Consider the following 72089-nt stretch of genomic DNA (forward strand, 5'->3'; position numbering starts at 1 on the left):
TGTAATCCTCCACCACTCCCTTGTTGGCAGTGACTCCATTACTCTTTCTGTGGCACCATCTTTACTAACTTCATCTTTGATGTCATTCTCCTTAACCTCTTTACTGAAAGACCTCATATTCATGACAGATCAGGCGGTGTAGATATAAGGTCATAGTGCCTAGGATTTTGAAAGAAATAGTGGGTAGGGAAACTAGACATTGTGGAGTAAGTGGATTGGTAATGGTGGCTAATGACGGTAGAAGGATGAGTGGCGGTGGTAGTACAATTTTTATGCGGAGGAGGTGGTGGTGGTTGGTTGTTGATGAATGAAGAAGATAAGAATTAGGGAGCTAGGGTTAGAGCTTGAATGATGAAGAAGATGAAGGTATTTTTGATAAGATAGGATGTGTACTAAGCAAACCATAAGATTTCAAATTTATTAAATGTGTATCTAGAGAAAAAACATGCACTAACAGAATTTAATGCGTAAAAATAGAATTACCCAACTTTTGAGCTAAAATAGTAATCCAATAAATAATTACACTTCACAAAATTGATTTGGCCTGGTCATGCAATCAGTTGTTAGAATCAATAGGACTTCAAATCGTTCATTTGAAAAAATGGAAAGTGAACAATGGACAACCCTTTTTTTGGATTAGTCTAGTCATCTCATGTATGTGGATCACAAATAATTATTAGATTGGTTTATACATACATTTGTGTTAGGATAGTATTGAGAGAGCAATGAAAGAAAAAATAGAGATGGAAGGTGTAAGTAAAAAGATTTTGTGGGGCACCAGCATGAGCAATGATTCAATTACTCTTGAACATGGGGTTTGAGCAGTGGTGTGAGTTTTGAGTATTTTAACCATCTCCCATATTTTTTTAATTTTTATTTTATATGGTGAATTTTTTTTACCATAATTGTAAGTAATTGCTGTCGAACCATGTAAATATATATAATTATTATCACTAGAACATATAAGGGTTTTAGAGACTAAATGTTTTGGTATCTAAAAGTGAAAATTTTGTTACAAAAGACATTTAGGGACCAATTTCTATTATCGTCAGGATAGTCGCTAAAATGTTATCTTGAAAAGTCAAAAATAAGGTTTTTAGTGACAAAATTTTGAAAATATCACTAATAAATAGACTTTTAGGGACAATAATTTGGTCTAAAAATGGTTTATTTTTTAAGACAAGAAATTTGATCCCAAAAGAATAATAATTCATCAGTAATGCCCAATTTTCATTGCTAAAAATATAATAGCAACACTTGGTTTGGGTTTTCCAAAAACACTTTTTAAAAAATTTTACTTTCTTGTTTTCCGTATTTTTTTATTTTTATTGAATTTTATTAGTATTTTAAGTAATTTTTTTAATTTTTAGACACACCTAACATAAATACACTTAAAAATTATAATTTTTGTGAAAAAAATCTTTAAAAAATTCATTAAATACCAAAAAAAAAAAAAACAAAAAGTTCAGTATATTTTTCTTATTTTTGTATATTTATTAATTTTTTAAAATATTTTTTCACTGATATTTTATTTTTTAGATACATCTCAGTAAGATACATCTACAAAAAAAAATGCTTATAATTTTAAAAATATTTAATAAAAACAAAAAAAAAAACGAAAAATAAAAAACTTAATTTTCAAAAAATTTAATTCAGAAAACTTAAACCAAACATATTGATTTGGTTCCCAAATTATAATTTTGTTTCTAAACTTTGATTTTTAAAACCTTATTATTTTTTTTTGTAGGGTATTATTATTTGTTTAATGTGTGTATTGTTGTGCTTACGTTTGCTTTAATAAGATATATATAGATCCGACAAAAATCTCTGAAAGAATTTTTAAAGGATTCAATTAGAAAATGATCCAACATCATCTCTGAAAGAATTTTTAAAGGATTCAATTAGAATAACATATATATATATATATATATAACTGATGGAACCTGCAGTGTCCTAGTGATAGAAAATGTCCAAATGTAAGCCGGCAGAATCATATTAATATACTCATTGCAGCCAGCTCAAAATTTCTAAACGTGCAACAGTATTCTGACTTTCAGTCCCTGTAAAGATTTTGGATAAATAAATTTATATATGTATTGTCTGTATTTTAGTTCTTCTGTCAATTCAGTTTTTATAGTTATAATTATACTCCCTCCGTCCCAAAATATTGGTCCTTTTTGGGGAATCCAACTTTTTTTGGTAGTACACTTATTGCATTTGAAAAAAGTTGGTTTTCCAAAATTACCCTTTTGATAGTACATTTTTTGGAAATATCAATGTCATAATTGTACTTTTTAAATTGTTTATTAATTTAAAAGAATGGCAAAATAGGAAATTTACATTATTTTTGTACTTGATTTATAAAGAGGGACTAATATTTTGGGACAATGAAAAATGGAATAAGGGACTAATATTTTGGGACGGAGGGAGTATCAATTTTGTATATTAGTTCCGACCTTATGTCAATTTAGTCAATTGAAAACATTCGTTAGAAAATTAGATAAAAATTAAAATAAAATACTCTATTACAAAAGGGGTTGGATGCAAACCCTCTCAAATAATGCTATTTCCAAACCATTCATTCATAGGCCTCGTTTGAGAATGGGCTAATTTAGTAATTTTTTTGACTATTTGGTTAAAATATGAACTAAAAAAATTAGTATGTTTAAGATAACTTTTTGATTTTTTACGAAAAGATGTACAAAAAGTAAAGAGAAAAGAGAATTTTTGATTTTTGATATGAATTGTTGACTTTTTGATTTTTTTAGTGACTTTTTAACTAAACGGGTCGCTTTCCAAACGAGATCTTAATGTATATTATTTTTTAATATACATACTTCCAAATTTGTTTATCTTTTACTTATTCAATCCAAAATGTTCCAAACTTATCCCTAAGACATAACGAGTACATACATCAATACAAAGACCTAACACATTATGTACACACTACACAAAATATAAACTCACACACACTATATCCCTAAATGTAAATCTAAATTATGCCCTACACATACCACATTTTCCGACACTCTCCGGCGATCGATTGAAGCACAGCAAAAGAAGCATTTAAAGCACAACATTTTCCAACATTCTCTAAAATATATGATTTTCGAGAATCAATAAGTTATAATTATTACTTACTATTATTATGCAAAAATGAGGTTTTTATTTTACTATTTTTGTTATTCATTACTTATTGGCTACCAAAGATAATGAAAATAATTAGTATTGGTTATCTAAATAAATTTTCAGCCAAATAAAAATAATAGTTTTTGGAGGAAAATAAGGGAACAGAGACGCAACAAGGGGAAAGAGAAAGACGCAACAAGGGGAAAGAGAAAGACGCAGGGAAGATAGTGAATCGAGCCCATAGTGAAGTGCCTGTTCAGTCACATGGTGCTAAACAATTTACATTTCTCCGGTGTTATGTTGTCAGAAAAAATAGATTTATCTAGCGTTTTGTTATTATATATTTACAGAGCTACTTTCTTCCAAAGAATGATTTTTAAATTTGTGTCAGGCCTGTTTGGTAATACAATGCTGATGAATTTAAATTAACCTAGTCCCATGTTACTAGACAAACATTTTTTTCCCAACAATATATTGTCGTTCGATTGGATGATAACAAGAAATTAATTCGGGACTACTTGTGAAGTGCATGTTCGGTGATCCAATGATATACAAATTAGATTACTCTAATTTCATGTTGCCAAACTATAATAGATTTGTCTAGCCACCTGTCGTTATATGTTAAAAGATTTATTTTTTCCTCCAAAGATCTATATATCAAGCACGCATCCATAAAATCATACATAAAAGTATCCATAAAAATATTTATAAAAACATCAAATGTACGAATATCCATAAAATCTGTCATTGTTTTCATCCATCAATGAAACATATTATCACAATTCATCTATATCAATAGTTTTGGTAGTTACTACATCAGAACTGACAAGCGTACGAAATTGATGAATATGTGTATTTTATGCTTTCTTCTATCTACTAGCACACAAGTGATGAAAATGAATCCAATTATTTGCTGTTGGAGGTACTGGATGACCAGGTTGTAGATAAACCTATAACAAAGACATCAATAATTAGAATTACAAAATAAGATATGGTAATGATCTAAGTAGGCTCGGTAATTTATACCTGCACGAAATGGTTTTCATTCCTAAATCCTATGCAGATATCTCTTTGATCAGGTGTTGCAATCGGTACTAGTCTAAGTGGTAGAACGTCAAGCAATGTTGCATAGATAAATGATACAAAATAACTCGGTAGTATGATACTATCAAATGGTCTATGTCGGGCATAGTAGTCTAATGATTAAATCCAGGGCCATATTCGAAGTAGGATAAGAGAGATGTAAGGTCATCAACCATTTTCTGTGAACCAAATAGTTGCATGTAGTGCACTCTACATTTGAATGTAACTCAAGTGTAAGTCTTAGTTTTTTGTCACTACCTCTCATATCTGATGTCTTTATAATAATGGCAAATCCAGCCTTCTTTCCAATATTAGAAGCCCATTTAATTAATGCTTGACGACTGCTAAAAATCTAAATATAATAATTACATTCACACATTAAATTATTAATAAAACTCAATACAAATTAAAAATAAGAAAAAATATTATTCATAAAAAAAAGAAAAACCTTAACATACCTCATCTGTAATGAATTTATAATTGAAGTCCACTAATAATACAGTACTTGCATTGTTGCAATGAGTAGAAACATAATCCTTCCAAGTACAAAAATAAAAAATATAAAACAATGAAACTAGAAATACACGGTAATAAGTAGCCGAACAAATTAAAAAAATTCGGCCTTGGGTTACCGGAAATGTATCTTTTATTCGACAGTTGGTTACCAGATATATATTTTTTGTTTGACAATGTGATGCCGAATTATTTTATTTTGTTCGATTTCGAAACACCTAACAAAAGTCGAATAACAGTCCAGAAAAGCGAAACAAAAACATACCAAACAAATATATTTCACTACCGTTTCTTCATCCATTACTTTCTTCTATAATCAAAATATTATGATTCTCACTTTTTGAAAAAAGATGTGTAAGAGAGAAGAAAAATTGAGAAAGGAATAGGAAGAGTAGGGATTGAAGACTAAGAGGTGTAAAGAGATAATAAAATATATTTAATTTTAGTATTTTGTCCTTAAAGGTAATTTCACACATAGGTAAAACTGGAAAAAAAAAAAAAATCTCATTTGAAGGATGTAAAGGGATAAAGTAGTGGTGTAAATAGAATCACTCAATAAAATAACTCTCAATCGCTTTGAGGAGAATGAATAGACTATTTTGCCCATTGATTTCAATTTAATTTCTTGAAAGGGTGTTATCTTTTTGTTTTTGTTTTTAATCAATCAATAAAAGAGTAATTATAAGTATGTGAAATATTAAATTATCAAGCAGACTACTAACTTAAAATGATTAAAAAGTTAACAAAATCTACCTAGCAACCAATTAAACTAAATTGATATGACGTGAAAATTTTAAGAATAACATTGACATAAACGAAACTTCAATAGTCGAATTGACTCGAAAGAGTAAACTACATACATGACTGTTGCTATAATTTTTTCCAAAGATTTTATTATTATTTTAAGCCTGAGTTGAGACAAGAGCAGTTTGATATATAGCAGGATAAATTCATCACATTATTTGAATACTAAAAAAAAAAAGAGAGAGGATAAATTCACATTAAGTTTGATACATAAGAAAACATAAGGAAGTGGATCCCCTCCGGCCCTTAATCCAAATCCTTCAATTCTTAATCCAAAATGGAGGGTACTGTTTGGGTCTGTGGGAGTTTATTATGGATCCTATTTTGATGATCTGAATTATTAATTTTATCAGCACTTTGTCCATTTCATTCATATAAAAAATTAGGTCAATCCAATAATCGTAAACTATTCAATTCTTTGCGTTTATTACTAAAAAAAGGAATTAATGGTATATTTTTAAAACCACAATTGTCATCTATTTATTTATTTTTTTTATGACAAACACGATGAATTAAATATGTTATGATTATCAGATCGACTTAATTTTTTTTTTATAAATAAAATAAACAAAGTATCTAACAAAATAAACGATTCAAATTATCAGAATAAAACCCATGATAAGTCCCCAAGAGCCCCAACAATGCCTTCCAGCCTAGATGAAGGACTGGAAGGGCTCCCGATCTAAAAGAGAGAGACTTCTATTCAAGTTTGACAAACTGGATAAAACAGTTTGATGAATATATTTGTGCCACATCAGTATTTGTTTTGTAAATTTAGGCCTTGTTTAGGAGTATGTTATTTTAATAATTTTTTAATATTTTGGCTAAAATATTAGGTATGTCATAATGGTTGAGAGAAAAAGGGAGAAACAGAAAACTATTTAAGTATTATGTGTCTATAACAATGTACAAGGGCTCCTATATATAGGAGAGTGATACAGCCAAATATGGAAGGAGAAATCAAAGCGTAATCTAATTCCTAAATTGAATCCCTAAATATACAATATACCCTAAACATATATTGTATCCATATATACATTAATAGCTCCCCTCAAACTCAATGTAAGTAAGCATCAACCAACTTGAGCTTGGAAACTAGGTCACTGAAATGTCTAAGAGGATGAGCTTTGGCGAAAATATCAACAAGTTGATCAATAGAAGCAATAGGGAGAAGATGAACAGTGTCACGTATAGCAACACTACTACAAAAACAGATAAAGATCACACTTTTTTTGTGTGATGTTTGTTATTTAATCACACCTTTTAAGTTTTATTGAAGTGTGATCTTTGGGAGTGTAATTAAAAGGGGTCATTTTTAATCACACATTTTAAGTGTGATTAAAAATATTTAGATCATACATTTTAAGTGTGATTAATAACATTTAGATCACACATTTTAAGTGTGATAAAAAACTAATAAAATATGTGATAATAAACTTTAGATCACACCTTTTAAGTGTGATTAATAATATTTAGATCACATCTTTTAAGTGTGATTAAAAACTAATAAAACCTGTGATAATAAACTTTAGATCACATCTTTTAAGTGTGATTAAAAATATTTAGATCACATCTTTTAAGTGTGATTAAAAACTAATAAAACCTGTGATAATAAACTTTAGATCACATCTTTTAAGTGTGATTAATAACATTTAGATCACATATTTTAAGTGTGATTAATTACTAAAAAGATTCGACATATTTGAAAAATAATCAATATTATTTTTGTACACGCATTTCAAAAATGTAATGCACACTATATACTATACTTTGAATCATAACCACATATTCAATAGAATAACGTCATATATTTCATAAATAAAAGTTAAATATGTTCAAAAGTATATATAAAGGAATTAAATAAAAAATTTTAAACTGTGCTTACATAAATTAAAAAATAATAAAAAAAAAAACTTCAAAAACTAAGTCCTTGAATTCTTTGACCATATTTTGCATCTCTCCAAGAAATTTCTAACCTGAAAAATAAAAACACAAATTAATTCAGACACCACTAGAAGTATATGAATAAACTAACTATTTGTAGAGATTGTTCTAGTCTTACAAAAGATAAAGTCCAACTAATCACACCCCTTCAAATGTCTTAACATTAAATACCTCTACCATGACATGAAACATGTAAAAACAAAATGTCACTTTACCCATAGAAATTGCAAGTTCAACAGAAATTTTACTATAACCAACAACTTAATTTAAGAGACTCTATCCATCTCAAATATTTAATGTTCTACAAAAGAAATGTAATTGAATGTTGATTGTGCAAATACTTTGAGTGCATTTCAAATATCTGTGGTGTGTTGAATGTCCGTGTCCCATACAAAAACACTTAACAATTAAGCAACCCTAGCCTGCAGCCCTTCATAAATATGCCAAAATTTTGAAAATGCATTCCTTCACTAAAATTTATCATTCAATGAGCATGAGTTACCTGCACTGGTAAGGAGAATAAAAAGCAGTACAAGGTTCAGGTTTTCTTCCTGGAACAGAACTAAATTCCCCTGTTACAAGCAAATATCACCATTAGCCAATCATATTGACGAATCGAAAACTGAGAACACAGACCAAATAAGGGTATAGTTTCAAAACTATTATATTTTAAGGATGTTTTTTGGCTGACAAATGAGAAAATCTGACCTTCTCAGATAAGAATGTCCCTAATAAAGAACCTCCCAAAATAGCCAGCTGCATGAAACAATTTTTAATGGATTAGATTTATCATTGTAAACATCAGCTCGATGAAACCCAAAAAAAAGAATGATAATTAAGCAATCACATTACCATGTCTGACAAAACTTAAAATTTTGAACTATATATGTTCAATTATATTTAGACTGTCATTATTAAACCTTGCCAACATAGCCTTATCACAGGTCACTAAAGTCACCAAAATTTTAAAATTAAGAGAAAAACATGTATTTTATTTCTTTAGCTGAAAAACTTTTAATTTGCACACGTTGCCAAATCACTCTTTTATCTTCCTGATCCAAAAGCATGTTTCAAAACTAAAATATTTCTGCTTCTTACACCAGAGATCTTACACTTCTTGGATAATCAATGAGCTATGCTACATGCCATGATAATAAATCCAAATTCAGGAAACAACACACACAAAGAAAGCACACATATAAATGTGTTTAAGCTATTATCATGATCAGTCAAAATTTAAGCATGTAAACCAATATATTATCATGATCAGTCAAAATTTAAGCATGTAAACCAATATATTATCATGATCAGTCAAAATATTCATATTGCATAAAATTCATGTAGAATGATTTTGTTCAAATGCTTACAAAAATAGCCATCTTAAATGATTTTTTTTTTTAAATAGTAAAATAGGGGTTCTCCTTGGAGGCATCATCTTAAATGGATGTTCATAAGCATCATTCATGTCTTGTCTATTTAATATTAAAAGGGAAAAAAAGAAAAAAAAAAGCAATAGTTGAGAAATCAAAATTCATAGACTTTGACAAGCTAAGTTTAAGAAAGTGAATCATTCTAAACCCCTAGAAACAGAAATATATGCATAGAAACAATTTCAGTCAGTGTTGGTATTATTTGCGCCAATACATAAATCTCAATGATCATCAAGATGAACATCAACCAGCAACTAAACACAACTAGAGCTATCTTGGCTACTTAATCAGTAGACAATTAGGGATCCTAGTTATCTAAAAAAAAAAAAAAACCTAATCAATTGGCTCAAGGACAGAATATCAACATGCATCTACAGCAGCAGTACAACAGCAAACTTCGTTATAGTGTGGCAATCAAATAAACCATATAATTATATAGCTGCCAAACCCCTTATAAAACCACAATATGATATATTTTGATAAGATCTATTTCTAACACAAACAACAGTAGGCTTTAGTTTATATTCCAAATCATCATCTTTATTATCTTTACCAAGTCATTACTGAACCTTTTAGCAACAAAGAAAACTACAGACAAAGCATAAAGATTATTAGCCAGTGGATATTCCAAGGAAACTATAATTTTGCCCCCTCCCCCCCCAAAAAAAAATATTAGGTGAATGGGGAGAGAGAGAGAGAGAAATGGGCACAGCTAAAACGAAACCGAATAGTTTGTATACTGTAGACGTCCCCGAACGTCCCGGGAGGGAATCCCGTTTTGTTCATTTGGGCTCACTACAGTTCGGACTCAATTGTCACGGTCCTGTATCTAATCTCGTAGAGTGCAATGCAAGACCGATGAATCATCAAAGAGTCCAAATCCGGCAAATCGTTTTGAAAAATCGATTTTTAGAAATAAGTGCCAAACATGGACTACTTTTCCAGATACAGAGTCGCCACCTAAATATTTTATTTTGGGGAATTTAGGAAACCCTGACTCATTTGCCTAAGGCCACGTGTCCGTCATCACCAAAACTGCCTCGGCTCGGGAACTTGGGTACGATTGGGGAAGGTCACTTCGTGAGCACTCCCGCTCGCCCAATCAAAGATCGGCCTCTACTAACCATGATATCGAGTTTTGAAAACATTATGTGCTCTTATTCCGGTTATTAGCCTAGATTTACTATGTGATGCACACAGCATACAAGTATAGATTGGATCTCCTGAATTGGAACAAAACACCTCATGTTTGCTTTTGAAACGGTTTGCTACTCGTAAGTAGGTTAAAATGCGAATTTTCCACCCTCAGGTGGGCTTAGAAAACAAGATGATTTGCCACTCTCAAGTGGGCTTAAAACTCACAGTCAATGCATTTTCCAATTCAGATAATCCAACCTTCACCCACAGGCATTCAGGCAGGTATATCACATAAGTAGTTAGCCTCGTGGTAAACATGCTATCATGGCAGTCACTCACACGCATGCAAGGATGCTAAAGCATAAACACTTACCGAGTACTCTGAGCCAAAATAGAAACTAGTTAGTAATCAATGCATGATCCTAGTTCATGTTAAGATGGCTAATGCAACACATGCAAAATGCAACTAGAAATAGGCTCGGTTATCCTAAGAATGACATATGAGATGCAACAATCGATACATGTATTCAACTTGGAATTGAAATACAATGCAGTTAGCATGATGTGTCGAGCCCGGTGCATGCAATACAAATGAATGAATGCAAACATGCGAACATATAGATGCTAATTGAAACATGCCCTAAAACTAACCATCCTAAGCTGGTAAATAAAAGGGAGAAAGACGTGGGGTTGGAAGACATACATCACACACACGCACACTTATTATAACATTGCCCTCTCTCGGAGGGTCCGAATAAATAATACACAACTGAATGAATAACGAATTACAATTAATTATTACACAACCCTAATTAATTAACAAATTTAACTAAACAAGCAATAAAACTATCATGCAAGCTACATGAAATGGACTGTCTCAGCTCTGCCTTGGATGGCAATGAATGCATGCATGCTTGAATCGCTTTGTTGGCAAGTCCATCGCGATGCTCCGACTTGCCTTTGTTTGCAATTGACCTCAGAACACTGCATAAGGCTCTAGAATGCTGAAACTCTACCTTGGAAAGCTGTGGGAAGGCCGCCGACCAGCCTTTGGCCTTGGAGACCACCTGCCGACCACCTTTTGCGGTGAAGACCAAAAGAGGTGGTCGGCCTGCCAAAAAAGCTGGTCGGCCGACCAGTTTCTGCCTCCTGTTCTTGGTTTTCTGCAACACAAAGCAAGAGGGAGGCATAACAAGGTATTTTCACATATGTATGCACGACCACTCTCCCTGTCATTGCACAAGCTCTAGGGAGTGTAGACGTCGATCCTCGTGCCACCAATCACGCATTTCGATGCATGATGGCCGAGGAGTCGAATTGCACGACTCAATATGAAATGAATGCACATATAAACACAACAAGGCCTAAACTCCATCATGGGCAATCCGGAGTGTCGGCGACCGGGAATTGAGACACGTTTCATCACTTTGAGTACGAAATATCCCTCGTTTCCTGTGTTTGGACTAACCCTACTCCAAACACAATGCAATGAGATGGCATACACAATGCGGCTAACATGCAACCCTAAATGCAATGCAACCTAATCATGATGGCATGAGAGGGATGATATGCACGCATGCAATTATCATACGCAATGCTATGAACCTAGAATGGCATACTCAATGCACATGAGCTATATGGCATACACAAAGACATAACCAAAGCATACACAATGCGACGGTCAAACGTGCAACAACATGAGCTAAATGGCATACACAATGCAAGATGGACTTAAACCAATATGAGTGGACCTCAGCCACACTCAAATTAGTGGCCATATGATGAAAATGAGACAACCGAAATACATGCAAACATGCACGAATGCAAAGAACTGATCCTAACGCACAACATGCAACTCTAACAAAGCATGGCAAAGGATGAAATATGGCATAGAATGGCACATGATCCAGCTCTGAAATATGATGCACAATGGTCTCGAATCATGCAAACACTTCACCCAATGCATGCTAGATGCCGAATACCGAAACTAGTGAAGTGCGTTACACTAGAGGTACACAAAGCAATGCACAAATGGAAAAACCAACCCCAAACAGACCCTAGGCATGTCCAAGATATTGGGAAATTGGTCTAAAACGAAGGCTCGGAATGCATTCAAATGAAGCCCATGCAATGCTTGGTAAATGAGGCATACAAGCCTGACTCTCTAATGCACTTAAAGAGTGAAAATCATGAGAATATGGCATGCATATAGGCTTTGAAATATGATGTGCAATGGCCCCAAAACATGAAAACACCTCAGTATATGCATGCGATGGACCTCAAAACTCAAAGTTAAGCATGGATATTGAACTACAGGTATGCAAAACAAGCATCATTCGACCATGAGACCCAAAAAAAAAAGCTAAGGCAGTCCAAAACATGCATAAAATCAGTTTAAGGTAAGGCCAAAATATGCTAGGAAAGGCGGCCAAAACATCATGCAAAACAAGCTAGTGAACCATGATTTGCACTACAACTATATGAAGCACATGAGAGGTCACCAAACCAACCAAAAACAGAAGTATGCCATGCCAAAATATGACCAAAAACCTACTGAAACTCAGTCAATGCATGCAAGAATGATATGTCCCTTTGAAAGGCCAATAAGAGGGTTATTCTACACATGTATAATGGACATACAAAATGGCAAAACCACCTCTGGACAGAGGTTATGAGGGCCCTAAAACTCACTAAAAAAGGCTTAAAATGAGGCTAGATAGCATGCAAATGAAGGCTCTTTTGAAAGGCCATGAAGAGGATTACTCTACGCATGCAAGATAGACACCTAACATGGAAAAAAAAACTCTGGACAGAGTTCATGCAAGTCATAAAACTTACAAATAATGGCCTGAAACATGCTCAAGAAGTGTGCAAATATGGGCTCCTTTGTAAGGCCAATAATGCTAGAAAACAAGACAAGGGGTGAGAGGGTCACCCCTCTCTGATTTTGATACTCAAAAACATATAATAATCACTGAAAATCCACTGGATTTCAGTGGTCAAAAGGGCCAACAAAGCTCAACACAAAGACCCTAATGCATGGCTCAAAACAAAGAGAAATGAAGCATGCAAGGGGGTAGATGACCCCCAACAGAAAAGAGGTCTTAAACAAACATGTTAAGAAGCTTAGAAAAAGACTTTTTTCAGTTTATGAGAAAGCCCAAATATACTTGCAAACTAGGCTAAGATATGAAGCAAAACAATGCTAAAAATGAGGAAAATGAGAGTTACCCTTGTAGTCAAAAGAGCCAGCAGCTTCTGGACCAAAATAGTAAGCCTTCAACCTCTGAAAACCAGCTCCAAGGTGCTTAGAGTGATGGTGGAGGTGTTAGGATAGGAGGTGTAGTGCAATGGTGCAAGAACAATGGAGCTTTGGAGCTTGGATGTAGAGAGATAGAGAGAGGTGTATGTATATGCCTTAGCCAAAATTTTTCAACCCTTGCAAGTGGAGAGGAGGGTCTCTCTTATAGAAGAAGAGGTCCAAGGCTTCTCTTAAAAGCTTGGAGCAAAGGGGCCAAGCTTTTTAAGGAAGCTAAACCAAAAGGGTCAAGCTTCTTGAGGAAGCTAGACCAAAGGGGTCAAGCTTCCTCAAGAAGCTAAGAAAAGGTCAAGCTTCTCTAAGAAGCTTAGAGCAAAGGATCCAACTTCTTTAAGAAACCAAAACAAGAGGGTCAATCCTCCATACACTTGTATGGAGGATGGAGCAAATGCCTCCCAGCTGGCACAGCTGGATAGCACTCAGTGAGACAAAAAAGGAGAAAGCTGGCCGTCGGCCGACCCCTTGCCCTAGTCAGCCGACCAGGTTCAAAAGGGTCAATCATCAAAAGCTGGTCAACAGCCCTGATTGGTGGTCTCCCAGGTGAAAGCAACTCAGTGGTGGTATGGGAGACCAGAAAATGTGGCCCAAAAACCTAGAAAATCAGCTTCCCGACAAGAAAATCAAAAAACCGACAAGCGGGGAGAAAAGTGGTCTCCAAGGAGAAAAGGTGGTCTCCCACGCTTGTACCACCTCCCAAACAATGAAACTAGGGTCTATGCCAAAAATGAACCAAGACGGATGCAAAACGAGGGTTCGGGGGCCAAAACGCGCAACCGGGTGCCCTGAAAACTGACTGTTAAGCATCAAAGGTGGCGTGTGACCACAAAGGTGGTCTCCTGGGCCACAGTGTCCCTCTAAAGAGAGGAAAGAAGGTGTGCTCCAAAAACCGGAGCAAACGGAGGTAATTAAGCGATCTCGAACCGAGCACACAACCGACGGCTCAGAAAATCGAAAACTGGTCTCCAAACAGGAACAGTCGTCTACGACCACAAAAAGTAGCCTACGGCCACTGAGAGATGGTCTACGAGATCTCTCCCTCCCTTCGAAAAGAGAAAATAGAATCTGGTTCGCAAACCGAGGCGAAGCACAAAAAGTCTCGAAGTCTGGAGGCAAGGCTCTCAGCTGAGACTTCGTGACCTCAGGACGAGCACAACATGCGTGATCACCGAGCGCTCAATCGATGACATCTGAGTCTTAAGGTCGGTCAAAAATGGGGTGTCTACATATACCCGTCCTAATGCCTCGGCATTTACTTTATGATTTTTTAATTCTTACTTGATGGACACTATATTATGCCAATGAGTTAAGCTTAGTGCATCAACTCTACATTTTTTTATGAGAGGAATGAAGATGAAAAGGCAGCATCTTACAATACAAGTGTGTTTTCTTGATGGATGAATATCAATGGAGTGTACAATCCCAGAAGTAGTTCCATGAGCCCTGCAACATTATTAATATGAAGAATCACATCACATCACAACAAAAACAAACTGCTTCTACCCAGATGAACGGAGTTGAACCCAACCGTCAAAATATGCAGTTAAGATAATGCAAACTGAACAAAAATAAACACTGAATTTAGAAGCATAATAGAAACTCATCTAAGAAAATGACTAATACCACTTAAGAATATATTAAGCTTCAAGAAATTCCTACATTGGTGTGTTCAAATTATCAACAAATTATGAACTGCTCCAGTTTTCAAAATAATGGATCTATTGTCATGTGCAAATGGCTTAATTGAAAGGTCTATCAAGAAGCTAAAGAAGTCATTAGAACCTAGAATAATTTGAGTAAAATGTAGATGCAATGTCAATAACATCAAAACTGAAAGTCAAAAAGTGATGAAGCAAGCTTTATATATGTAAATCTAAATATGGTCAAGCACTCCTCCAGTTTGCAAAAATATTATCCAGTTCAAAAAATTTCACAATAAAATCTTCACCATTACTATACAGATAAATAAGTAATACTAATGAAGCAAAAACCTACATATGTTAATTTGTATGCGAAATAAGCACAAGTACTTATAACCTAAATTCCATGGTTCTCTCTCTTCATCTAAGGTAGGCAAGTACATTGTGCACAATATTCTCCAAAAGATTAGTTAAGTTGAAAAATCAAAATAGATCCACCTAGTATAATTAAGTGCTTCTCACAATATGGTGACAAGAAAGTGCAGCCACCTTTTGCATACATACTTGAAATAAGATCCTTTTTGCCACCTTCAGCTGCCAAACGATACCATTGAATTGAACATCCCAAAAGTTCTATAGCACTATCAGAGCAAGGTTGAATCCTTAAATATGAACCCAAAGCTTCAGAGCCATCTAATTCATATGAGTGAGCCAAGTTGACAAAGTACACAAAACTGAGAACCAAAGATATGGCCACAATACTTATGAAAATCAGTTACTGTTTCCACAGTTAGTGATGATTTTGATGGAAATCAAAAAAGAAAAATCATACATAAACTGATAAAAACAAATGATTCAAAGTCAAAAATGGACAGGACTAATACAATAGAAAGGGCCAGTTCCAGTGCACGAGACCTCTTGCCAAAAACATATACCAAAAGCAGGGACAATTGTTAGTTACCTAATAAATATTCTTGTAAGTTGCCATTAATCATATATTCATATATGAGTGCTGTGTTTGAGCCTTCATCACCATACCCAATTAGGGCAGCCAAATTTCTATGATGGACAGTTGTTAAGAGCTCAGCCTGCAATCCAAAAATGAATACCAACTGGTATGACAATTGAAAGTAATTTTTAGAATGTGTATGAAAGAAAGAGTACTAAAATATTGAAGTGTCAAGAAGTTTGCCTCAGCCCAGAACTGCTCTGATCCCTAACTTGATGATTGAGAGAGCATTTTGACACAACTTCAGTGCCATCTTTCAAGTAGTGAAGATAAACTGTTCTGAATCCTTCTTTCTCGATTACCCTTTCTAAATTATTTGTAATACTCACAACCTCAGAGTATGAGAATCTTCAATTTTTCAACTTCAATGTCTTGCCTCCCACATTGCCTTTTAGGAGTCGTTCATGGGCAAAGATCAAATTATACAAGTAAGACTTTAGGTGATTGAGAAAATAATTTCTTGAATGTAAACCAAATACCAAAATGAAGGAATATATAGAAAAACTATTACCTTTTATGTTTTCTCCTTGAAAAATCTAGAAATTCCCTAGATGTTGATTTGTGATTATGTATCAATTTTAAGTAGTAAACAACAATCCCAATCAAACAATCAAGACAAATCGGCACAACGATTTTATGTGGAAAAACCACAATTGGACACCTCCAATTGTGATAAAAAAAACCACGGGCAACAGCCACAAAATAATCCACTAAGAACATATAAATGAATTACACAGGTATACTCTCAATTACCTAGAGAATCCACGCCTGAATTGAACCAACCTCTATGTGTCTCTTCCAATCCCGTCTTCTCCTCGGAATTGTCTTGACGATGAGCCACTCCGGAATCCACCAAAGCTTCAGGCTCGAATTCTTCAGAATCCACCGAAGAACAACTCTCTCTTCTGTGTAGAATAAACAAACAAACCTTTGATGTATGCTTCTTAAACCATGAGTTGAATACTCAATGAAAACATCAAAGAAAACTAGCAAAATATTCCCAGATATAAACCTTAGAACCCAAAAAGAAGATATTGAGGAATTAGTAAAGTTTTGGGAGAAAACCAACTACTTATAGAAATCCAAAGTAATCCTAGTTTTGGAAGAAAACCAATTCCTTATAGAAATCCAGATTTTGAAGCTCGCTCGAGCGAGAACCTTAACTCGCGTGATTTCCACTAGTGCCTTGGCTCGAGCGATGAATCCTTGGCTCGAGCGAGCAATCAACTCTTTCAGGTTTTTGTGTGGACACAGTCCTTCGCTCAAGCGAGAACTCCTTGGCTCGAGCGAGAAAGCCTTCGCTCGAGCGATCACTCCTTGGATCGAGCGAGCAAGGGCGGACATGTAATTTTAAATGCAATTTTGCATTTTGCTTCGGCCCGCGAGCTGACCAGGCAGCTCAACCCCCATCATAATCAGCGAAGTGGCAATCTTGAAAGCATTAACACCACAAACTTCTCTGCAAGGCACAATTCGGGTTGGATTCTCATCTAAAACTCATATCCTCACTGAAATACAAGAGCGAATAAAATTACAACTGAAAGAAGTTTTGTCAAACGGGATTGCCAAGAATAAAAATCTAATTCTCCTCTTTAAGCTCCACAAGATAGCTATTGCACTTAAAAATACAATGGAGGAAACCAAAGATGCAACTATGGTAGTGCTCCAATTTTTCTTCTTCTTTGTTGCCTGTTCACAGGAGTCCGATTGACAAATATTTGGATTGCCATTTGTACTACAACAAAACATTTTCTAAGAATTATAGAATATTCATTCCAACATTCTTAATGAAACAAAAATGAGAACGAGTCACATATTAATAACAAGGAGGACTTCTCCATCAAAGCCTTGGGAACAGAACCTGTGAGATTGTTGCTTGTTAAATTCCTGAAAAATGCAAAACAAACAATGTTACATATTTTCTCTGTTTCAAGATTTAAACTTAGAAAAAAAAATTTCCACAACTCACAAAATCTCCAAAGCAGGCAGTTCTGATAGAAGCTGAGGCACAGGTCCAGTTAGGCTATTGTATGGTAAATCCCTACAAACAAACAAGCTACACTGGTTCAAACTTAATTTTCACCAAAGTTTTCTCCTCTTTAATTCTGAAAATTCCTAAACATATATATAAACCCCATAAAAATTTTAAAATAAAAAAGTCTCTGAAATTTCATTATGTTTAAAAGATGAAAATCATAAAATAGTTGGACAGAAATTGATGCACAGTTCACAAACTCAACATCCAAGTAGTGGAATTAAAATAAGACAAGTCACATTTATATCTTGAAAAACTTATCATTTATGTTGAATGGGTTGCACTGAATCATTTAATAAACTTTGAGACAAAACTCACCAAGCCACAAACCATTCTCTATAGTGCGTCCAAGTCAAAGCCAATTTGAGAAAGATCACCATGAACATTAGTAACCTGTTCCACAATTCAGAACTTCTTTTTATGCTATTATTGAATCATTTTTAAATCATAATCAGATTCATTGATTTGCCTCCTTATAATTCATGAAAAACTGACCCACATTATTTCCCCCAGTCCTATTCAGTCAAAAGTTGCATTTCAAATACTCTATTCTATGATATGCAACTTACCCTAAGGAAAATAACCCATTTCTGAATGTACCTCATTCTTAATTAACTTTGATATTTCCACTTGCTCATCAGGTTTTCCATCCAAGTTCTCAATTTGTTATGTCAAGTGCCTCTTTGTTGCCCAATCCAAATAAATAAATAAAAATAAAAATTCCACTCACATCTGCCTAAACCACCCATGGAGGGGAGACGAGAGCGGATGGAGACGGAATCATCATCGGCGAAGGCTCCATGGAACACAAGAATCGGTGGTTGCTCTTCTCCAGCGTTGCCGCGATCTGTGCCAGTTGAGGTGGATCGAAGCACCCTACGCTTCTGAGGCAGACCAACACCACCGTCTCACCCTACTCTTCCCCAATTAGGCATCGCCAACGAGGTTAGGGTAGTGGGACACAATGGTGAGGGTTTGGAGAGTGGTAGAGGAGCTCAAGGTTAGGGTTTTGATGAAGGCTCAAGTTTAGACGAAAATCTGAGAGACTGATACAGAGATCTGTGAGGCTGAGACGGTTTGGAGAGAGAGAGAGAGAGAGTGTGTGTGACATAGTGTATAGAAAGAGGGCTATGCCCCATTCGAAGAGTATTTTATTGTAGCATATTTGGCGCCAGAGTAATTCATTTTGGCGCCCATTTTTATTTTGATCATACTATTTATGATAGAAATTGTGTCTCGTGAAAAGTAAAATATTTTTAACGACTAGCATATGTGTGTCGTGAAAAGTGTATTTTTTAACGGCAGATTTTTTATGCGTCATAAAAAAGTGTAATATTTTTAACGGATGATTTTTTGTGCGCCGTGAAATGTTTAATATTTTTAACAGCTAGTGTACACGTGTCGTCTATAATTGATGTATTAACGACATGCCATATGCACGTCATAGAAACTTTTATTATTTATGGCTAACATTGCAAGTCGTAAAAAAATTATCATTATTAGTATTCACAGCCTACGCAATAGACACGCCGTGGTTGGGAAATATTTTACGACATGCAAAAAAAAGCAAGTCGTAAAAGTGAGAAACCACGGCTTGCATTTACTGTATGTCGTTAATGTAGAGTCGTAAAAACTCAGTTTTGTTGTAGTGTTTAGAAATATTGAATAATTTCTTAAGCCAATTCTTTCGTTTCCAAGGTAATCTGACAACATCACCATTTCATCTCTTAATAGAAACTGCCAACCACACTGCACAAATTTACTGTCAAATTATTTCCATCAACCGTATGCCATCTAAGATCATATCTGTGTATTTCTAAGAGAAATTAGCAAAAACCCTAACAAGCTTTGAGTTCCCAAGATCGAATTTCTAATCATACAAACCCCAAGCAAGAACAAGAAATCAATAGATACATACAGATTTCAATAGACTAGCATGAAATTGATCAAGAAACATAACAAAGTGAAATCAAATCAAACTCAATCTAATGGGATCTTCTAACCTAAGAATGAATTTATTCCTGTAAAATCTAGAGAGAGAGAGAGAGAGAACAAAAAAAAAAAAGATGAAAAAAGATGGAATAACTGAGAATATTTACATTCATCTAAAGAACTGTAAAATACATACAAAACATAGTTAGGGTGTTTAATTACCTGTAGCTCTCTAGGGTTTGGTCATCCTTCAAGATCTGTCATCGTCGACACTAAGGTGGTGGTTCTGCGGCAGAAGGAGGTGCTGCGCGACGGGCAACAGCGGTGGATCGGTGATGGCAGATCCAACACTGATGGTGATTGTTGTTGTTGGGGATGAGAGTTTCGACGCTAAGGTTTCTATAGGGGAGAGAAAGATAATAAAACCCTAGCTATTGCTAAGTGAGTAGTGAGAGAATGAGAGGGGTAGACGGGGAGACGGGGAGAGAGGGGGTTTGATTTGTTCAACTGTGGATACTATATATATATACATATATAAAAATAAATACTAAATATAATCACTCTTAATTAAATATATATATATATATATATATGTATGTATAATCACACTTAATTAAAAAGTGATATAAAAAATAAATATTATCACACTCAATTAAATTAAGTGTGATTAAAATATCAATCTAATTTTTTTTTATCACACTTCTAATAAAAATGAGATATTTTCATTTATCAAAGTGTGATTTTTAACTGTTTTTGTAGTAGTGATATAATCACACTTTAATTAGAAGGTGCGATTAAAAAATATATAACTAATCACACTTTAATTAGAATGTGTGATTAAAAAATATATATATATATATAATCACACTTACTTAAAAAGTGTGATTAAAAAGTAGTAGTGTATATATAATCACACTTTAATTAAAATGTGTGATTAAAAAATATATAAATGATCACACTTTAATTAGAATGTGTGATTAAAAATATATATATATATATAATCACACTTACTTAAAAAGTGTGATTAAAAAGTAGTAGTGTATATATAATCACACTTTAATTAAAAGGTGTGATTAAAAAATATATAAATAATCACACTTTAATTAGAATGTGTGATTAAAAAATATATATATAATCACACTTGTTTAAAAAGTGTGATTAAAAAGTAGTAGTGTATATATAATCACACTTTAATTAGAATGTATGATTAATATATATATATATATATATAATCACACTTAATTGAAAAGTGACATAAAAAATAAATATTATCACACTCAATCAAATTAAGTGTGATTAAAATATCAATCTAATTTTATTTATCACACTTCCAATAAAAGTGAGATTTTTTTTTTTTTTGTCAAAGTGTGATCTTTAACTATTTTTGTAGTAGTGCATGCTGTCAAATGAAATGACAATCAATCTCAATATGTTTGGTGCGATCATGAAAGACGTCATTGTGAGCAATCTGAATGGCACTCTGATTGTCACAATAGAGAGAGGTGGCACTACGGAAAGAAACACCCACGTCAGCAAGGAGCCAGCGAAGCCACAGAAGTTCTTGAGTAATGTTAGTAAGAGCGCGGTATTCAGCTTCAGTACTAGAGCGAGTAGTGAGGGACTGTTTCTTACTATTCCAAGTAAGAAGAAAATACCCTAAGAAGAAACAGAAACTTGTGGTGGAGCGTCGATCAGTTAGATCCCTAGCCCAATCAACATAAAAAAAGGCACGAAGCTCAAGAGAAGAGTGAGCAGAGTAGTGAAGTCCATGGAATAGAGTGCCTTTGAGGTAGCGAAGTATGTGGAGTAGAGCAGTATAATGGAGGGTGCGGGGAGTCGACATATACTGACTAACAAGATGGACAGCATATGCAATGTCATGATGAGTCATAGTGAGATAGACAAGACTACCTACCAGTTGGCGATAAAGAGTAGCATAAGAGAGGAGATCCCTGTCTAGAGAAGTGAGACAAGTATGAGAATCAACTGGAGTAAAGGTAGTCTTGCAATCTGTAAGACTAGCACGTGCCAAAAGATCGGATGCATATTTGGCTTGTAACAAATAGTAACCAGGGGAATCATGAGAGATTTCAAGCCCTAAGAAATAATTGAGAGTACCAAGGTCTTTCATCTCAAATTGACGACTGAGAAATTGTTTGAGGCTAAGAATACCAACCACATCATCACCGGTGATAATCATATCATCTACCTAAAGAAGAAAAAGAGTGGTGCCATGAATAATGGTCTGAACAAATAGAACAGAATCATATGGGCTGGAGGTGAAGCCGAAGTCATGAATGGCGGAACTGAACTTAGCAAACCAAGTTTGTGGGGCTTACTTGAGACCATAGAGAGCAAGTTGTAGTTTGCAAACCTTATGAGCTAGATAAGCAGACCCAGTAGGAGGTTACATGTAGACCTCCTCAAGAAGATCACCATTAAGGAAGGAAATTTTGACATCCATCTGAAAAAGATCCTAATGGCGAGTAGTAGCAACAATAATCAAGCTACGAACAGAGGTAAGCTGAGCAACACGAGTGAATGTCTTCTCATAATCAATGTCATATTCCTAGGTGAAGCCCTTTGCAACAAGACGAGCTTTTTAGTGCTCAATAAAGCCATCAGAATGGATTTTGATTTTGTATACCCATTTGCAGCCAATCGTAGTCTTTCTAGGAAGAAGACCAACCACATCCCAAGTATGAGTTTTGGCTAAAGCCATCTTGTTTATCAGTCATAGCTTCCTGCCAAAGAGGATTAGTATAAGCTTCACGATAGGAGGTAGGTTCATAAGTAGAAAAGACAGTAGACCCGATAATATAATCATGAAGATGAATGGGTGGTTGAGTTATGAGGACGACTTGTGGGAAGATTTGTAGGGGGGAAGGTCTGGTTAGGAGACAGGAGATGAGCTAGAAGGCACAATAGGAGGTGGACCATCAGGGAGAGCAGCCTGGATGGGATACAAGGTCCGCAAAGGCGTCTCTACAAATGAGAAACCTACATCAAATTCATTAGAGAAGAGATCTATGGAAAGATTAGTAAATATGATGGAAGTAGAGGGAGAGGGTAAGTGAAACGAGGATAGAGAGGAAAACATTTTATGCTCCCAAAAAATCGCATGACGGGATACACGAAGACATTTAGAGATAGGATCCCAACAACGATAGTCTTTATGTTCAATTTTGTACCTTAGAAAGCAACAAAGATGGGAACGAGGTTCAAGTTTGGTGTGTTCATGAGATTGAAGCAGGACAAAACATGCAGTCCCAAAAACCCTAAGATTTGTGTATGGAGGGTGAGTGCCATGTAGACGTTCAAAGGGAGTTTGATTATTGATGATAGGGGTAGGAACACAATTGATAGTATACATAGAAGTAAGTGCAGCTTCCCCCCAAAAGTTCTCAGGACAGGAAGAAGAGAGAATGAGAGCTTGAGTAGTGTCGAGAATATGCCTATGGTTCCTTTCAGCACGTCCATTTTGTTGGGTCATGCCAGTACAAGAATGATGAGGCTGAGTACCATGACTCTGAAGAAAAGAAAGGAAATCCATATCCCGATACTCTATAGCATTGTCAGAGCAAAAGTGTTTAATGTTCTTTGAAAATTGGGTTTGGACCATTTTTGCAAAATTATAATAAAGTCGTTTAAGTTCAGACTGATTTTTCATGAGAAATAGCCAAGTAAACCGTGAAAAATTATCAACAAAAATAAAAAATAACGAGATCCCCCATGGTCGTAGTAGGTGATGGGCTCCAGATATCAGAATGTATGAGAGCAAAAAATGCATGGGAAACAAAAGTACTTGTATTAAATGATAAAGCAGGTTGTTTTGCAAGTTGACAAGGCAAACAATCAAAATTATCTGGAAGTACATGACCTAACTGACCACTAGAAACCAAGGACTTTAACATACTAATAGAAATATGCCCTAAGTGACAATGCCAAAGATGAAAAGGGAACAAAGAAGAATCAGATGCTGGAGTAGCTAACTGTGTGGAGTTCGAAACATGAAGATGAATGAGCTTATAGAGATGTCCATGCTTATGGCCGATCCCAAGAGTCTGTCCCGTCTGAGGGTCCTGCTCCAAACAACCATTAACAGAAAATGTGACAGCTAGACCAAGCTCACATAATTGACTAATGGAGATAAAGTTTAAGGTAAGAGTAGGGATATGATAAACATGTGGCAAAGACAAATGAGAGGTGGAAATAGAACTAACATGACTTATGAACATGAGAGACCCATCGGCAGTATGAATAAAAGAAGAGATAGAAGAAAATATAGTAGAATTAGAAGTCATATGATTACAACATAAAGAGTCAAAATACCAAGAAGATGTACCTGAAGTCACAAACAAAACAGTAGAGAGAGGTGTTCCAGAGGTGGAGAGAAACTGTTTGAACAAGGCCTTAACATCAATTTAGGAAAAGACAAGGGTAGACGGATCTAAAGACTTAGAGAAATCCTCAAAGGCAACAACAACAATGTGATAAGCAAGCAAATATCTAGATTGATTCCCGGGACGATGTGAACTAGCCCTAGAAGAGCCATTGCGAGAGGAAGGACCAGTGGAAGATGACCGCGAGGGATTGCGAAAACAATCCTATTGCAAATGACTAGGACCAATTTTGTTGCAGTACCAGTAGGGTTTGACTCGGTAATGAACCAGAAGATGAGTAGAAAGAAGGCCCCGATTCTAACAATAAATGCAGGTAGTGGATCGCTAGGTCGACATGGAAGAAATCTGTGACTAAGGAGTGGCAAGAACAGAGTCTATATGATGAGTCTGGAGAGTACCGAGACAAGTCTCCTTAGATAACATCTCTAAAATAGCCTGCTTAAGAGTGGGCAGTGGAGTGCGATGAAGGAGAAATGCATGCACGGGCTTAAAATGGGTAGTGAGAGCCATGAGAAATCGAACCAACCGCTGGTGATTATGATATGTAGTGAATAAAGCAACATTGTTAGTGTGAGGCCATGTAGGTTCTAAGAGAGCAAGCTGTTTCCAAACAGAATATATCTGAGAAAGAAAGTCATTAATAAACTGAGTAGGTTCCTGACGCATGCAGTGAAGCTGACTCTGAAGTTGATACTGATGGGCAAGACTAGTAGTCTAGTATCGTTATTTTAATATATCCCAAATGTCTTTAGCGGAAGTGGTAACAGAGTCAAGTTGAAAATGACCAAACTGAAGACTAATAGAGGGAACAGAGGTATTCCGAAGCCAAGTAATGATCTAGTAGTTCTAACTGTCCCAATCTTCTAACTGGTCTTCATACTTAGTAGCAGTTTCAGTGGCCTCTTTTATCGGTTTGGTCACATCCTTGGTGATAATATGCAAGAGTTTCTTACCTTTCAGGAAGGAAGACATGACTTGGGCCCACAGAATATAATTGGATCCATCAAGAATAACAGAAATTGGATGGGAGGCATCGTGGCAATCCATAATAATATTGTGGTAGGACTAAATAAATAGAAACAATACTGTAGGAGCAAAATTAGGTAAAACAGATCGTACTAGTGAGTCCGAAAGATAAAAAATAGTTGAGAAAGGGGCAAATTCACCAAAAACAATAAGCAAAATAAAATGAATGTGCATAGATGACATCAGCAAGAGGTTAGGTGACGTCAGCAGAAGGCGTAGTGCACGATAGTAAAACGGAGGCGCGACGTAGGATAGCAGAGAGGGGTGTGTGGCGCATAGTAGCAAGAACGGCGTATGTGGGGGCAGGAAAGGGGTGCTGTTAGGCTGACGTGAGCAATAACTAAAGGGCGCGTGATTGCACGTGGGAGAGTGGCAGTGGAAGACTGGACGTGTCGACTAGAGAAATGGCGTGCGAGAGAGCGCTGAGTTGTTTTGTACGACGGGCCTGGTGGCGTTGGAACCAGAAGGCAATTCCGAGCACATTGATAAAAAAATTTGTAAAATTTTGGTCAACAATGATGACGATATAGTGTTGCTGAACAAAGAATGGTGTAGTCTTGGACGGGAAAAAAGAAAAAGAAAAAAAGAAGATGCTATAATGCCACTGTGTATAGGCAATAAGCAAGAGAAATGAGGAGTTAGGATCTAAGACCTGTGCTTTGATACCATGTTATAATGGTTAAGAGAAAAGGATAGAAAGAGAAAAATGTGTATGTATTATGTGTCTAAAACAATGTACAAGGGCTCCTATATAGAGGAGAGTGATACAGCCAAATATGGAAGGAGAAATCAAATCCTAATCTAATTCCTAAGTTGAATCCCAAAATATACAATATACCCTAAACATATATTGTATCCATATATACATTAACAGTGTAAAAGAAATTAGTATGTTTAGGATGATTTTTTAATTTTTTATAAAAAAAAAGTGCAAAAAGTAATTAAAAAAAATGGAATATTGATTTTTTTGTATAGTTTGTTGATTTTTTTAGTCTTTTAGTAATTTTTTGACTTTTAAACTAAATGCACACGCTTTAAGATTTTTTTTTTATTTTTTTTTGACCAAGAAGAAATTTCATTACTGAAGCCAAATGACATTTACATAGGAATCCATCCAACAAAAGGCTTACACTAAGCTAAGAAAAATCAGAACAAACAAGCACACAGGTATAAAAACTATGAGAATCTCAAATGCACTACAAGTGCTCGCGCTCGTATTGCAAAGCAGAGGTCGAATAAAATCAACTGTAGAGTGTGTCTAAGATAGGTCATAGATTGTAACCACAGAGTGAGTAAGCCACCTAAAAGCTCCGATGGATTCAAAACAAACACACCCAAACAAGAAAACAAAAAAACTGAAAAATACACCTCATACCCAGAGGCAACCAGATCTGATTTGTGAACAATGGAGGCAAACAGATCCAAGGTAGATCTGGTTGAGAGAAGGGGAAGACAGCAACGGCGAGCAACGGAGCAGAAGACCAAGGCAGATCCGGCACCAGTAGGAGGAGTAGTAACCCAGCAAAGCTTCCACCAAGGGGAAGAGATGCCTCACAAAGAGGGAGAGGTTGGGAATAGAGAACTCCCAAGGTTTATTAAGCAGTAAAGAAGGAAAGAAAAAGGAGGGAGAGAGGAGAGGGGTGGCCGGAGGCCGGAGCCCCCTCCCCCTTCCAAATGGCGCCGACTGTGAAAAACCCTAAAGAAAGAAGCTAGAGAGAGATGCTCTCATTTAGAGAATGGGCCCTTTGGGTAGCTCACCACACACTTTAAGATTAACCCACCAAATATTGGGTTTTTATTTTTTATTTTTTTTCACATGATCTAATATTGAATTTGTAAGTTGGTGGACAATATATAAACTATTAATTTATAAAAAGTGCTAGGCAAACATTGTTGCTCGGACTAGACTTCCAATTTAGAGTCTTGAACTAGAGAGAAGCTCGGCCATAAGAAAAAAGGATAACGCATAATCATGTCATGATAGATTTTACTATATACATTCTAAATGAGAGTTGTACACTATATGCATCCCATTTTTTTGCTGTTGGAGTTAAAAAAACAGAAAAGAAAAGAATATGAATCATTAAATATAACCAAATTAAGTCATAATTAACACTATTTGAGAACATAATTACTAAAGACTACTTTAATCATAATTGAAGTCATCACAATCTGTGACGGAACCAGAAATTCAAGATAGAGGAGGAAAATATTACTCACTTCATTGAAAGAAAGAAAGAAAAAATATCCACAATAAACAACAATGAGATATTATTAAAGTTATACATTTTTTTTGTGTGGGTCCATTGTTGAGATTCAATTACAATTATCGTGAGGATTACATCAATATAGCTTAGAAATCTACAATCAACAATCCAACTAAATTTATGATTAACAAATTCAGCATAATCAACTCAACAAAAATCTCACAATGGAGAAAAAAAATAAACTAAACAAATCCCATGATAAGAATGAAATGTTCAATTAATTTAATTCTTACCATTAACTTTCTAGTTTAGAGTATAAAACAATGACAATATATATATATATATATATATATATAATTGAGCACTTTTAAAAATTTTAAAATGAAAAAGAATTTTATATGATTTAAGGATGGGGCACTATTATAATTTTATAAAGAACAAGTTAGGCATAAATTTCATATATATATAAGGGAAATAGTGTAAATGCGAAAATCCAAAAGGGGGCATGTGACCTCCTGATTCTACATTGGCTCTGCCTTTCATTACAATGAGCTCATAACAAACACCACTTTACAATGGGCTGTAATTAATCTTAATTTCACAATTTATCTGTCCTAGTCCGTAACCAAATAAAACACTACAATATTTCATAACTTACACCAATTGATTATGACTTGCATACGGTAAATCATGTCACTGCTGGAAAATCAACTTTTAGCGGCGTTTTAAAAATGCCGCTATAGGTACTGAAAATGTCGCTAATTACGTCACTATGACATTTAGCGATGTTTTGGAAACGCCGTTAAAGACATTTATATATTTTAAAAATCTAACCGTTGGGGTAGGGATATAGTGACGTTCAAAAAACGCCGCCATAGCCATTATTTTTATTTTTCTTATTTTTAAAGTTGTGCTAATTTTATATGGTTAAAAAAAATACCTGTCATAAACAATTATTAAGAACTAATAATTGATGTTTATTAAAATAATAAATAAACTAAGTTTGATAACAAAATTAAAAATAAAAAACAATGCAATAAGATGTGATACATGTACAATTACATAATATATCTAAACACAATATATTAGAAATCCGTGAGGATCTATTTACAAAGTCAGGCTTAAGAACTCATGCAGAAAGCAGAGAAGACATCCATACTCCTAATGACACAATACCGATAGTAGCAAAAGCTTGGCCCAGTTCATAAACAAAAATTTCTTTCTGAACAAGGCAAACTTTGCCTATCTGTCCTCCTGCAAAAAGTCACAGCCATGACCAAATTAGAAAGGTTAATATCAGTACAATAGATTGACACATTAGATTAGAATGGAAAACATTATATTAAATTAACTTAATGCATACAAGTGCATACCCCAAATCAACAATGATGATGCTGACATTATCTTGTGAAGATCGGTCCTGTAATATAGATAAATTTGCAGGTATGATCAAGCATTGTGCAAGAAAAATAAACATCCATGCATCAAATCAATGAAAGGTGATCTTTACAGAGGATCCACAGAAACTTGATATGTTTTAAGAACGTATAATTGAATCAAAAATAGTTTTCAAACAAGATGATCTTTAAGTAGTTTAATGTCCCTAATTATTGTGCCCAAAAATATTAGAGAATAAACATAATTATCCTATTAAAAATCTCTTCAAAACCAAGTGTCATAGAAGGAAGTCAAACAAAGTTGAAGAATAAAAAAAAGAATACCTCTCTGTTTCAATAGTTCTCTTTGCAAGCATAAGTGTCAAGAAGACTGGAACCATTGCAGCACACAAATGCTTAAGAGTGTGCCCACTGACAATATGATATGTCCATTTATAAATTGGTTTATCTGCAGCTTCTTCAACCTTAGCTAAAAGATAAAATCCTGCATGTTATGCAATTAAATGTTACTCAGAATGGCACAAAAAACTAACAGATTTAGTAAACAGAAGAGCCCACATGATGAAATATACAAACCTGCAGCCCAAAGCCAGTATGTGGAATGTGTGTACATTGGACGCAACAAGATAGCCATTATCGGAATTACAATGCAAGAAACAAACTGAACCAGTGCATATGGGCAGAGTCCGTGGCACACGTAAAGTTGCCAACTCCCACAATATCCCGCCAAAGCTGTACACATCGGACCTGCAAACCAGTCCGCAATTATTTTATTAGCAAGACTTGAATGAAACATTAAAAAATGAATTAAACTCTCTAGCATGGCTTTCAAGTCTAATACAAAAAATAAACCTACTTCTCATTGGATGGTTCATTTTTCAAAACCTCAGGGGCCATCCATTCCGCCTACAGTTCAATGGCACAACTTCAGTATAATTGATATAATATAACATTCTATAACATTCTATCCTAACATCAATTACCGTTCCAGCAGTAGATTTTGAAGACTGGAAAGTATTGTGCTTCATTCGTGATAAGCCAAAATCACAAACCTGTAGAGATAACAATAAATTAGAGAAGTTTCAAAAAAACATCCTTAAGCATGAAAAAGTCTAGATCTTAGTAAAAGAGACGAAGTCCATGGTGAGTCACGGCATTGTTCACTACGCATTTTCTAGATTACATTAAATACAGCAACAATTGGATAATCAAGGAAGGAATGGGAGATTTCAAATGCCAAGTTCTAATTTCAGCAAACCTTAACAACCCAGTTTTTATCAACAAGAAGGTTTGGAGTCTTAAGATCTCGATGCACAATAATAGGATGGCTTGTGTGCAAATAATTCATCCCCTTGGCCTGCAAGAAATTAGTAGACTTACTTAAACCAACCAAACTAGATAGCAGAAACGGAAGGCAACAACAATCAACATTCTCCAACTCATACCACATCAAGAGCCGTCCGCAGTCGCTTCTTTTCATCGAGTTGATTATTTGGTCGATGCAGCAGCTTGTATAAACTTCCCCTGCATACAAATAAACAGGGCTGAGAAACACCAAATTGAACAAACAAATAGTTAATTGAGGTTGAAATCAAATTCTATTTTCCTGCATGGACAATGATAAAATTAACTGAATTTTTTTTCAGGTGAAATATCTTCTTCTAAAAATCAACCCACAAAAAACTTAAATTAAAATAAATTATTTTCTTCTTTAGACATCAAAGCATGGAAATATTTATACCCAGTTGTCATTTCTTATTATTATGTAAGAATGATAGTCTGAAACTATGTTACCATTAAAAATATGAAGGCAAACATTTGATGAAAACGGAACAAAAGCATCAATTCTTGAAACAATAAGTTCTAACAAGACTTTAAAGTAAACATCAACCTTGGAAGATACTCTGTCAGCATAGAAAGATTTGGTGGATAAGTGACTGCTCCCATGAAAAGAACAACATTAGGATGTCTCAACCTCAACATGATTTCAACCTGCACAAAGCAAACAAGCAGTCGTCTAGTTCAATTCTTAAAAAGAAAACCACTTGGATCATTAATAACAGCACATGATGCAAGATGTCAGATTTGGTACTTCGCATTTGAATTGAACAAGTGCATCGCCTGATATATCTTGGTCCATGAACTTCTTCACAGCAACTTCCTGTCATGGAATCACATTTTACACCAGATAAACCGTTAGAGAGGCGTAAACTATAATTTCTGTAAGCAACTATTGACAAAAGGTTCGATCAAATTCACTAATGCATCTAAAATATAACTTGCAGTGCCATTCCAATCTGCACGATAAACTTCACCATATGAACCTGCAAGGTAGGAAATTGCAGCAATTCAATATTCAAGCAAATTTCAAACTCTCCCATTGCATAGATTCTCTTATATTCTGGAAAATAAAAAGAAACCAATACATAGATCTAAGTCTAACTACATCCAAAAGATTAGTTCCATCGTAGTTAACTTCCAACATCAATAATGATTGAAATCTATGTCCGGAGGATGCAAGTGACCAGTAGGATTAACTTGAATTCAATATGGATGCCTGAATTGAGCCAATGCAGCAATGCTAATAAAAATTAAAGACAATACCCATTTATCAATTTGGCTGCATCTTTTCTTCTAATTCCCAACCTCCTCCACGAAACCCCCCACCAAACACACACAGTAACCATAGGAGTTTGAATATTACGTGTACTTTTCTTTGGAAAATAAATGTCGGCTAATATGGAATGTGGTGTTATGAAATCCAGGAACTTTAAACAATATACATAAGAAAAACTTGAAACATGTACTGCAAGGATTCCCCAACTCAGACTACAGCACAAAAAAATATTAGGGCATACAGTGGATAAAAAGCATTTGTGTAATTCAGAAAATTTAGAGGTAACAGAGGTGTGCAAATCCATTGGGCCAAGCTACCCTTTCTAACAGTGGTGTCCAATTATACAATCAAACCAATAAGATGTTATAAAATCTTGTTCCCATGTTAAAGATTCTAAACCCTTTCACTATAAAGCAGGGAAAACACAATCCACATGTAAAACTCAAGATCCAGCACAAAGTAAACCTACAGTAAAATAAATATCAAAGTAGTATAAAAAAGGTGAGAAGCACAAGACAATAAGAGCCCTTTCTTAATCATATACTAACAAGCCAAGTGTTTAAGTTGGGAACAGATTTTAGTTCTTGGATGAGTGCACAAATTAATGTAACATCAATTCTTACCAATGCCAATGCGTTCTCCAATTTGAAGATCCTCCCATGGAATTTCCCACTCCGCAACTTCACCAAGCACTGGGTTAATCTTCTTATTCTGAATACTGCAAGCACTAGACAGGCTACTATTGGCGATTTCCATCAATCTCACAGCCTCAACATTATCAAGTAGGTTTCTTACTTTATCTTTAACAAACCATCCACCATCACAAATGAGGGCCCTTTTAGGTTGTCCTTCGTAATTGCCGGTTGCAGAAGGCACAGAAGCATCATCATCAGTACGGTTAATTGCGTGAGTTCCACAATTAACAAGCAAAACAGATCCTTCACTTGTAGCATCAAAAAGTAATGAATGTGTCGTATTAATGACTGTAGAACCCAACTCCAGTCGTTCTACCGTCAAATCCTCAACAGAGTGCTTTTGTTTGCTGTCATAATGAGCACCATTACAGGACTCCACTCCAGTTGAGGGTATAATCAGCAGTTTATTGTTTGACAAGAACATATATGGATAATCTTGAGCCCCATCACCCACTTTTTCCCTATTTAACAGACGTATTTTTTCATGCATTTCCACTTCTCTAAGATCACGAGGATTCATATCCAGAAGAAAATCGGAAGGTTGTGATGCACCACTCTCCAACAAGACTGCATGAAGTTTCTGAGCAAATTGTGGGTTTTTTGCTACACTGATGACGTACTTGGAAACATCTTTAACTTACATCTTTTGTGCTTGTGACCCCTTCCCACTAGTGCCTGACGATTCTGCACGTGATCTACATAGTGCAGGAAGAAGCTTCCCAAACTCATTCTCAAACATCTGGGTTTGATTTTCTTTATTAAGATTCCCTTCACCACGTTTTGGCTGAATGCCTAAAGTAGATGCTTCTACTGAATCTGAACTGCCACCTTTGACTAGTCCACCAAGATCAGGTGAAACTGCCACCGTCCCAGTTCCTTCTTCAAGCATCGGACAGAAATTGTTGATAGTTTCAGCATAATCTGCACTGCTCCTCGTATCTAACCCAGAATTTTGAAGATGATCACTGGGAACCTCAGCAGGAATTAGCGTGCCCGGAGCACCCATTAGATCAATAATGTATTCACTGCATCAAATCAATAATCAGCCATATCATTACTAAGTGTTATGTTGAAAACATTTAAAGCCATAACAATTCTTTCTGTAAGACACTGAAAACAAATTGAAGGAAAGATGAAAGAGCAAAAAACACACAGCATTCACCATGAAGATCAACTCCATTTCTAAATAAAAATCTAGCTACTAAAGAACAACATATATCTGACAATAAATGACTTGACTGCATACACGCTGCTCTGAAAGAATTATAACAGTCCCACAGAGGAAATTGTTGTCATTTGTAAATCTGTTTGAAAAATATCATATATATAGTGTAGCAGCTGCCAATAAGGCTATAATGACTTCAGATTCGCAATTCAAATATAATTCATGCTATGGAAGAGCTTTCACAGCTCACAGAATAAATCTTTATCATTTGCAAATCTGCGAGTGACTATCATTTGAAAATAATGAACTTGTTAGCGGCAGCTAATGCTGAATCCTACAACTTGTAGAGAAAATTTGTGCGTGTATATGATTTTCCAAATACTAGCAGTATCTGATGGTAATAGTCATTTTTGTTTCCATTTTTTCAATACAAAAACAATTTGAGAGTCATGAATATGAATTAATCACTTGATATATCTATCCAATGCAACAAGTGGTGTATGAATCCAGCCAGCAACCTTAAAAAACAATTTAGTTTTCTTTATCCATGCTATCTCTAATTTCTAGTATTAAAAAATTAAAAATTTTAAAAATAAATTAAAAAAATAGGAGGAATAAACATGATGGTACTAGGATTCTAGGGAATTTAACATTAAATAAACCAAGGCTAACTCATTTGTTGCTTAGAGTCAACATAAGAGTAAAAGAGCAGATAACTAACATAGGTGCACATACATGTTGCTAGTTTAAGAGAATGAAACAAGAAATCAGTACTTTGATTTTGTTAGATGCTCAAATCCATCCAGTTGATTGAGAAGCTCCAGCATCGTCCCCTGCACTTCACTATCACCATTACCAGATCCAGATTCCATTCAAGCAGATCCAATGCTGTCGATTTCATCCATAAAGATGATTGATGGAGCATGCTCCCTGTGCAACAAAAACAAAAATAAATCACACATAAAACATGTAAGAGGAACTATATAACACTTCTGTAGACTAAAAAGATTTATTAACCCGATATACAAGATATTATAATTTTTTTGCAATAACAATGTTATCAATGAAGTCGAACAAACCTGGCCATAACAAAAAGTTATCTAACCATTCGAGAGCCCTCACCAATATACTTCTGAACCAACTCAGAACCAGAAACCCTTATAAAGGTACAATTAGTATGAGATCTAGAGAGAGAGAGAGAGAGAGACGGTGGAGCACAATACCTTGCCGGTGCAGATGACGGTGGCGACGGAGCTTCGAAATCGCTCTGAATCCCGAAATCGATCTGAATCTTCGAAATCGCTCGAAACAGCTGATTGATATTGATCTGAATCTTCGAAATCGCTTCGAAATCGCTCTGAACAGCCAATGGAGCTCGTGTTCTTTGAAGCTCTCTTCAAGAACAGCCGATTGATCTTTCGAGAGACGAAGCTTCTTCCTAGAGTTATCTCCTCCGTCTTCTTCGTCGCTGAGAGAGAGAGAGAGAGAGAGAGAGAGATGTCTGCGTACAAGGTAAGAGAGATGCGTGCGTACAAGAGAGTGGGCTCAGATTTAAAAATAAGGGCTTCAAAAAAAGGGCGCATGTATCCACCGCCTTTGGAGGCTCTTTTAAACGCCTTTAATTAGAAAACGGTGCCGTTTTGGTTAAAACAATATGTAGCGGTTAAAAAACACCGTTAAAAATTAGAAAACGTGACGTTTAATAAAACGTCGTTAATTAAACGCCGTTAAATCCTTGATTTCCTGTAGTGTGTATAATATTGTAGCATGACCCTAATGTCATCTAGGCTATTTTTCTAGTGGAGAAAAAATTTTACTTGATCTATATACAAAATTTTTTATCATTGTGACACCAACATATTGTACATTTGCATTGCATTTTCATACATGTAGGCATTCAACGAATTATGTGAGATAGTTCATTGACATACCATTAATCACAAATAGTCATCCATCAAATAGTCTGAAATTGAAATATATTACAGGATTAGAAGTCTAGTGGATGATTTTGCCTAAGATTGTGTTTGCATCATAAATTTGGGTAGAGATTTAGAAAGGGAAGGAAAAAAGTAAGTGAAATGTAATTATATTTCATTCATATTTTACCTATCTTTTACATTTAAAAAAAAAAATCTCTATCCAAATTCATGAACTAAATACAGCGTAAAGTTGTTCATCTTATATTTGCACAAAAACATGCATGATAATCAAATACAGAAAACCTTATTGTCATTTAGATACTACTCTATGCATAAACTTAGCATTTTGGGATTAAAGTTATTTATTTATTTATTTCAACCATGGGAATAGGAGTGGAAATGGTTAAAAAAGGATTCCCACACTGGGTGTGAAGGCACAACCACTGTCATTTGGGTTTGTATAACATATTGTTTAAGCAAATGAAGAGAACCAGACAGCCACGCAATGAGCACAAAGCAAACTATTATTTCACCTTTTACTAGAGAATACCGTGTGCTCGTTGCAAATAGTGGCATAAACCTATTTTTGGAGGGGTTCTTCCCAATTGGGATGGTCCCTATTAAAGCATATATAATAATTTTTTTTTTTTTAGAATTTGGGTGTTTAGGTAAAACCCAAATTGATGCAATATATACTTTTGAGGTATAATAATTTTTGTATTTGTAAACATTGGTTGTGTAACTTTTTTCCTCTTTATAAAAATTTCTGATTACATCACTTACAAAAATTTAAAATTTAAAATTTTAATTTTATGTTCTTACACCCCATCATAAAACCAAACATACCCTCATCATACTTTCTCATCTTTCAAAGCCAAACTCCATCCCACCCGTAAAAACCACCTCTGGCTACTACAACTACCAACTCATCTCCGACCACCAACCCCCAACCCTTCCCCAACACGACCTGTCCCTTTCCCAGCTCCCCCACCACTGTGACCCCATCCATAAGGGACTTTGTTTGTTCGAATAGACACTGTTGAATTTCCCAAGTTTTTCAAGTGGAGATATTAAATGTTCATTTTTTTTTTTTGATGAGCAAAGAAACGGGACCTTATTGATGAACAAAGATTGAATTACAAACATAAAGAAGAAGAGGAAGGGGAAGAGGAGTGCAAGGAGCATCATAGCGAAACAGAACAATCCAAACTAGGTTGGCACTGATAAGATCGCCCAATCATATGCTAGCACACCGCTCGGAGTTAGTGAGTAACCAACCACAAACTGCTAACCAAACCCAAACACAGCCAATAGAACTAGAGACAACTCAAAACCAGCAGATACAAACAAAAGCAACATCAACACAAGCAGGAACATTTAGCAGTAGAAAAAGAAGAAAGAACGAGGCAGCAACTGCATCAGTAGTAGTCTCCATTGGTTCACTACCCTCAAAGCCCATACCAGCACTACAAAACCTCCCAGAAGCTCTTTTGAATCTTATGAGCAACTTCTCATCTTAGCCCAGAATCAACCATAGTCAACCATAGCAGCAGCGTTGTTCACATACAAAACAGAACACAACCAGGGGAAAATAATCCCATGATGCTATCAGCAGTAGTCCCCAATAGCCCCAAGCATCTCAGAATCAAACAACACCCCCAAGCAGCCCAGACTTAACCACAAACAACTGAAAACAACCAGAGTACATACTCTTTTTCACCTTTCTGACCCGGGGTAGACAAATTCACCAGGCAACAAAACAGCAGCCTTTGGCTTTTTGTTATTAGATTCCTTATCAGCCTTCACATTTGTTTCCGGCCCTAAGTTGACTTGCTCTTGGCTACATTGATTTTGCTATTTCTTTTAAAATTTTGCCACTGATGAACCCATATCAGTAACCAGAAAATTTATCAACCCTTCTTCATCTGGATCACTCCCTTTAATATCAGGAAGCCAGGACAACAGCACAATTCTTTAGTAGCAGCAAAAACAGAAGGCCAGAACAATAGCATAACAACAGTTAATACACCAGAAGGCCAAGACAACAACAAAACACCCCTCACTAATCTTCCTCAAGGTTCACCTCGAGAGCCACCTCCTAAGCAAAATCTAATTTGACCCAGATTGGAAATAAAATCATTCACAGTGAACAGATGGACCTTAAACACTTCCTTGAACCAAATCGCCAATCTAAACTTAATAAAATCACTTACACCAACCTGATTAGGGACAACCTCCCTAAACAAACACTTATTACGAAGATTACACAAAGACCACATTACAACTAAAGGAATAGCTTTCTATACCATCCTCTCTTTTTTGCTAAGCCTCACCCCTGCCTACCACTCAAGAGTAGCCTCCACTGTGTGTGGTAGTGCACCTTGAACACCCCACCATCTGAGCATTGCTGACCATATTCTCCAAGCAAATGTACATGACAATAACACATGGTTGAGTGACTCATCCACAGATTCGCACAGACAGCATACTGAAGATGCATTAGCATTCATAACACCAATCCTGATAAGAAAATCTACAGTCTTTAACCTACCTTTTCATGCAAGCCAACCAAAGTATTGAACTCTATGGAGAATGTGCTTGACCCAAATCCTTTTGCTAATAGGACTAAGGTTGCCAAATCCACCTGCCAAAAATTTATATACTGATCCCAATGTAAATCTCCCAGTTGTAGAAGCATTCCAGAGGAGTGTATTTTCTGATGATTGCCTAATAACATGACAAGCCTCTAATTGGCTTACCAATTTGGTGGCCTCCACTCTTTCCCAATCATATAACTCCTTTCTAAATTAGAACATCCACTCACCAGTTTCCTCCTTTCTGTCCACCATAGCAGATAGAGACTCCTTCTTATTTATTACCAATCTATACAATAGTGAGAATTCATCTTTGAGACATAAGTTAACACACCATTTATCAACCCAGAACTTGACTCTATGGCCATTACCCACTTTCACCTTACAATTATCCAAAAAAACCTCTATCAGGCTGCTACTTTGTTTAGGGCCTAATACTATATCCTTCCAAAGTTTAGAGCACCTGCTATTAAGGCTAATTAAAGGCCTCCAATTCCCCTCCTCAATCCTATACTTGCTACAAATAACTCTTCTGCACAATGCTTTGCTCTCAACACCAAACCTCCACCACCATTTCAATAAAAGGCAATCATTGGCCTCTTTGGCTCTCCTGAACCCCAAGCCCCCTTGTGCAACTGGTTTGGATACTTCTTTCCATTTTACTAGGTGAACCTTTTTTTTCTCAAATCGGATCCTCCCCAGAGAAATGAGGCTTGAATCTTGTCCAGCTCTCTACCAACCCCCTGTGGCAGTTTATACAAAGATAGATAGTAAGTTGGCAAAAAGAAAGGACAAATTTAATTAAAGTAAGTCTCCTTGCGAATGAGAGTAATTTCCTTTTCCAACCTGCCAGTTTGCTTCTAGCTTTGTCCAAGACAGGTTGCCAAGATGCTTTTCTGCTAGGGGTTAATACCCAATGGTAGTCTTAGGTATTGAAATGGAATACTTTCACCTTGCAGTTTAACACTGACGCAATCTCATTCATAACTTCAACCGAAACACTTACTCCACTAACTACACTTTTGTGGTAGTTGATCTTCAGACTGGACAAGGGCTCAAAACACCTCAGAATCCTCTTCAAGTTATGAACTTCCAAAACATCAGCTTGTAGACGTCCCCGAACGCCCTAGGAGGAATGAGTCCCGTTCCGTTCGATATTGGGCTCACTACAGTTCGGACTCTCAAATTGTCACGGTTCTAAATCTGAACCAAAGAGTCCAAATCCGGCAAATCATTTTGAGAAAACAGATTTTGAAAGAAGTGCCAAACATGGACTGCTTTGCCAGATACAGAGTCGCCACCTAAATGTTTTATTTTGGGAAATTTAGGAAACCCTAACTCGTTGCCTAAGGCCACGTGTCCGTCATCACCAAAGTTGCCTCGGCTCGGGAACTTGGGTACGATTGGGGAAGGTCACTTCGTGAGCACCCCCGCTCGCCCGATCAAAGATCGACCTCTACTAACCATAATATCAAGTTTTGAAAACATTGTGTGTTCTTATTCCGATTTTTTAGCCTAGGTTTACTATGTGATGCGCACAGCATATAAGTATAGACCGGGTCGCCTAAATTGGAACAAAACATTTCATGTTTATTTTTGAAAGATGGTTTGATGGTGCTACTCGCAAGTAGGCTAAGACGTGGATTTTCCACCCTCGGGTGAGCTTAGAAAAGATGGTTTTGCCACTATCTAGTGGGCTTAAAACTCACAGTCAATGATTTGTTCCAATCCAAATAACCCAAACTTCACCCACAGGCATTCAGGCAATCATATCACATAAGCAAATAGCCTCATGGTAAACATGCTATCATGGCAGTCACTCACACACATGTAAGGATGCTAAAGCATAAAACTCACCGAGTACTCCAAGCCAAAACAGAAGCTAATTAGAAATCCATGCATGATCCTAAATATGCTGAAATGCCTAATGCAACACATGCAAGAATGCAAGTATAGCAGGCTCGGCTATTCTAAACATGGTATATGAGGTGCAACAACTAACAAGTATTCAATCTTGGAATTGAAATACAAATGCAGTTAGTATGATGCGCCGAGCCCGGTGCATGCAAAACAGATGAATGAATGCAACATGCTATCATACTGTATGCTAATTGAAACATGCCCTAATCTAACCATCATAAGCTGGTAAATAAAAGGGAGAAAGACGTGGGGTTGGAAGAATGCATCACACACACGCACACTTATTACAATATTGCCCTCGCGCAGAGGGTCCGAAAGAATAATACTGTCCCAAATAATACAATCCGAATAAATAATACAGTCCAAATATGTACAAAAATCCTAATTAATTACCAAATTAACTAAGAAAACAATAAACTGGCATGCAAGCCAGGGACTGCCTTGACTCTTCTTCAGATGATAAATAATGCATATCCGGGTTGCCTTTGCACGGAAATCCACTGTGATGCCCCAATTAGCCTCTGTTTTGCAATAATTTTTTGGAAAGCACGCCAAGCCCCAGAAGACTGTTGATTCTTGATTTGCTGCAACAGAGAGCAGGAAAGGGGCATGGCAATGTATTTTCACAAATGTATGCCTGCTTCGATCCTCGTGCCACTAATCACGCATCTCGATGCATGATGGCCAAGGAGTCGAATTGCACAACTCAATATGAAATGAATGCACAGGAAAATGCAACAAGACCTAACTCCATCATGGATAATCCGGAGTGTCGGCGACTGGGAATTGAGACACGTTCCGTCACTCGAAGTACGAAACGCCCCTCGTTTCCCGTGCTCGGGCTACCTGTTATCCCCAACACGATGCAATATGCATGACATGCATGAAATGCAACTCACAACCTATCATGCACAATGCTAGGAAATGGCATACACGATGCACAAGATAACATGGCATACACAATGCGCTAACATACGGCCTAGCATACACAATGCTATGAAATGAAATGGCATACAGAATGCAATATGGGCTTACACCAACATGAGTGGACCTCAGCCACACTCATATCAGTAGCCATTAGATGAAAATGAGACACTCGAGATGCGTGCACACGTGCGCGCAAACCGAGGACCGAACCTAAGGCACAAATGCCACTCTAACAAAGCATGACAAGGTATGAAACATGATATGCAAACATGAAAATTTCAGTACCAAAATATGATGCAAAACAGCCCCGAAACATGGAAACATGGCACCCGATGCATGAAATGAGACCTGAAACTCGAAACTAGGCGCATGGAATGACTTATAGCTATACAAAGCATGCATTATTTGAATATGAAGCATAAAGACAGAATCAAGGCAGTCCCAAAACATGCATATTTCCAGTTTTAAGCAAGGCCAAAAAGTGAACACAAATAGGGCTAAGTTAACATGAAAAAATGGCCCCAAAAGAGAGATAAAGAAGCAAGTAGAAGCTGCTGGCTCCAAAAAATGAAGATCCCTTCAACAAAGTTAAAGAGGGGCTCAAAAAAAGGTATTTTACAGTTTATGGCTGAGCCCAAAAAAGTGCACAAGTAAACTTAAAATACTACGCAAGAAATAGGCTTAAAAGAAGGTTTAAACACAAAGTGTAAAAAGGGAGCCTCAAACAGCAAAAGACCCTTGATAAAATATGAATAGGGGATCAAAATATGACTATTTTCAGTTCGGGTCGGAGCCCAAAAATACAAGCACAAGGGGCTAACAAAACATGCAAAAATAAGGTCAAAAGAGGGATAAAGAGGCAAGTGACAAAAGGAAGCCTCAAACAGTGAATATCCCTTAAACAATGTTGAATAAGGGCTCAAAATAAGCCACTTTTCAGTTTATAACCAAGCTCAAAACAATTTACAAATGAGCCTAAAATACTATGCAAGAAAGAGGCATACAAGAGAGGTAAAGAAGCAAGTGTAAAAAGGAAGCCTCAAACAGGGAGAGGCCCTTAAACAAACATGAAAAGGAGCTCAAAATAATTCTATTTTCAGTTAGGGTTGGAGCCTAAATATGCAAGCAAGAGGAGCTAATATATTAAGCAAAAATAGGGCCAAAGAGAGGGATAGAAGACTTACCCTTGATGACCAATGCTTCAACAACTCTTGGCTTGAGAAAAGGTGCTCCTTGCCTCTGGAAAACCAGCTCCAAGTGTTGGAAAGGATGGTGGGGAGGTGGTGCTATGTGGTGGTGTAGAAAGGGGCCAAAAAAAACAAAAGGGTTTTGATGCTTGGAATATAGAGAGAGAGAAATTAAATGTAGAAGGCTTAAACAAAATTTTATTCTCACCCAAAATGCAGCTGGAGCTGCTGGTTTTATAGAGGGAGGAATGGAGGAAAAGGGGGGAAAAATGGGGGGGAAAATCAATTCAAATTTCCCCTCAAAAATAGGCCTAAAAGAGAGATAAAGAGGCAAGTGGTAGCTGCTGGCCTCAAACCGAAGAGAGCCCTTCAACAAAGTTGAAGAAGGGCTCAAAACAAGACACTTTACAGTTTACATCAAGCCACGAAACAGCTCACAAATAAGCCTAAAATACCATGCAAAAATAGGCCTAAAAGAGTGTTAAAGAGGCAAGTGATAGTAGGAGACCTCAAACAGCAAAAGGTCCTTAATCAAACATGAAAAGGAACTCAAAATATGACTATTTACAGTTTGGGTCGGAGCCCAAAAATTCTTGCAAGAAAGGCTTAGATATAGAGCAAGATAGAAACAAAAAAGAGGAAAAGAAGCTTACCCTTGAAGACCAATGGACTAGCAGCTCTTGGTCAGAGAAATGGTGCTCCTAAGCTCTGAAAAACAGCTCCAAGTTGTTGGAATGGATAGTGGTGGGGTGTATACCAAAAACCGGAGCAAACGAAGGTGGTTAAGCGGTCCCGAACCGAGGCACACGACCGATGGTTCCGAAAACCGGTAACTGGGCTCTGAAATGGGAAAAACGGCCTACGACCATGAAACGTAGCCTACGGCCACTGAGAGATGATCTACGAGACCTCTCCTCCCCTTCGGGAAGAGAAGATGGAGAAAACAGGACCTGGTTCGCAAACTGAGGCAAAGCATAAAAGAGTCCGAAAGTCCGGAGGCAAGGGTCACGGCCGAGACTCCGCGACCTCTGAACGAGCACAATATACAACATCACCGAGTGCTCAATCGGTGACGTCTGAGTCTTAAGGTCGGTCAAAAATGGGTGTCTACAATTGCCCCTCTTTGACAGAACTCCAAAGTCGTAAGTGACGGGAGTGAATGTCAAAGCCTAGAGACGACCCATTTTTGACAAGGCTGAAGACTTAGACAAACATACTAGATAACAAAGAAATGTGCCCACAGGCATGCCCGCAGGCGGGGGGCAAGATGAAAAATGATATGCAGGAAGATTTTGATAATTGGACTTATACGCTACGCGAAGCCGGTTTGATAATTGGACTTATACGATACGCGAAGCCGGTTTGAAAATTGAGGACTCATGCAATGCACTGCAATGTAGTGGCTAAGATGCAATGTAATAGCTAAGAGGTAAAGGTATCTTATAGGGGCAATTGGTAATGACTTACCTCGGCAATGTCCTACCTCATGCTGATATGGGAATCTTCCTCTTCTTCTCAGTTGAACCACAGGTACTACTTTTCTCCCTGACTATGGTTGCAGCTTTCCCTATTCTCCAACAGGGTGACAGACTAGGTTGGATCAGTATCCTGAATTGAGGTGCATATAGATGCTATCTCAATCTATGGGGCTGCCATACAGATTTCAAGCCGAGGATATACCCCTGGGTATTTAAACCAGACTTTAGTCTCGGAAATCCCGAACCTTTGCGTTCTAGGCATAAGGCATTCGAACTCTAGTTTTCACCGTCTCAGTTGGTCTCCTAGGAACTCACCGCAAACACAGGCAGGTGGCTATACCAGACCACTGGAAGTCGTTCGGGCACGACAAACACCAAAGGAATTGCACCTTTAGAGGATTTAAGGTCTCCTAGACCGGAGAGTGCACGAGACGGTGCGAATAAATGCAAGTGCGATGCGTAAAACAGCACGAATGATGATGTAGGATCTAAGGTCTCCTTAGACCGAAGGATTTAAGGTCTCCCGGACCAGGTGAGTGCACAAGACAGTGCGAGCTAAAGGTGCACAAAACAGTGCGAGTAGGGTGAATGCCCAAAACAGTGTGATGATAAAGGTGAGGTGCGCAAGATAGCGCGATAAAATGCATGCACAATGCAAGTAATGGTCACGGAGCAAGATAGCGCGATGCAATACACTAACAAGTGTAGGTGAGGTGCGCAAGATAGAGAGAATGATACAATGCACAAAATAGTGCGATACGCTAAACAGCGCGATTGATTTGAAATGCACAAGATAGTGCGATGTGATATGTAAAGAACAAAATAGCGCGATGGATGCAATGCACAAGACAGTGCAATGGGCGTGCGCAAAATAGCACGAATGATAAACTGCACAGAATAATGCGATGCGCAAAATAGCGCGAATGATAAACTGCACAAAACAGTGCAATTGAGGTACGCAAAATAGCACGAATGATACAATGCACAAAATAGTGCGATACGCTAAACAGCGCGATTGATTTGAAATGCACAAGATAGAGCGATGTGATATGCTAAGCACAAAATAGCGCGATGAATGCGATGCACAAGACAGTGCGATGGAGGTGCGCAAAATAGCGCGAATGATAAACTGCACAAAACAGTGCGATTGTGGTGCGCAAAATAGCGCGAATGATAAGAAATGCACAAAACAGTGCGATACGCTAAACAGCGCGAGTGATTAGAAATGCACAAAACAGTGCGATACGCTAAACAGCGCGAGTGATTTGAAATGCACAAGGCAGTGCGATACGCTAAACAGCGGGAGTGATTTGAAATGCACAAGACAGTGCGATACGCTAAACAGCGCGAGTGATTTGAAATGCACAAGTCAGTGTGATATGCTAAACAGCGCGAGTGATGTGAAATGCACAAGATAGTGCGATACGCTAAACAGCGCGAGTGATTTGAAATGCACAAGACAGTGTAATACGCTAAACAGCGCGAGTGATTTGAAATGCACAAGACAGTGCGATACGCTAAACAGCGCGATACGCTAAACAGCGTGAGTGATTTGAAATGCACAAGATAGTGCGAGTGAGATACAACCACAAGATGCACAAGACAGTGCTAGTGAGATACAAAGTGTAAGTGCACAAGACAGTGCGAGCGAGATAAAATGCACAAGAAAGTGCGATAAAATGCATTTCTATGCAAGTATAGGGGCATTTTCCATGCAAAAGATACGAGCATTTTCTATGCAAGTATGGAAGCACATTCTATGCAATATTGAAAGCAAGCATATTCTATGCATGAAACAAACAAAGCATATTCTATGCAGAATCGAAAGCAAGCATATTCTATGCATGAATCATAACGATGCGCGGCACGCATGCAACAACAGTGTATATGAAAGTCCACATTCTATGCAATAGAGGAGCATCAAATATGTACTCTGGTGCCTCTGATTTGCCTCTTAGAGGACTTCGCAACTCACTCAGCTCAAAAAGGGCACACCATGTTCATATTGGCGAGAGATAACATCTGCATGTGAAACCCTCGGGTGCTACTTGGACTGCCATTCTGACTTGAGGCAGGCTTACACTTGGGATCGAGATACACTCATACTCCAGAGAAACAGCGAGGCCTGAGAAGGTGCACCTGGAATGCAGTCTCGGATTTTGCTAAAGTTGAAACATGCTAAGATGCTCCAAATTTTCCCTCTTTTCTTTTGCTCTGCGGTCTGGAACCTAAATAGCTTCAGATAGGTCCTTGTTTTACTATTCTAACATGACCTGGGTTGAACCCTGCGGTTTTATGAAAGAACTGATCCTTTTTTGCACAAATGTGGAGAACGACACGGCACTCTGAGCACAAAACGATTTTTGAAATTGAAATGAGAAATGGGTTCTCAACCGGGTATTGAGCCTACAACTGACCACAGCCAAAACGACTCAACAATGGAAAACAAAGGTAGAACGACCTAAACACAACTCAACAAAGGAAAAACAAGGTAAAATGACCTAAACACATTTGTTGACACTCAAACGACTTAAAACAAGAAACGAGACAAACAAAACGTACAAACACAACACTCAGCTGTGTTACAAAGGCGAGAGACCTCTCGGTGCATGAGGAGCCAGTTTCTTCGGGTATTGTTTCCCACCCTTTCTCATTTGTGATTCTCACATCACTCGGCCCTCAGGCTCTGTTTTTCTGAAAAAGCCCTTTTCTCACTTTTTCTCTCAGCGCACATCTCTCTATTCTTCAATCTCTCATTTTTTATCCCTCCCCTGGGTGGTTGATGGACAAACAGAAAGTTGCGGGCTCTTGCCCCCTAGCATTCCGCTAGATTCTTCTTCTTGTTCACAACAGTGAGTTTCTCCCACAGAGGGGTTGTGATGCGGCTGGATGTGCAGCAAATCTGTAATTGATATTGGTTGATGATGCTCCACCGGGGAGTTTGGACGTGATCAGATCATTCCAGTTCGTGCTTTGCACTTGGCTTGATACCTCGCTGCTTGGAGGATGTTGAGAGCTTTCAGCCCTTTTCTGCTAACTTCAGTTGTGCCCTCTTCTGGCGAATACGATGCCCTTTTTGGCAAGTAGAGTGCCCTTTCTGGCAAATGCATTGACAACAAGGAAAAGACAGGAAGCCTGACTCAACTGTGCCCCTAGTTCATCAATTTGACCATTTTTTGTTTTGGCTTTCTAAAACAATTTTGATCAAAATGATAGTTAGATTAACGTGTTTGTTCGATTTTCTGATTTGAAATCATGCAAGTTAGGCTGTGAGCACTGAAAATTTTCCCTTTTTGGGATCCAAGAAATGGTCCAGTTTTGGAAAAATGGAATAATTTTTGAGAGAAAATTAGTCAACTTCATTAAAAATTCTCAAAAACTATTTTTGCAAACGGCCACTGCTCAACGAGCACGGAACCCGCTCTTGAGATGCACAACTTCAGATTCGAAGGAAAATTGCCCCTTGCTTGAGGGGAACTGCATGGCAACGGAAAGTTGCCCCTTGTTTGAACGGCACCGTGGCGCATTGAATGGCAATAGAAAGTTGCCCCTTGTTTGGATGGCACCGCAGCGCATTGTAGGCAGTCCTCAGAGTGACGAACACAACCAAATCCTCAGATACAGAGAAGACAAAGATGACCAGAACCATCGCATGGACACAATCGAATTGTTTTACGGCTGGACTTCAGAATGAAGTTGCCTACATATCCCAAAGATGGGAATCAAGCCTTACGTAGTTCGGGGTTAAGGTACACTCGGGTATTTAACCTCTCCTTTTTATGCTCTAACTTTTGCCAAGGCGTCTGTTGCGGGTTTTCGACGTTGCGAGCTTTGTTTTTCTTTTCTTTTCAATTCTTTTCATTTCATTTCTTTTTTGATTTTCTTTTTTTTGTTCTTTTCTTTGCATTCTTCTTCATTTTTCTTTTTTTTTTCATTCTTTGCACTTTTCTTTTTTTTTTTCTTGCTCTAACTTTTGCCTGGGTCGCCCTTCCGGGTTTTCGGCCCAGCGAGCCTCTCAAGGGTAAAAGTGTAGCTTTGTCCATGTCAAATGGTTTTGAGATCCTGAAGTCGTTTGAATCCAGGAGAATGGTTGTTATTTGCTGACGAAGTAGAAGTCCATCCAATGGGGGCTGAATTTGCCCCTAGTGTTGTGGATAGGAACTCGGCTGTCTTTCAGCAATACTTTCTTCTTTCCTTCCTTCTGGGATTTGGCATTCTTGCCGATCTTCATTGACTTGCGGAATGATCCACCTTTGGCTCTTCGAGCTGTCTGACATTTTTTTGCCCCTAGTTCGAAGGGTGCTTCTGACCTAGCTTCACAAGCTTCTTTTGATGACATCTGGTCTTCTTGATCTGACTTCCTTGCCTCTTGTTCGAGGGCTGCTTTGAATCTAGCCATACAGGCCTCACATTGTAGTTGACCGTTGAACGTTCTGAATTCGAGTTCAAGGTTTTGAAAGCAGAGGGGTCGAGTCTCGAGGCTGAGAGCGATCCTAAGCTGCACAATCTCAAGAGCGATTCTACACAGGTCATCGCAGGACCGTGTAAAACATTTTTTGAAATCTTTTAAGAAAGCGACCAATCGCTCGCGCTGAAGACAGTGTAGAACCAATCTAGATCAAGCCAGGATCCTTCCCAATACTTACACTAACAAGCATGATTTCATTCATTAAGGGCTTAGCATGCCTCTCTTTCTCTCAATTGATCAAATTTTTGCAAAACCCGAGGAATTCCTTCCTCTTCGTTTTCACCGCAGTGTTCAAAAGGTTTTGAAAAACTTAGGTCGATGTAATGAATTCAAGGCACAAAAGAGCAGGTGAGATGCATTGCTGTTTCATTCAAATCTTCTGGCACAACTGGCGCACGGTTGAAGCAAATACAAGAGTGCGAAAATCACTACTGTTTCATTGAGATCTGTTGGCACAATTGGCTCCTCGGTAGAAACAGACTCAAAGAAAGCAAAAAGACAAACACGAAACAAAACAGTGATGTCCGAGGTAACACCCTTCAGGATCACCCGACCCCTATACAACAGGACTGACTCGATACGACAAGACAGACCTCAACTGACTCAGTATGAAAAGACTAACTCAAAACAAAAGGACAGACTCAAAATAAAACAACAAGACTGACTCAATACCCAAGTCAGAATGTAGCTTTCGCCAAATGCTCAAAATGGTGCGTGCCATACGCCATATCTAGAGTAAATCAAGTGCCATCCGCAGGTGGTTCATCCCCCGATCACATGGTCATATTATCCCCCAAGTTCATCGATCTAGTGCCGATAGACTTTGCAGAGCTTGGCGCGGCAACGACCCCGTTGTCAAATAAATCCTGTACTTCATGGCGAAGACGGAAGCAGTTGTCGGTAGTATGGCCAGTTTGCTGATGGAAGGCACAGTACTGGGCAGCGTCATGCGTAGGCGGAAGAGGGTTCGGGAGAGGCCGAGGCTCAAGGGGTTTGAGATGGCCTTGTCCAACAAGGATTTGGAGATCTTTGGACAAAGGCATATAGAGGGCATGGAAGACCCTCCGACCTCGGGGTTGGTACTTCAAGGTTTGTGGATTTTTGCTGGGAGCACCAGCAAAGGGATTGGCAGGTGCTGGCCTGGTTTGCTAATCTCTTCCGAGTGGAAGATTAGAGCTAACAGGATCATTTCTGGTACGATGGCCTTTTTCCCGATTTTTCCCTTGATTCAGACTGCCCCCAACTTGAGTGGCAAAAGTATTATCCACAGTTTTTGCAACCACTGCAAGCACTTGCTGTTTGTTCAGTCCTTCGGCTTTCAAAGCCTCAACAGCGGACAGAAGATGTTCATGGGGATCCATACCCGCCCCTACCTTGTTCTTTCCACTCGTCTCCACTTTGCTAAGGGAATGGCATTTCTCAAATGCAGCCCGTTCCAAGATTGGGGAGCCCTTTGACATGAACTCCCTGGTATGTGATGTGGTTGATGACGGAGCCAATGTCCCGGAGGCCAGATTTGTCATAGTTCTCTGAAGATCTTCGATCATTCTCTTCAGCTCAGAAGTAGTGGGCTCACGGGTTTGAGGTGATTAGGGTTCAGATGTACCCATCATGCATAAGTCCATGCTTTCTGGGATAAACACCTCAGGCTTGGGTAGATGGGCCAGGGTGATGTATATGCTGGGGTCATAGGTGGATGGCAGTATGTGGATAAGATTGAGGTAGGCAGGAGATGTTTGGTCATTGGGGTCTGAAGGTGGAGCTATCGTCCGATTGTCGATGAGATTTTGGACTTCATGACGAAGGCGGTAGCAACGGTCGGTGCCATGACCGTGCTGTTGATGGTACATACAGTACTTGACCGGGTTATGTCTGGCTGGGAGCGGGTCGGGAAGAGGTTGAGGATCGAGGGGTTTGAGATGCCCTTTTTCCATCAGGAGTTTTAGTGCGCTAGTCAGGCTCATATAGAGGGGGGTGAAAGTTCTTCCCTGAGCTCGGGCTGGGCTGGCTGGTTGTAGGCTTGGTTTGGCAAAAGGGTCGACTGTGGCGACTATATTGATTTCTGCGGGTTTGGGAATAGTGCTACTACCAGCATTGGTACTCCTTGAAATCACCCTCCTTGTTGGTTCACTTGTTCTGGGAATGATCCCACTGTTGAACGCATTCTCGATCTGAACCCCCAGTTCATGCAAACTTTTGAAAGTGAATAGCGGAGCGACTATCAACTTTTGCAACATATCATGCTCAAGGTTTCGCACCATCATCTGCACTTGATCCCTCTCAGAAGGGCGGCGATCTGTCATCTGTGCTGCCTTTGCTCTCCACCTCGTAATAAATTCCACAAAAGGCTCTGTTGGGTTCTGGCGGGTTGCTTCAAGCTCTTGGATGGTCATTTCAACTTGGGTATTGTAGGAATACTGATCGACAAAGGCCTCAGCCAATTCTTCCCAATTTTGCTTCACCTTGTCCTCCAACTTAGCGTACCAAGTGGCTGCTACACCCGACAGGGTTCTTCCACACAGAGAGAGTTTTTGTGGCTTAGTCAGACCCATCGGCTTCAGGACATCCAAGAAAAGTCGGATATGTACCATTGGATCTCCAGACCCGTCGAAACGGTCAATATGTGGCATCTTGAATCTGTCTGGGAGCCGTACGACAGACTCCGTGTGCCCATCCTCAATGTCGGGAATGGAGTTAAGGCCATGTGCCTTTTTGAATTGCTTCTCAAGGTTTGAGATTTTCACCGCGGTCGGATCGAGGTCACTGGCATCAAGGGGATAAAGCCTCTCATTAAGCTGCACCAGGGGTCTGAAAACTCGGGCTTGAGCCAACCCTTCTCGAGGATCTGGACCGTGCAAATCTTTAGCTGGCGGAAGTGGGTCAAAGTTTGGCTGGGGTCCCAAAGCTGGATGTGAGGCAGATGCCCCAGATGGGCACTGCGTTTCAATACTGGTCTCAGCCTACATGGCATTTCCCTGATTTAGCGTTGCTGTCACGGCCACAAATTCTTTCGAACCCTGTGCCATCACGGTCTGCTGTGTCTGAACAAAGGTGATGTGACTGGCGACTGACGGATCAGATGAACTGGTGAGCCCTGACTGGCTTTTCTTTGCCTTGCCTCAGCGAAAGAACACTGGTTGCCCTTGAATTGAATCTCTGACCTAACAAAGTCTATCAGCACTAGTCCAATGTACCCGGGGGATATCGAAGCTTTCTGAAGCTATAGTTCCAGGACTACCTAGCAAAAGGGAAAACAGAGTGCATCACAGCCTGATTTCACGATAACCCATATGAGCAGAGCTGAATGATTATGCCTCTACAGAATTCTGCCCGTAAACTGATACCCTCAGGTAAACTGAATCCCAAAATACTGAACTGGTGCCCACAGGCCTGATGCCCAAACTTGCAAACTGATACATGCATTCCTGTAGAGACGCACTCTAAAAGCACATAACAGATAAGTGAGAGCCAAAACACCCCTATGTTGGGGTAGGGTTTCCCTGTCCTATTTTGTCAGGAGCTAGGGTTTCACTACGCATGCAGCAGTTTCAAACAACCTATGATCGGGTAAGAAACCTGTCCTAGTTTGGAATGGTCACTATGGATTCCGAATATGTACTAGGTCGAATGGTCAAAAGGGTGCCCCGGTAAAACCGGAGTTTGTGTTCCCATACTGGCAGAGCCCACAACCGGTCAGCCTTATGGTCATGTCTTGACAAGACAAGCCTTCGGCAAACCATTCAGGAATAGCAGATGGCAAACACGGTGTCCTAGGCGCACCAATGCAAATGCAATGCAAAGAAACACACAAGCGTAGTCAAAACCAGATATCATGAGTTCGAGTCAAGTTCTCTAAGTCCCCAGCAGAGTCGCCAGAAACTGTAGACGTCCCCGAACGCCCCGGGAGGAACGAGTCCCGTTCCATTCGATATTGGGCTCACTACAGTTCGGACTCTCAAATTCTCACGGTTCTAAATCTGAACCAAAGAGTCCAAATCCAGCAAATCGTTTTGAGAAAACAAATTTTGAAAGAAGTGCCAAACATGGACTGCTTTGCCAGATACAGAGTCGCCACCTAAATATTTTATTTTGAGAAATTTAGGAAACCCTAACTCGTTGCCTAAGGCCACGTGTCCGTCATCACCAAAGTTGCCTCGGCTCGGGAACTTGGGTACGATTGGGGAAGGTCACTTCGTGAGCACCCCCGCTCGCCCGATCAAAGATCGGCCTCTACTAACCATGATATCAAGTTTTGAAAACATTGTGTGTTCTTATTCCGATTTTTTAGCCTAGGTTTACTATGTGATGCGCACAGCATACAAGTATAGACCGGGTCGCCTGAATTGGAACAAAACATTTCGTGTTTGTTTTTGAAAGATGGTTTGATGGTGCTACTCGCAAGTAGGCTAAGACGTGGATTTTCCACCCTCGGGTGGGCTTAGAAAAGATGGTTTTGCCACTATCTAGTGGGCTTAAAACTCACAGTCAATGATTTGTTCCAATCCAAATAACCCAACCTTCACCCACAGACATTTAGGCAGTTATATCACATAAGTAAATAGCCTCATGGTAAGCATGCTATCATGGCAGTCACTCACACACATGTAAGGATGCTAAAGCATAAAACTCACCGAGTACTCCAAGCCAAAACAGAAGCTAATTAGAAATTCATGCATGATCCTAAATATGCTGAAATGCCTAATACAACACATGCAAGAATGCAACTATAGCAGGCTCGGCTATTCTAAACATGGTATATGAGGTGCAACAGCTAACAAGTATTCAACCTTGAAATGGAAATACAAATGAAGTTAGTATGATACGCCGAGCCCGGTGCATGCAAAACAGATGAATGAATGCAACATGCTATCATACTGTATGCTAATTGAAACATGCCCTAATCTAACCATCATAAGCTGGTAAATAAAAGGAAGAAAGACGTGGGGTTGGAAGACATACATCACACACACGCACACTTATTACAATATTGCCCTCGCGCAGAGGGTCCGAAAGAATAATACTGTCCCAAATAATACAATCCGAATAAATAATACAGTCCAAATATGTACAAAAATCCTAATTAATTACCAAATTAACTAAGAAAACAATAAGCTGGCATGCAAGCCAGGGACTGCCTTGACTCTTCTTCAGATGATGAATAATGCATATTCGGGTTGCCTTTGCACGGAAATCCTCTGTGATGCCCAATTAACCTCTGTTTTGCAATAATTTTTTGGAAAGCGCGCCAAGCCTCGGAAGACTGCTGATTCTTGATTTGCTGCAACAGAGAGCAGGAAAGGGGCATGGCAATGTATTTTCACAAATGTATGCATGCTTCGATCCTCGTGCCACCAATCACGCATCTCGATGCATGATGGCCGAGGAGTCGAATTGCACAACTCAATATGAAATGAATGCATAGGAAAATGCAACAAGACCTAACTCCATCATGGATAATCCGAAGTGTCGGCGAATGGGAATTGAGACACGTTCTGTCACTCAAAGTACGAAACGCCCCTCGTTTCCTGTGCTCGGGCTACCTCTTTTCCCCAACACGATGCAATATGCATGACATGCATGAAATGCAACTAAGATACAACCTATCATGCACAATGCTAGGAAATGGCATACACGATGCACAAGATAACATGGCATACACAATGCGCTAACATACGGCCTAGCATACACAATGCTATGAAATGAAATGGCATACACAATGCAATATGGGCTTACACCAACATGAGTGGACCTCAGCCACACTCATATCAGTAGCCATTAGATGAAAATGAGACACTCGAGATGCGTGCACACATGCACACAAATCGAGGACTGAACCTAAGGCACAAATGCCACTCTAACAAAGCATGGCAAGGTATGAAACATGATATGCAAACATGAAAATTTCAGTACCAAAATATGATGCAAAACAGCCTCGAAACATGGAAATATGGCACCCGATGCATGAAATGAGACCCGAAACTCGAAACTAGGCGCATGGAATGACTTATAGCTATACAAAGAATGCATTATTTGAATATGAAGCATAAAGACAGAATCAAGGAAGTCCCAAAATATGCATATTTCTAGTTTTAAGCAAGGCGAAAAAGTGAACACAAATAGGGCTAAGTTAACATGCAAAAATGGCCCCAAAAGAGAGATAAAGAAGCAAGTAGCAGCTGCTGGCTCCAAAAAATGAAGATCCCTTCAACAAAGTTGAAGGAGGGATCAAAAAAATGTATTTTACAGTTTATGGCCGAGCCCAAAACAGTGCACAAGTAAGCTTAAAATACTATGCAAGAAATAGGCCTAAAAGAAGGTTTAAACACAAAGTGTAAAAAGGGAGCCTCAAACAGCAAAAGACCCTTGATCAAACATGAATAGGTTGTCAAAATATGACTATTTTTAGTTTGGGTCGGAGCCCAAAAATACAAGCACAAGGGGCTAACAAAACATGCAAAAATAAGGCCAAAAGAGGGATAAAGAGGCAAGTGACAAAAGAAAGCCTCAAACAGTGAAGAGACCTTCAACAATGTTGAAGAAGGGCTCAAAATAAGCTACTTTTCAGTTTATAACCAAGCTCGAAACAATTTACAAATGAGCCTAAAATACTATGCAAGAAAGAGGCATACAAGAGAGGTAAAGAAGCAAGTGTAAAAGGAAGCCTCAAACAGGGAGAGGCCCTTAAACAAATATGAAAAGGAGCTCAAAATAATTCTATTTTCAGTTAGGGTCGGAGCCCAAATATGCAACCAGGAGGAGCTAATATATTGAGCAAAAATAGGGCCAAAGAGAGGGATAGAAGACTTACCCTTGAAGACCAATGCTTCAACAACTCTTGGCTTGAGAAAAGGTGATCCTTGCCTCTGGAAAACCAGCTCCAAGTGTTGGAAAGGATGGTGGGGAGGTGGTGCTATGTGGTGGTGTAGAAAGGGGCCAAAAAAAAACAAAAAGGTTTTGATGCTTGGAATATAGAGAGAGAGAAATTAAATGTAGGAGGCTTAAACAAAATTTTATTTTCACCCAAAATGCAGCTGGAGCTGCTGGTTTTATAGAGGGAGGAATGGAGGAAAAGGGGGGAAAAATGGGGAGGAAAATCAATTCAAATTTCCCCCAAAAAATAGGCCTAAAAGAGAGATAAAGAGGCAAGTGGTAGCTGTTGGCCTCAAACCGAAGAGAATCTTCCAACAAAGTTGAAGAGGGGCTCAAAAAAAGACACTTTACAGTTTACATCAAGCCACGAAACAGCTCACAAATAAGCCTAAAATACCATGCAAAAATAGGCCTAAAGGAGAGTTAAAGAGGCAAGTGATAGTAGGAGATCTCAAACAGTAAAAGGTCCTTAATCAAACATGAAAAGAAGCTCAAAATATGACTATTTACAGTTTGGGTCGGAGCCCAAAAATGCTTGCAAGAAAGGTTTAGATATAGAGCAAGATAGGAACAAAAAAGAGGAAAAGAAGCTTACCCTTGAAGACCAATGGACCAACAGCTCTTGGTCAGAGAAATGGTGCTCCTAAGCTCTGAAAAATAGCTCCAAGTCATTGGAATGGATGATGGTGGGGTGTATACCAAAAACCGGAGCAAACGGAGGTGGTTAAGCGGTCCCGAACCGAGGCACACGGCCAACGGTTCCGAAAACTGGGAACCGGGCTCCGAAACGGGAAAAACGGCCTACGACCACGAAACATAGCCTACGGCCACTGAGAGATGATCTATGAGACCTCTCCCTCCCTTCGAGAAGAGAAGACGAAGAAAACGGGACCTGGTTCACAAACCGAGGCAAAGCACAAAAGAGTCCGGAAGTCCGGAGGCAAGGCTCACGGCCGAGACTCCGCGACCTCTGAATGAGCACAATATGCACCATCACCGAGCGCTCAATCGGTGAAGTCTGAGTCTTAAGGTCGGTCAAAAATGGGGTGTCTACACAGCTTCACACAAAATTAGAGAATCATCAGCAAACTAAAGATGAGAAATAACTACCTCATCTGTGCCAATTTTCACCTCTATTATCAACTCCAAATCCAAAGCCCTTGACATTAATATACTTAAACCCTCAGCTGCTATGTTGAACAAGAAAGGGGATAGGGAATCGCCTTGTCTGAGCCCTCTTTGTGGACTAAACTAATCAGTTGGTGCTCCATTAACAAGCACAGATAACCAAGTAGAGGTTATGCACTCCTTTATCCACTTCACCCACTTTTCACCAAACCCAAAGCTTCATTGACATTAAAAAGTCCCAATTCAAAGAGTCATAAGCTTTCTCAAAATCTGACTTTATGAGCAAACCTCTTTTCCTGGCTTTCTTCTAACTATCCACAACCTCATTGGCCACCAACACTCCATCTAGAATGTTTCTACCTCTAATAAATGCTGATTGATTTTCACTAATACTTTGAGGAATCATTGCCTTCAACCTGGACGAGAGAACCTTAGTAAGGATTTTATATAGTGAACCAACCAAACTAATTGGTCTGTAGTCAGCTAAACCCACTGGATTCTCCTTCTTGGTGACCAAAGTGATGAAGGAATTGTTGATCCCTTTAACCATCTTACTATTTTTATGGAACTCAGCCATGAAATTAAGCACATCAGTCTTCATCACCTTCCACAACTTTTGAATACAAGCCAAGTTAAACCCATCTGGGCTTGGCGCCTTATTACCATCACAGTCCTTAATAGCGCACCTTATCTCTTCCTAAGAGAATTCTGCTTCCAGCAAAACAAAATATGGGCTATCCCTCACTGATTTGAAAGGACCCTCCAATATAGGTCTACATTGCCAAACCTCAGTAAATTGTTTTTGAAAATGAGCTAGAACCTCTTGCTTAACTTTTTAAGGATTATCAAATACTACATCCCCGATAGTTAACGAATTGATTTCATTTCTCCCCTGTCTGCACTTAACTATCACATGAAAATATCTTGTGTTTTTATCACCATTCAGTCTTGATTTCTGAAGCCACAACCATTTCACCATTCTATTTAATCTACAAGCTTCATCTCTAACCTCTCTTCTTCTTACTTTTTCTGCCTCTTCAAGCTCTCTTGCCTCTGCTATCAAATCAATCTTGTGAAGCTCTTCCTCTGCTTGCTTCAACTTAGTATTTACATTACCAAATACATCACCATTCCACTGTTTAAGTGCTAATTTCAGCTTCTTCATCTTCTGAAATAATCTGAAACCAGCCCAACCCTCCACATGATTCTCCAACCACCATTGTTCCATGAAAGGGAAGAAATTTGGGTATAGTAACCACGCATTTAAGAACCTAAATGGTCTAGGACCCCAATCTCTTATCTTCCATCAAAAGTAAAGGACCATGATCAGACATAGCTCTGGGCAACCCCCACAACTTCAGATTGAATGATTCTAACCATTTTGGTTCTACTAGTACTCTGTCAATTTTACTCCATTTTTCCCCTTCCCTGGCATTACACCATATGTACCTTCTACCTAATAGGAGCAAGTCATTCACCTCACTTTTATCAATAAAATCATTCAATTCCTTCATACCCCTCTCCCTCTTAGAACATCATTTTCTCTTTCCAATGTTTTTGATTTCATTAAAATCACCCCCCAAGCACCAGGGATTTGAAAACTCCTCTTTTAGCTTCAAAAGATACTCCCAAAATTTTCCTCTCAGGCCCACTTCATTAGGTGCATACAGATCAATTATAACACATTCGAAAGAGAAGAATAGGGTACCTGATAGAAGAATAAATCTTCTATTACAGCAACAACTGGAGACCTGCAGCACACCAGGATCCCAAATGCATAATAAACCACCAGCAGTTCCCTCAGCATCAACTGACATAAATTCCATCCTATCCCTGGCCCATAATTCCTTTACCTCATTTTCTAACATAAATGCTTTCTTTGTCTCCTGAAACAGAACAATGTCAACCCCTCTAGCTTTCAACATGCTTTTTATCTTACTCATTTTTTCCTTCCTTCCCAGACCCCTCACATTCCATGATAGGACCTTCATCATTAACCTTTGTCATTGACCTCTAACCCTCAATGCTACACTTTAAACTGCAACATCAGAACCCACTCTCATTCTTGCTTTATCCTGTGCCTCTTGCTCTATAATTTTGGACATAATTTCGGACATAATTTCCTCTTCTTTACCTTTGTAATTTACTCCCAATAATTTTCCCAGTTGTAGAGTTTCTTTAGCCTCTTTAAGCATTTTTCTATCTCTAGCCACTACATTGGCAAATGATGAGGACACTGATGCTACCGCAGCGATTGCTCTCCAAATTGCCCCTTTTGGGCCTAATTTAGTTAATGAAGCCCTATTGTGGCCATGTCTTTTAGCAAGCTCAAGATAACCCCCCTTCATCTCTTTAATCTTCTTACCACTTGATTTTCGAACTGCACTCTTTCTCATTTTTTTTCTTTATAATCTCTTTACTTAAGCAAATTGCATCACCATGGGTCTGTGATATGCCTGAACAAATCAGCATAGGCCCTACTACACTTTTAAGCCCCCATTGAAAGTCAGACTTCAATCCCTGGGCTTACACAGTATGAAATGTTTGGTAAAATGGAATTACCTGTCATAGTTCATTGCATATCCCATTGATCACAAGGAGTACTCCATCAAATAGTCTAAAATTGAATTACACTTGAATAATGTTTGGGTCACTAGAATGAAGGTGTAATGGAATCATTCCATTAGAAATTCGCACTTTTGATTTACTAAAAAGACGATGAAAAATATATTACGAGTGAAATTATTATTCACCATTATAGAGGAACGATAATTTCATATGAACATTAAAAATTGATCATTCTATTCTATTCCACTTTAATTCTAGTAAAGTAAACACAAAATTGTAGTATTGGATTAGAAGTGTAGTGGATGGTTTTCCCTAAAGCTATACATCTTATTTCCCAGAACTGCATGTATGATCATTGATCATCAAATACAAGAAAATGCCACTATTATTTAACTATTCTATACATAAACTAAAGCATTTTGGGGTTAAAGATTGAAATTTGATCATTTGAAGAACAAATAAGAATGTAAGTGAAAATGGTTATGAAGATTCCCACATTGGTTGTGAAGAAAGAACCCCTTACATCTAGCTTTGTATAAGATATTGTTTGAGCAATGCAAAAGAGCACATAGCCATGTAGTAAGCACAAAGCGAGTTATTCTTTTGCCTTTTACTAAAGAATACCATGTGCTCGCTGCAAATAGTGGCATATACCTATTTTTGGAGAGGTTCTTCTCAATTGGGATTGACCTCTATTAATTTATAAAAGAATGTTTTTGTATTTTGAGTTTGCTAAGAATTTGTGTATTTAGCTAAGATAGGGTGGTCCCTCCTTATATTTTTGTCTTTTGTTAGATTCTTTCAAAATTATTTAATTCCCAACTGTGTTAAAAAAAATTTGATGTCTTATATTTTTTTTAAAAAACAATTTTTTTTTTGTTAATTTGGAAGTAGTTGTGATATTTTTATGGAAAAATTATAGACAAGTGTAATTGTAAAAAAATAATTACAAATTAATGATAAATTTTGTCAATTTTAATAATTAAAAATACAAAATTTTCAATCTCTTTGTAATTATTTTTTGAAAATATACTAAATGGTAATTTTCCCTAATTTTATTGGACATACTAGTAATCATGTACGATCAAAACAAGTCTCCATCAGATAGGAGTGTAAAAATGGCACACAGCCTGTGGGCGCCCGAAGCCCACCCACAGCCCGTTTAGTCCCGGCCTAAGGCCAGCTCGAAACCTTGGGCCTGGCTATCATTTTGAAGCCTGGTCCGACCCGTGGGCCTAGCCTGTAGGCTGGCCCATCAGCCTGCTTAAGGCCCACTCAAGGCCTAGCCCGCCCAAGGCCTGGTGTCTGTTTTAGTGGAAATTAATAAAATTTTGGCAGGGAAATTTTTTTTTTGTTTAAGCCCAACCCAAGACCGAGCTTAGGCCCACCGGCCTGACCCAAGGCTCGGCCCACTGACCCACCAAGGCCCGAATATGCCTTGGCCCTAGGCCTAGTTTTCTGGCCCGTGGCCCGACCCAAATTTTGGCAGGAGTCTGCAAGGCCCGACATGGGCCGGACCAAATTTACACCCCTACATCAGATGGTCTAAAATTGAAAAAATTATTTCATATCCAATGTGACATTGCCCTAAAATTGAAATACAGTAATGAAACACAAGTCTAGTGAATATAGCTCAACTCACTATTCTGTCTATTGTGTTTGATAATTTAATTCACTACATAAAAAAAGTTGAATATATTTAGTAAAATTAAATTAGGCTTGTTTCGTGATAACAATCATATACTTCTTTTTTTTTTTTTTTTGAACGGTAAAAGAAATCTTTATTAATGAAACATACAAAGTATGGTAAAATACATCAATAAAGAGGAGCTTAGAGCTAACATAAGCTCCAAGCTCCAGTTGGTGCGAAACGAACAAGCAAGCAAAGGAAACAAAATAGACAAGAAAGGCAAGCAGAACAGAGCAAAATAGGCCAAATGAAGAGCTTCCTCGCACAACAATTCAACCAAAATATATCAATGAAGAGCTTCGTCACACACCAAAACAGAGCTTTTTGATCAGCACAGCAGATTAACAAACAAGACTAGCAGATCAGATCAATTCAACAAGGTAATGCGAGCATGAGACTTGCCACTAATTCAATAGGGTAAAACAATCCTCATCAGATCATATCATTGTTGCCATGCTATGAACATTATCAACCAAAAAACACCTCATGAACGAAGGCAATGCCTCACACCTAAAATATTGAAGAGAAGATCATTAATAGAGAAGTGAAATTCTTTGGAAGAGGACTTTAACCAAATTGCAAGCCTTGTGATTATGAGTTTCTGCAACACCTATATTTTTAGTTGGGAGGTTTGAAAGAGGCACTCATTTCGGAACTTCCAGATGGACCAAAGAGTGACTAGTAGTATGGCACGCCAAATTCTCCTCTCATTTTTCCTACAAATGTACTCTGCCCACCACTACAGCAGACCCTCAATAGAACCAGGAACCACCCAAAGAGCTCCCCACCATTGTAACAGCCCAGTCTGAATCCTCCACACCATAGGGCAGTGAATCAGTACATGATGGATTGTTTCCTGATATGCTTTGCAAAAGAGACATGAGATAGAAGCAGACCTATCCAATACACCAATCTGTTGCAAGAACACATATGTTTTAACCTTGTGTTTCCATGTGAGCCTTCCAAAAAATTGCACTTTGGGTGGTAGGTAATTGAGCCAAACCAAACTACTAGAACTAATAGTGTTACCAAAGCCAAGGTTAGTATAGTTATATAGAATGGATACAAGGGACTGCCCAGGTTTTGATGCTCACCAAACTGCACTGTCTTTTACAACCAGATTCAGAGAAGGAGATGCCGCTAAGATGTCAAGAAGTCTGTGGAGCACTTCTTTTTCCCATTCAAAAAGAGACCTCCTAAAGGTAAACAATCATATACTTAAAATTTTAACATCTTATAAAGAAATTAAAATGTTAAAGTAAAGACACTTTACCTAATTATAAATGTTGGCCGTTGTTACTATCACTATCATTGGCACTTTACTACCATTGTCAATGACAGAGTCATAAAATTAATTTAAATAGGGCAATTGTTAATCACAATCTCAATTTTTTTTTTTAATCTTCCCACAATGAATAACAATAGGTGTTTGAAGTTTGCTTATTTGTTATTTATTTATTTTTTTGCTTATGTTTTTTATTTAAAAAAACACATGTAAAAAGTTTTACACTTCTGCATTTAGCTCAATGACGAGAAGAACCAAAACTTTTTAAGAAAAAGTACTTTTTTTTTGGATAAGATGGAGGCCTAAGCCAAGGAACAAACTAAAAAGCTTTCCAATCAGGAGTCTCCTAAACAAGAAGCTGTTTTAGGTGAGATGACAACACCTCCACTATTCTTAACTATGCGTCTCTCTTGAATAGCCTCCCTAGTAGTTTGATTTTCACATCCATTTATCTCTCGAGCAATATAACTGAACTTGCATTCCCAATTTCTGTCCAAGACTCTCTGTATTTGCAAGACCATTTTGTGATAAGGATGATTGGGCTTCGGATTTTTAATGAGATTCACTACATCTTGAGAGTCTATTTCAAACTCTACCTAATCCCACTCTCATTTCCAGGCTAGAGTTAGACCGTGCAATATCACCCATAATTCAGTTGTTACAGCTAAAGCCCAGCCTATCCACTGCTTGAAGCCCCTTATCCATAAGCCAACACTACCTCTGATCACTCTCCTAATTCATGCCATCCCAGATTGCCAGCACAAGCTCTATCGATGTTGATCTTCACCCATCCCTCTCTAGGTATCTACTAATCATTACTAGGACTCCTTATCAGATTTGCACTAGAAATTTTTTTTTGTGCCCATTTTGCCTCATGAAGAACTTCTCAAATAGTAGATATGGGGATAATGGGAATCACAAATGTTGGGTCCAAAATGGACTTGTTTCAATATAACCAAATCATAGCACCAGTCCCCATAAACATTAGAGTCTAATCATGATTCTTATTCTTAGCCCATTTGGTATTAGCCATGTTCTCATTTACCCAACCAAGGAGTGGAAGATTAAAAAAATGTTTGCTGTAACTTTGGGCAAATGAATCTCTTCCAAATGCCCCTAGGAATATAACAATCCCGCAAGGAGTGAAGAGTTGTTTCATTATGTGCTTTACATCTTCGGCAAGTAAGCTGATCATGTCTGATTATCCATAGAAGACATTTCCATCATTGCAACCCTTTGTTCTTCCAAATGGATTTCCAAGCATTTGTAGGTTCTCCTGCATGATTCTCCCTCTTAATCTTCTTATAAGCCGACTCTACCGTAATGCATCCATGGTTTGTGTGCTTCCAGATTTGTCTATCTATATTTTTTCCCCTCTACTGAATTAGAACAATACTCTGGAATTTGATCGAAATCTCTTGGGGGAGCAAATGTGTAATTTTGAGGCCATTTGGGAATATACCAAAAAAGCTAAAAGTAAGCTTTCAACCCATTTTGAGTCACATCATCTCTCACATAAAAAAATTAATAAAATCAAAAAATTAACTTTTAACCATTTTTCCAAAACACCCCTTGTCCCATTTCCACTCTTGCCCCTCTTTCCAAAAATGCTCAACAACCTCCTCCATGTCTTCATTAGGCACTAGACTTGTAGCTTTCTGTATAAGAGGCTAATCCATAATCCAATTATCAAGCCAAAACCTCACCTTCTCTCATTTATTTGAATTTGACAGTTTTGGGGATTTGAGCATTAACATACGTACTTTTTAAGTTAACACTAAGCATAGAAACTTAAATATTTGTTATAAAAATTTTTAATATAATTTTTATAAGGGTAAATTATGTAAATAGTCTATATAATTTATATGATGTGTCAATTTGATCCATATTATTTCAATTTGCTTGATTTTACCCTTTAATTTAACGGATTGTGTCATATTAGTCCAATAAATAACAGTCATTAGGTTTAGTGGACGGAAAATCAAACAACGTATCAATATGGTCCTTATAGTTTACACGATGTGTCAATTTGGTCCCTGTCAAAATCAAGTAAATTAAAACAACAGAGACCATATTGATACATCGTGTAAACTACATGGACCAAATTAACACATCATTTGACTTTCCATCTATCAAACCTAACATGCGTAATTTATTGGACTAACATAACACAATTTGTTAAATTAAGGGAAAAATCGAGTAAATTGAAATAATAAGGATCAAATTGACACATCGTATAAATTACAGGGACCATTTGCATAATTTATCCCTTTTACAATTCATCCTAACAACTTCTCATCTTTTAAACATAAAATATAAAATTTCCTAATCAAAAAATTTAATTTTAGCACAAATCAAAATTTCTAAGTTTAACACATAAAAATCTCTGATTTTAGAAAACCCCTTTGGTAAATACCCCCAAAAAAGTGTATCATATACACATTGTTACGTAGTTTTTTAGTATATGTTACACATTATGTGACAAATGTTACATAATCTTGTGCTAGAGTTATGACAATTTATGGTCCATAATATGTATTTTGTGGTAATATTATGCATTTTTATAGTAGGGTTACACATTTTTTTATTGAAACATCTTTGAATCACAAAATGCGTAATATTACCACAAAAAATGTGGAGATTCGTATGTAAAAAAAATAAAATAAATTGTCATAACTCTACCAGAAACTAGGTAACATTTGTCACAAAAGTATGTAACATGTATTAAAAAACGTAATAAGGTATATATGATACACATCCTACAAGGGGTTGATATCGAAGGAGATAATTTATACTATTATATTAGCAAAAACGTTCATATGTATATGAAGTCAAAACTCTTAATCCATTTTTTTTTCTACATTTTGGAATTAACAAAATTTAAAAATGTGTCATAAAATTATTGGCCTTTCAATTGTCTTAAATTGTAATTATAGATTATTGACTCTTTGATTATTAGGTAATATATTTCAAATTCCTTGATATGTGGAATTAAAATTAAAAACAAAATTTATTTAATTTATGACATTGTTATGGAAAATCAATCACAATTTTAAATATTTATTTATTTATTTATTTTTTTTAGAAGTTAAGAAATATATGTGACATATAACTATTGGCCCATCCAATTATATTGAAAAATTTTAAACATTTAAATATAAAGTCCACAACAGAATCTTTAGTTATATTTAAATTACATCTCATTTAAATTTTTATTTTCGAAAGTTAAATATATGCGGCATGAAACTATTTGCCATGACCCAAACACGCCCCTATGGGTTTAGCACCGTAACCGGCTAGTAATCCGAGATTACCGAAGGCCTGCTTAACATCAATACAGTAATACAGAGTACAAGGGCTGGCGGAAGCCAAAACAGTAATTAAAAGATGTCCAATGAGCTGTGACAGTCTGTATGCAAAAAGACTTTTCATATATATATATATATACAATCAGTACCCAAACAGTATGTACAATATACATAATCATTCAGGACAGGGACTTAATCCGTATTAGAATAGTACAGTACAACATCATATACAGATATTCAGGTTAGGGATCAGATCCCTACCACAACAATATAGTACGATATCATTCAGTCTATACAGTAATTACAAAACAGATACAAAAAGGGGGAAACTAAAACACCCCAAAAGAGCTAGCTTGAAGGTCTTGGAACCTCGCAGTGAAGCACAGTGGTTGGCTTTGACAAAAGGGAGTCTAACCCACGCTCCTAGCTCCGGTCTGGTGCCTGAACACCTACATGTATATATAAACAGTGAGTTAAAGCGTAGTGAATAACATAATGTGTAAAGAGGTTAAGAATAAATGTCCTTACAGTAACGAAAACAGTTCATTGAATCAGTATATCTGTCATTCAGTCATAACAGTCATATGTGGTACATCCATTAGCAGAACAGTACAGTAAACAGTAGGTCTTAAAAGACCGAACAGTTAATGATGGCCATCGTAATAGTAAACAGAAGTTCCAAGATAGGAACTGACAGAGATCTCTGTAACAGTAGCAGTAACAGTAACAGTAGTTGCTAAGGATGCCACAAGACAGTTCAGAATAGAGGACAAACATTCATTCAGTTAATAGTAAATAGTTCAGAAAACAGTTCAGTTGATCATTAAGAAAATATTCATTTTCGAACATATCTTTACAACATTGTTACTCACAGAGTTCTGGGCTACAGATAAGCTAGTACGCATCCTCGGATGCCAACCCTACACAGTTACAGAGTGAACACACACTAAGTTACATAGTTGGGAAATAATAACTTAATCCCTATCTTGACTCGGTGTGGTTCTACATTAATATCCTCATTAAGATGCCTTAAACTAGGCCTAAGAATGCCTAGAATGGAATGAGGATGCAAAGATGCACTTTAAAAACATTTTCAGAATTTTCAGAAAACAGAGGTCCCGCTCGAGCGTACAGGCAAACAAAATACTCCGCTCGAGCTCGAGTTACCCCGCTCGAGCTAACTGTAAAACATGCCAAAAGTACTGGATAGGTGAAAATCACGCTCGATTGGGCGCTCGATACCTGCTAGAGCGTGTGACACAAGTCCTCGCTCGAGCGTCCAATACCCCGCTCGAGCGGACTGCAAAATAGTGTAAAGTGCTGGATGCACGAATTTCCCGCTCGAGCGCCACTTACCCTGCTCGAGCGTGAGTCTAAAATCTGGAATTTCCAGATTTGAACTTCAAGCTCAAAATCAAGTTTCAATATACCAAATTCGATCCTTTTAGGCTAATTTTCTGGAAAACACATTAAAACTCATAGTATAACGTGTTTTGAAGATCAATTTGAGAAATCAAAGCCCAAGGGTAATTCAATTAAACACAATTTTGAACCAAATTTCAAGAACATAGCTTTAATGTGACATGCAAGTATTTAACCAAGATCAAAGCTTCAATTACATGCTCTAATGAGCCAATTTCCTCAAAAACAAGATGAATTCATGGTCCATTGCAAAAACATGAACATGCATGTGGAATTTCATGAACATTAACTTCAAAACTTAAGAATGGCAACATGCATGCATGGATTAAGCTCTTAATTCAACATATGAAGCTAATTCATGTCTTTAATCTCTAGACTTCCATGCCATGCAACAAAATGACTCAAATTCATAAACAAGAAGGTATAAACTCTACCTTAAGTCTCCAGTTATAAGACTAGAAGCTCAAGTAGGCAATCTCTTCTATGATTCTTCAAATTCCAAGATAAAACTCTCAAGAACAACTCAATTCTCTCACTCTCTCTCTCTTAGTCGGTTGAGGGCTCAAGAATGGCAACACTAATGTTTTGTTTGAATGTAATAAGGCTTCAATATGTGTTGCCTAAGTGGTCCACTAACATGGCATTATGGTAAATACTTGGACTTTTGTGCTTCAATGCTATTTAATCTAATTTAATCATACCGAATCACATTTCAAGTAAATATACCATAAAATCTCATAAATTCTAATTATCACATAATGCTAATCAATTTCTGGTTCGGCCGCCGATAAGGCCTTCAATTTGCAGTTTAAAACATAAAATATGAATAGATAATTTGACAATCGAACAGATAGAAATGCACTTAGACAGATACAGACAATCAATCAGTTTAGGATTTTAGTCAATTCAGTCAATTATCATGATCAGTCTCAGTTTAGCAGTAATCAGTGGTGTTATTAGTAAACAGTGGTGAGGGTTATTACAGTCTCCCCTCCTTACAAAGAGTTTGGTCCTCCAACCTCGAATTACCTTCATTCTGGAAGAAAATCGGATTCAGTGGGAACAGTTCAGGATATCTCTTCATCATGTCATCTTCCCTTTCCTAAGTGGCATACACGCCACCATGGTTCTGCCTGTCAACTTTCACTAACGGGATCTCTTTGTTTCTCGACTTTTTGATCCCTCTGTTCACAATCTGAATGGGCTATTCTTCATAAGTGTAGTCATCACTTAGCACTACACGGGTAGGCTCAATCACATGGAAGGGATCCCGAGGGTATTCCCTCAACATTGAAATATGGAACATGTTATGTATATGCTCCATTTCAGGAGGAAGCGCTACTTGATACGCCATCGGATTAATTTTCTCAATAATCTCATACGGTTCGACATATCGTGGCGCTAACTTGCCTTTAACTCCAAAACGAGTCTGGCCCTTCATCGGCGTCACTTTTACAAAAACGTGATCACCTACTTCATATTCTCTGTCTCGCCTTCAGATATGCGCATAACTTTTCTGTCGGCTCTGTGCGGTTTTCAGTCTCTGTTGGATCAATTTTACTTTTTCTGTAGTTTCAAACACAATCTCGGGCCCAAGCAAAGACCCATCTCCAACTTCTGCCCAGCAAATCGGAGATCGACATTTCCTGCCATATAAAGCTTCGAAAAGTGCCATTCTAATACTGGCATTGAAACTGTTGTTATAGGCGAATTCAGCCAACGGTAAATGACTTTCCCAATTTTCCTAGAAATCAAGGACACACATTCTCAGTAAATCCTCCAGAGTCTGGATGACTGACCATCAGTCTGAGGATGAAATGCACTACTTAGTCTCAGTTCAGCACCCAATGCAGTTTGCAGGCTTTGCCAAAATCTCGATGTAAACTTTGAGTTCCTATCAGAAACAATGGACATAGGTACTCCATGCAATCTCACAATTTCATCAATATAGATTACAGCCAATTTTTCCGTATTATAAATTGTTTTGATAAGTAAGAAGTGGGCAGATTTAGTCAATCTATCGACAATAACCCAAATTGAATCCATACCTTTACTGGAGCGAGGCAATCCAACAACAAAATCCATGGTGATATGTTCCCATTTCCACTCTGGTATGGGTAAGGGTTACAGTAAGCCTGCGGGTCGTTGATGTTTCGCTTTGGCTTGTTGGCAATGAAGACATTTTGATACAAAATTAGCAATTTCTTTCTTCATTCCCGGCCACCAGAAATTCAATTTCAAGTCTTGGTACATTTTCGTATTCCCTGGATAGATAGACAGTTTCGAATTGTGGCCCTCTTGCAGAACTCTTCTTTTCAGTTTAGAATCATTCAGTACACATAATCTCCCTTGAAATTTCAACACATTATTCTCAAATTTGAAATCCGGCCTCGGTTTGGATTCTCGTTCTTCGATGATCTTCTTCAAGAAGTCATCATGTTGCTGTTTTTTTCTTTAATCTCTTCAATCAGTGCTGGTTGAGCAGAAATAGCAGCTAACGTTCCACCTTGTTCACGCAAAACAATCTCAATATCAAGTCTTTCAAGGTCACAAAGTAATTCTTTCTGCCCGGTGAGCAAACAGGCTAAATTTCCAATCGATTTCCGCCTCAGTGCATCGGCAACGGTGTTAACTTTCCCCGGATGATACAAAATCTGTAGATCATAATCTTTTATCAGTTCTAACCATCTCCGTTGCCTCATATTCAGTTCTTTCTACGTGAAGAAGTATTTCAAACTCTTGTGGTCTGTATACACCTCACATGTCACCCCATAAAGGTAGTGACGCCAGATTTTCAGTGCAAACACTATTGCAGCAAGTTCTAAATCATGGGTCGGGTAGTTCTTTTCATGCGGTCTTAGTTGTCGGGAAGCATAGGCAATAACTCTCCCATTCTGCATTAAAACACATCCCAAATCCTTATGAGAAGCATCACTAAAAATGGTAAAAGCATCCGTACCTGAAGGTAGGGTAAGAACCGGTGCAATCACAAGTCGAGTTTTTAACTCTTGGAATGCTGATTCTCTTTGGTCAGTCCAGTCAAATGATATCCCCTTCTGAGTCAACTGTGTCAGTGGTAAGGCAATTTTGGAGAAGTCTTTGACAAATCTTTTGTAATACCCGGCTAACCCCAAAAAGCTACGAACTTCAGTAACATTTGTTGGTCTAGGCCAATTTACCACGGCTTCAACTTTCTGTGGGTCAATTGAAATGCCATCTCTACTAATAACATGTCCCCAAAACATAACATGATCAAGCCAAAATTCACATTTACTCAATTTCGCATACAGTTTCTGTTCCCTTAGGGTCAATAAGGCAAGTCTCAGATGATTTTAATGTTCTTCTCTACTTTTAGAATAAATCAGAATGTCGTCTATAAATACAACAATAAAGTCATCGAGGAATGGTTTAAAAATTTTGTTCATAAGGTCCATAAATGCAGCAGGTGCATTGGTAACTCCGAAAGGCATTACTAGGAATTCATAATGTCCATACCTCGTTCGAAAAGCAGTTTTGTCAATGTCCTCTGGTTTAACTTTCAGCTGATGATATCCGGATCTGAGATCAATCTTAGAGAACACTTGAGCACCCTGTAACTGATCAAATAAGTCATCAATACGCGGCAATGGATATTTATTTTTCACAGTTACCTTGTTCAGTTCACAGTAGTCAATACAAAGTCTCAATGAGCCGTCTTTCTTTTTCACAAACAAGACAGGTGCGCCCCATGGCGAAGTACTGGGCCTGATGAACTTCTTATTTAACAGTTCTTCCAGTTGCACTTTTAATTCTTTCAGTTCAATCGGAGCCATTCGGTAAGGAGCCTTAGATACTGGTTGTGTACCCAGAATCACATCAACGGTGAACTCAATCTCCCTATCGATCAAATCCCCTGGTGGATCATCTAGAAATACATCTGGAAATTCTTTGACTATATGAATATTGTTCACATTAGCATTAACATCAGTGGATACAGTCAATACAGAACAGAAATACCCTTTACATCCCTTTCTAATCAGTTTGTATGCTTTCATAGATGAAATCAAATATGGGGGAGGTACCACTCCACTTCTGTTAAACACAAATTCGGGTAGGCCAGGTGGACGAAAAATAACTTGTTTTGTCATACAGTCTATAGTAGCATGATATTTTGTTAACCAATCCATTCCCAATATCATGTCCAAATGATCAATGTTCAGAGGCAGTAAATCAATATACAGATGGATATCCACAACAATAATTTCACATGCAGGGTACATATAAGCACAAGTCACAGATCCCCCAACAGGTGAAGATACAACTAGCAAGTAATTCATGGGTTCCAATGGTCTATTCAATTTTCGCGAAAAAGCATGCGATACATATGAATGTGTAGACCCCGAATCAATCAAAACAAATTGAGAGTATACCTGACACGACGGTCTTGATATTTTGTACGTCTCCCGGTACGAGTATAAACACTCGACCTTGCCTCATAGGCTCTTTCTCAGCAGCTTTGGGGTTGGGTTTTGGTGGAGCAGTTGATGCTGCTGCGCTTGGCGCAACTTTACTATTGCCCTGAGGAGTGGAAGGGCAATCTTTGACCATGTGGCCCACCTTGCCACACCTGTAACAAGCACCAGATAATTTATAACAGACCCCTTTGTGTTTCTTACCACATTCAGAACAGGGCGGTATGGAACCACTTCCCTGACTGGAACTGGTTGTTGACCCCGTATTCTGCTTCTTATTCGATGAATTGTTTCTGCCTTTCTTGAATTTAAAACCCCGTCTTTTCCCGCGCCACTCTGTTGCAGGTGTTTCAGTTTGCTTCAAAGCTTCGATATTTGCTTCGGCCATAATGGCTCGGTCAAGAACATCCACATATTTTAGTAACTTTAGCACATTGATTATGTCCAGTATTTCTACATTGAGGCCGCCATCAAACTTCCTGGCCTTTTTGTAGTCTGTGTCCACCATGTGTGGTGCATATCTAGCAAGTTCGGTGAACTTTGTTTCACACTCTGCTACGGACATGGTGCCTTGTTTTAGTTGTTCGAACTTAGTCACCTTTTTGCCCCTGACACACTGAGGGAAGTACTTTTCGAAGAAGGCTTCTTTGAATTGAGCCCAAGTCATAACAGTGTTGACATCACGGATAAGCATCCACTACCTTCTAGCTTCTTCTTGCAAAGTAAAGGTGGCCAATAGCACTTTGTGTGCTTCAGAACATGGAAAAACTTCAAATAACTTTTCAGTCTCAAGAACCCAAGCTTCAACTTTTAGCGGTTCGAGGCATCCCTAAAAGGATGGCAGTTTCATCTTACTAAATTTCTGTGTCAGAGCTATGATATCATCATTCATAGGTGGCTCCGGTTGTACTGGAGGAGGTAGGGGCTGTTGGTTCTGTTATTGCCATAGTCTTTCAGTTAGTAGTTCCACCATTCTCTCCAACCTTGCCATTCTTGCCTCAGAGGATTCAATTTCATCAACATTTCTTGCGTTGTCCATCTCACTATAGGCAGTTATAACAATTATAAACATAGGCAGTTGCACACTTAAACACATTAGCACATTAGCACATATATTCATGTCACGGCCACACACACTTTTCAATGTTCATGTAATGCCCTAATCACTTTTCTAGGACATCCTATAGCTCATTTGGACACGTGTGTGCGGTATAACTCATGATTTAAGTATCGCTCTGATACCACTTTGTCACGACCCAAACCCGTCCCTATGGGTTTAGCACCGTAACCGGCTAGTAATCCGACATTACCGAAGGCCTGCTTAACAGTAATACAGTAATACAGAGTACAGGGGCTAACAGAAGTCAAAATAGCAATTAAAAGATGTCCAAT

General features: G+C 37.9%; 1 protein-coding gene, 2 long non-coding RNA genes, 2 other non-coding genes and 1 pseudogene across 7 annotated transcripts; 2 read left to right on the forward strand and 4 right to left on the reverse strand.

The window, feature by feature from the left end:
* Window positions 1-7324: 7324 nt before the first annotated feature.
* Window positions 7325-16418, reverse strand: LOC114311124 (uncharacterized). 2 transcript variants are annotated; one of them, XR_014342199.1, is made up of 5 exons: window positions 16189-16418; window positions 15561-16084; window positions 14730-14799; window positions 7976-8229; window positions 7325-7505 (listed from the first exon to the last, which is right to left on the reverse strand). It is a non-coding gene; the product is annotated as an uncharacterized LOC114311124 (long non-coding RNA). The 2 variants fall into 2 exon arrangements; XR_014342198.1 differs by having other exon boundaries at window positions 7325-8229.
* Window positions 16419-17594: 1176 nt separating this feature from the next.
* Window positions 17595-20478, reverse strand: LOC114311125 (uncharacterized). The gene is made up of 5 exons (XR_014343295.1): window positions 20195-20478; window positions 18359-18433; window positions 17975-18046; window positions 17867-17892; window positions 17595-17740 (listed from the first exon to the last, which is right to left on the reverse strand). It is a non-coding gene; the product is annotated as an uncharacterized LOC114311125 (long non-coding RNA).
* A 9219-nt stretch (window positions 20479-29697) lies between these two features.
* On the reverse strand, window positions 29698-33890 carry LOC145800490 (putative serine/threonine-protein kinase SIS8; annotated as a pseudogene). The gene is made up of 10 exons (XR_014341470.1): window positions 33865-33890; window positions 32246-33342; window positions 31289-31329; window positions 31098-31166; window positions 30897-30997; window positions 30451-30529; window positions 30264-30362; window positions 29989-30057; window positions 29862-29911; window positions 29698-29752 (listed from the first exon to the last, which is right to left on the reverse strand). The product of XR_014341470.1 is annotated as a putative serine/threonine-protein kinase SIS8 (transcript).
* A 2007-nt stretch (window positions 33891-35897) lies between these two features.
* On the forward strand, window positions 35898-36016 carry LOC114311263 (U5 spliceosomal RNA). The gene has a single exon (XR_003646420.1). It is a non-coding gene; the product is annotated as a U5 spliceosomal RNA (small nuclear RNA).
* Window positions 36017-56280: 20264 nt separating this feature from the next.
* LOC145800491 (uncharacterized) lies at window positions 56281-57964 on the reverse strand. Its single transcript, XM_082890178.1, has 4 exons — window positions 57550-57964; window positions 57371-57429; window positions 56998-57273; window positions 56281-56670 (listed from the first exon to the last, which is right to left on the reverse strand). The coding sequence occupies exons 1-4, from the start codon at window positions 57962-57964 to the stop codon at window positions 56281-56283; spliced, it is 1140 nt and encodes a 379-aa protein (XP_082746304.1).
* Window positions 57965-59111: 1147 nt separating this feature from the next.
* LOC114311264 (U5 spliceosomal RNA) lies at window positions 59112-59228 on the forward strand. Its single transcript, XR_003646421.2, has one exon. It is a non-coding gene; the product is annotated as a U5 spliceosomal RNA (small nuclear RNA).
* Window positions 59229-72089: the final 12861 nt, after the last annotated feature.

This window comes from Camellia sinensis, chromosome 10, assembly GCF_055761805.1.
Source record: "Camellia sinensis isolate YWXY chromosome 10, ASM5576180v1, whole genome shotgun sequence".
In the NCBI taxonomy this organism is placed as follows: Eukaryota; Viridiplantae; Streptophyta; class Magnoliopsida; order Ericales; family Theaceae; genus Camellia; species Camellia sinensis.

Excerpts from the sequence above, each read along its gene's own strand:
- LOC145800491 (XM_082890178.1), bottom strand. The coding sequence starts at position 57,964 with ATGAAGGTCCTATCATGGAATGTGAGGGGTCTGGGAAGGAAGGAAAAA. Across the intron at positions 57,430-57,549 it reads AAATCCCTGGTGCTTGGGGG|GTAGAAGGTACATATGGTGT; the intron begins GTGATTTTAATG and ends TGCTCCTATTAG. Across the intron at positions 57,274-57,370 it reads AATGGAGTAAAATTGACAGA|ATAAGAGATTGGGGTCCTAG; the intron begins GTACTAGTAGAA and ends TTTTGATGGAAG.